Source organism: Schistocerca gregaria, chromosome 10 (genome assembly GCF_023897955.1).
Source record: "Schistocerca gregaria isolate iqSchGreg1 chromosome 10, iqSchGreg1.2, whole genome shotgun sequence".
NCBI classification, from domain to species: domain Eukaryota; kingdom Metazoa; phylum Arthropoda; class Insecta; order Orthoptera; family Acrididae; genus Schistocerca; species Schistocerca gregaria.
In genome coordinates, this window is record NC_064929.1 from 4,511,695 (window position 1) to 4,583,783 (window position 72,089).

A 72,089-nucleotide genomic window follows, 5' to 3' on the forward strand; every position below is an offset into this window, starting at 1 on the left:
AAGGTGGGCATGGTGACTGTTGTATTCAATCCCGATGCAATTTCTGTGTTTCATCAACACTCTGATACTCCACAGATTACAGAATGCCTCCAGATGTGCATCGGAAACTACTACTGGTCTTCCAGGGAACGATCAAAGCGCCGACTGTTTGAGACATTACTCCCATGGAGGAAAGTGCGCAAGGTGACTGTTGTATTTAATCCCGATGATATTTCTGTGTTGCATCAACACTCCGATAGTACACAGATTACAGAATGCCTCCAGATGTGCATCGGAAACTACTTCTGGTCCTCTAGGGAACGATCTAAGCGTAGACTGTTAGAGACATTACTCCCATGGAGGAAAGTGCGCATGGTGACAGTTGTATTCAATCCCGATGCAATTTCTGTGTTTCATCAACACTCTGATTGTCCACACATTACAGAATACCTCCAGATGTGCATCGGAAACTACTACTGGTGTTCCAGGGAACGATCAAAGCGTAAACTGTTTGAGACACTACTCCCGTGGAGGAAAGTGCACATGGTGACTGTTGTATTCATTCCCGATGCAATTTCTGTGTTTTATCAACACTCTGCTGGTCCACAGATTACGGAATGCCACCAGACGTGCATCGGAAACTACTACTGGTCTCCCTTGGAAAGATCAAATCGTAGACTGTTTGAGACATTACTCCCGTTGAGGAAAGATCGCATGGTGACTGTTGTATTCAATCCCGATGCAATTTCTGTGTTTCATCAACACTCTGATAGTCCACAGGTTACAGAATGCCTCCAGATGTGCATTGGAAACTACTACTGGTCTTCCAGGGAACGATCAAATCGTAGACTGTTTGAGACATTACTCCCGTCTAGGAAAGTGCGCATGGTGACTGTTGTATTCAATCCCGATCGAATTTCTGTGTTTCGTCAACACTATGATAGTCCACAGATTACAGAATGCCACCAGGTGTGCATGGGAAACTACTATTGGTTTTCCAGGGAACGATCAGAGCGTAGACTGTTTGAGACATTAGTCCAGTGGAGAAAGTGCGCATGGGGACTGTTGTATTCAATCCCGATGCTATTTCTGTGTTTCATCAACACTATGAAGGTCCACAGATTACAGAATGCATCCAGATGTGCATTGGAAACTACTACTGGTCTTCCAGGGAACGATCAAAGTGTAGACTATTTGAGACATTACTCCCGTGGAGGAAAGTGGGCAAGGTGACTGTTGTATTCAATCCCGATGCAATTTCTGTGTTTCGTCAACACTCTGATAGTCCACAGATTACAGAATTCAACCAGACGTGCATCATAAACTACTACTGTTCTTCCAAGGAACGATCAAAGCGTAGACTATTTGAGACATTACTCCCGTGGAGGAAAGTGGGCAAGGTGACTGTTGTATTCAATCCCGATGCAATTTCTGTGTTTCGTCAACACTCTGATAGTCCACAGATTACAGAATGCCACCAGACGTGCATCGGAAACTACTACTGGTCTTCCAGGGAACGATCAAAGCGTAGACTGTTTGAGACATTACATCCGTGGAGGAAAGTGCGCATGGTGACTGTTGTATTCAATCCCGATGGAATTTGTGTATTTCATCAACACTCTGACACTCCACAGATTACAGAATGCCTCCAGATGTGCATCGGAAACTACTTCTGGTTTCCAGGGAACGATCAAAGAGTAGACTGTTTGAGACATTACTCCCGTGGAGGAAAGATCGCATGGTTACTGTTGTATTCAATCCCGATGCAATTTCTGTGTTTCATCAACACTCTGATAGTCCACAGATTACAGAATGCCTCCAGATGTGCATTGGAAACTACTACTGGTCTTCCAGGGAACGATCAAAGCGTAGACTGTTTGAGACATTTCTACCATGGAGGAAAGTGCGCATGGTGACTGTTGTGTTTAATCCCGATGAAATTTCTGTATTTCATCAACACTCTGATAGTCCACAGATTACAGAATGCCTCCAGATGTGCATTGGAAACTACTACTGGTCTTCCAGGGAACGATCACATTGTAAAATGTTAGAGACATTACTCTCATGGAGGAAAGTGCGCATGGTGACTGTTGTATTCAATCCCGTTGCAATTTCTGCGTTTCATCAACACTCTGATAGTCTACAGATTACAGAATGCCTCCAGATGTGAATCAGAAACTACCACCGGTCTTCGAGGGAACGATCAAAGCGTAGACTGTTTGAGACATTACTAACATGGAGGAAAGTGCACATGGTGACTGTTGTATTCAATCCCGATGCAATTTCTGTGTTTCATCAACACTCTGATAGTCCACAGATTACATAATGCCACCAGACGTGCATCGGAAACTACTACTGGTCTTCCAGGGAACGATCAAAGCGTAGACTATTTGAGACATTACTCCCGTGGAAGAAAGTGAGCATGGTGACTGTTGTATTAAATACCGATGGAATTTCTGTGTTTCATCAACACTCTGATCGTGCACAGATTACAGAATGCCACCAGACGTGCATCGGAAACTACTACTCGTCTTCCAGGGAACGATCAAAGCGTAGACTGTTTGAGACATTACTCTCATGGAGGAAAGTACGCATGGTGACTGTTGTATTCAATCCCGTTGCAATTTCTGTGTTTCATCAACACTCTGATAGTCCAGAGATTACAGAATACCTCCAGATGTGAATCAGAAACTACCACTGGTCTTCGAGGGAACGATCAAAGCGTAAACTGTTTGAGACATTACTAACATGGAGGAAAGTGCACATGGTGACTGTTGTATTCATTCCCGATGCAATTTCTGTGTTTCATCAACACTCTGATAGTCCACAGACTACAGAATGTCACCAGATGTGCATCGGAAACTACTACTGGTCTTAAAGGGAACGATCAAAGCGTAGACTGTTTGAGACATTAATCCCATGTAGGAAAGTGCGCATGGTGACTGTTTTATTCAATCACGATACAATTTCTGTGTTTCAACAACACTCTGATACTCCACAGATTACAGAATGCCACCAGACGTGCATCGGAAACTACTACTGGTCTTCCAGGGAACGATCAAAGCGTAGACTGTTTGAGACATTACTCCCGTGGAGGAGAGTGCGCATGGTGACTGTTGTATTCAATCCCAATGCAATTTCTGTGTTTCATCAACACTCTGATAGTCCACAGATTACAGAATGCCACGAGATGTGCATCGGAAACTACTACTGGTCTCCCTTGGAAAGAGCAAAGCGTAGACTGTTTGAGACATTACTCCCGTGGAGGAATGATCGCATGGTGACTGTTGTATTCAAACCCGATGCAATTTCTGTGTTTCATCAACACTCTGATAGTCCACAGATTACAGAATGCCTCCAGATGTGCATTGGAAACTACTACTGGTCTTCCAGGGAACGATCAAAGCGTAGACTGTTTGAGACATTACTAACATGGAGGAAAGTGCACATGGTGACTGTTGTGTTTAATCCCGTTGCAATTTCTGTGTTTCATCAACACTCTGATAGTCTACAGATTACAGAATGCCTCCAGATGTGAATCAGAAAGTACCACTGGTCTTCGAGGGAACGATCAAAGCGTAGAATGTTTGAGACATTACTAACATGGAGGAAAGTGCACATGGTGACTGTTGTATTCAATCCCGATGCAATTTCTGTGTTTCATCAACACTCTGATAGTCCACAGATTACATAATGCCACCAGTCGTGAATCGGAAACTACTACTGGTCTTCCAGGGAACGATCAAAGCGTAGACTATTTGAGACATTACTCCCGTGGAGGATAGTGTGCATGGTGACTGTTGTATTCAATACCGATGGAATTTCTGTGTTTCATCAACACTCTGATGGTCCACAGATTACAGAATGCCACCAGACGTGCATCGGAAACTACTACTGGTCGTCCAGGGAACGTTCAAAGCGTAGACTGTTTGAGACATTACACCCGTGGAGGAAAGTGCGCATGGTGACTGTTGTATTCAATCCCGATGGAATTTGTGTATCTCATCAACACTCTGACAGTCCACAGATTACAGAATGCCTCCAGATGTGCATCGGAAACTACTTCTGGTTTCCAGGGAACGATCAAAGAGTAGACTGTTTGACACACTACTCCCATGGAGGAAAGTGCGCATGCTGACTGTTGTAATCAATCCCGATGAAATTTCTGTGTTTCATCAACACTTTGAAGGTCCACAGATTACAGAATGCATCGAGATGTGCATCGGAAACTACTACTGGTCTACCAGGGAACGATCACAGTGTAGACTATTTTAGACATTACTCCCATTGAGGAAAGTGCGCATGGTGACTGTTGTATTCAATCCCGATGCAATTTCTGTGTTTCATCAACACTCTGATAGTCCACAGATTACATAATGCCACCAGACGTGCATCGGAAACTACTACTGGTCTTCCAGGGAACGATCAAAGCGTAGACTATTTGAGACATTACTCCCGTGGAGGAAAGTGAGCATGGTGACTGTTGTATTCAATACCGATGGAATTTCTGTGTTTCATCAACACTCTGATGGTCCACAGATTACAGAATGCCACCAGACGTGCATCGGAAACTACTACTGGTCTTCCAGGGAACGATCAAAGCGTAGACTGTTTGAGACATTACTCTCATGGAGGAAAGTACGCATAGTGACTGTTGTATTCAATCCCGTTGCAATTTCTGTGTTTCATCAACTCTCTGATAGTCCACAGATTACAGAATGCCTCCAGATGTGAATCAGAAACTACCACTGGTCTTCGAGGGAACGATCAAAGCCTAAACTGTTTGAGACATTACTAACATGGAGGAAAGTGCACATGGTGACTGTTGTATTCATTCCCGATGCAATTTCTGTGTTTCATCAACACTCTGATAGTCCACAGACTACAGAATGTCACCAGATGTGCATCGGAAACTACTACTGGTCTTCCAGGGAACGATCAAAGCGTAGACTGTTTGAGACATTAATCCCATGTAGGAAAGTGCGCATGGTGACTGTTGTATTCAATCCCGATGCAATTTATGTGTTTCAACAACACTCTGATACCCCACAGATTACAGAATGCCACCAGACGTGCATCGGAAACTACTACTGGTCTTCCAGGGAACGATCAAAGCGTAGACTGTTTGAGACATTACTCCTGTGGAGGAAACTGTGCATGGTGACCGTTGTATTCAATCCCGATGCAATTTCTGTGTTTCAACAACACTCTGATAGTCCACAGATTACAGAATGCCACGAGATGTGCATCGGAAACTACTACTGGTCTCCCTTGGAAAGATCAAAGCGTAGACTGTTTGAGACATTACTCCCGTGAAGGAAAGATCGCATGGTGACTCTTGTATTCAATCCCGATGCAATTTCTGTGTTTCATCAACTTTCTGATAGTCTACAAATTACACAATGCCACCAGATGTGCATTGGAAACTACTACTGGTCTTCCAGGGAACGATCAATGCGTAGACTGTTTGAGACATTACTACCATGGAGGCAAGTGCGCATGGTGACTGTTGTATTCAATCCCGATGCAATTTCTGTGTTTCATCAACACTCTGATAGTCTACAAATTACACAATGCCACCAGATGTGCATTGGAAACTACTACTGGTCTTCCAGGGAACGATCAAAGCGTAGACTGTTTGAGACATTACTACCATGGAGGCAAGTGCGCATGGTGACTGTTGTGTTTAATCCCGATGAAATTTCTGTATTTCATCAACACTCTGATGGTCCACAGATTACAGAATGCCTCCAGATGTGCATTGGAAACTACTACTGGTCTTCCAGGGAACGATCACATTGTAAAATGTTAGAGACATTACTCTCATGGAGGAAAGTGCGCATGGTGACTGTTGTATTCAATCCCGTTGCAATTTCTGTGTTTCATCAACACTCTGATAGTCTACAGATTACAGAATGCCTCCAGATGTGAATCAGAAACTACCACTGGTCTTCGAGGGAACGATCAAAGCGTAGAATGTTTGCGACATTACTAACATGGAGGAAAGTGCACATGGTTACTGTTGTATTCAATCCCGATGCAATTTCTGTGTTTCATCAACACTCTGATAGTCCACAGATTACATAATGCCACCAGTCGTGAATCGGAAACTACTACTGGTCTTCCAGGGAACGATCAAAGCGTAGACTATTTGAGACATTACTCCCGTGGAGGATAGTGTTCATGGTGACTGTTGTATGCAATACCGATGGAATTTCTGTGTTTCATCAACACTCTGATGGTCCACAGATTACAGAATGCCACCAGACGTGCATCGGAAACTACTACTGGTCTTCCAGGGAACGTTCAAAGCGTAGACTGTTTGAGACATTACACCCGTGGAGGAAAGTGCGCATGGTGACTGTTGTATTCAATCCCGATGGAATTTGTGTATTTCATCAACACTCTGACAGTCCACAGATTACAGAATGCCTCCAGATGTGCATCGGAAACTACTTCTGGTTTCCAGGGAACGATCAAAGAGTAGACTGTTTGACACTCTACTCCCATGGAGGAAAGTGCGCATGCTGACTGTTGTATTCAATCCCGATGAAATTTCTTTGTTTCATCAACACTTTGAAGGTCCACAGATTACAGAATGCATCGAGATGTGCATCGGAAACTACTACTGGTCTCCCAGGGAACGATCACAATGTAGACTATTTAGGGACATTACTCCCATTGAGGAAAGTGCGCATGGTGACTGTTGTATTCAATCCCGATGCAATTTCTGTGTTTCATCAACACTCTGATAGTCTACAGATTACAGAATGCCTCCAGATGTGAATCAGAAACTACCACTGGTCTTCGAGGGAACGATCAAAGAGTAGACTGTTTGACACACTACTCCACTGGAGGAAAGTGCGCATGGTGACTGTTGTATTCAATCCCGATGCAATTTCTGTGTTTCATCAACACTGTGATAGTCCACAGATTACAGAATGCCTCCAGATGTACATCGGAAACTACTACTGGTCTTCCAGCGAACGATCAAAGCGTAAACTGTTTGAGACATTACTAACATGGAGGAAAGTGCACATGGTGACTGTTGTATTCAATCCCGATGCAATTTCTGTGTTTCATCAACACTCTGATAGTCCACAGACTACAGAATGTCACCAGATATGCATTGGAAACTACTACTGGTCTTCCAGGGAACGATCACATTGTAAAATGTTAGAGACATTACTCTCATGGAGGAAAGTGCGCATGGTGACTGTTGTATTCAATCCCGTTGCAAATTCTGTGTTTCATCAACACTCTGATAGTCTACAGATTACAGAATGCCACCAGATGTGAATCAGAAACTACCACTGGTCTTCGAGGGAACGATCAAAGCGTAGACTCTTTGAGACATTACTAACATGGAGGAAAGTGCACATGGTGACTGTTGTATTCAATCCCGATGCAATTTCTGTGTTTCATCAACACTCTGATAGTCCACAGACTACAGAATGTCACCAGATATGCATCGGAAACTACTACTGGTCTTCCAGGGAACGATCAAAACGTAGACTGTCTGAGACATTACTCCCGTGGAGGAAAGTGCGCATGGTGACTGTTGTATTCAATCCCGATGCAATTTCTGTTTTTCATCAACTCTCTGATAGTCCACAGATTACAGAATGCCATGAGATGTGCATCGGAAACTACTACTGGTCTCCCTTGGAAAGATCAAGGCGTAGACTGTTTGAGACATTACTCCCGTGGAGGAAAGATCGCATGGTGCCTGTTGTATTCAAACCAGATGCAATTTCTGTGTTTCATCAACACTCTGATAGTCCACAGATTACAGAATGCCTCCAGATGTGCATTGGAAACTACTACTGGTCTTCCAGGGAACGATCAAAGCGTAGAATGTTTGAGACATTACTAACGTGGGGGAAAGTGCGCATGGTGACTGTTGTATTCAATCCCGATCCAATTTCTGTGTTTCGTCAACACTATGATAGTCCACAGATTACAGAATGCCACCAGATGTGCATCGGAAACTACTACTGGTCTTCCTGGGAACGATCAAAGCTTAGACTGTTTGAGACATTACTCAATTGGAGGAATGTGCGCATGGTGACTGTTGTATACAATCAAGATGCAATTTCTGTGTTTCATCAATACTCTGATAGTCCACAGATTACAGAATGCCTCCAGATGTGCATCGGAAACTACTTCTGGTTTCCAGGGAACGATCAAAGCGTAAACTGTTTGACACACTACTCCCATGGGGGAAAGTGCGCATGGTGACTGTTGTATTCAATCCCGATGCAATTTCTGTGTTTCATCAACACTGTGATAGTCCACAGATTACAGAATGCCTCCAGATGTACATCGGAAACTACTGCTGGTCTTCCAGGGAACGATCAAAAGCGTAGACTGTTTGAGACATTACTACCATGGAGGAAAGTGCGCATGGTGACTGTTGTGTTTAATCCCGATGAAATTTCTGTATTTCATCAACACTCTGATAGTCCACAGATTACAGAATGCCTCCAGATGTGCATTGGAAACTACTACTGGTCTTCCAGGGAACGATCACATTGTAAAATGTTAGAGACATTACTCTCATGAAGGAAAGTGCGCATGGTGACTGTTGTATTCAATCCCGTTGCAATTTCTGTGTTTCATCAACACTCTGATTGTCTACAGATTACAAAATGCCTCCAGATGTGAATCAGAAACTACCACTGGTCTTCGAGGGAACGATCAAAGCGTAGACTGTTTGAGACATTACTAACATGGAGGAAAGTGCACATGGTGACTGTTGTATTCAATCACGATACAATTTCTGTGTTTCAACAACACTCTGATACTCCACAGATTACAGAATGCCACCAGACGTGCATCGGAAACTACTACTGGTCTTCCAGGGAACGATCAAAGCGTAGACTGTTTGAGACATTACTCCCGTGGAGGAAGGTGCGCATGGTGACTGTTGTATTCAATCCCAATGCAATTTCTGTGTTTCATCAACACTCTGATAATCCACAGATTACAGAATGCCACGAGATGTGCATCGGAAACTACTACTGGTCTCCCTTGGAAAGATCAAAGCGTAGACTGTTTGAGACATTACTCCCATGGAGGAAAGATCGCATGGTGACTGTTGTATTCAATCCCGATGCAATTTCTGTGTTTCATCAACACTCTGATAGTCCACAGATTACAGAATGCCTCCAGATGTGCATTGGAAACTATTACTGGTCTTCCAGGGAACGATCAAAGCGTAGACTGTTTGAGACACTACTCCCGTTGAGGAAAGTGCGCATGGTGACTGTTGTATTCAATCCCGATCAAATTTCTGTGTTTCGTCAACACTATGATAGTCCACAGATTACAGAATGCCACCAGATGTGCATCGAAAACTACTATTGGTCTTCCAGGGAACGATCAAAGCGTAGACTGTTTGAGACATTACTCCAGTGGAGAAAGTGCGCATGGAAACTGTTGTATTCAATCCTGATGCAATTTCTGTGTTTCATCAACACTTTGAAAGTCCACAGATTACAGAATGCATCCAAATGTGCATCGGGAACTACTACTGGTATTCCAGGGAACGATCAAAGTGTAGACTATTTTAGACATTACTCCCGTTGAGGAAAGTGCGCATGGTGACTTTTGTATTCAATCCCGATGCAATTTCTGTGTTTCATCAACACTCTGATAGTCCACAGATTACATAATGCCACCAGACGTGCATCGGAAACTACGACTGATCTACCAGGGAACGATCAAAGCGTAGACTGTTTGAGACCTTACTCCCGTGGAGGAAACTGCGCATGGTGACTGTTGTATTCAATCCCGATCCAATTTCTGTGTTTCATCAACACTATGATAGTCCACAGATTACAGAATGCCACCAGATGTGCATCGGAAACTACTATTGGTCTTCCAGGGAACGATCAAAGCGTAGACTGTTTGAGACATTACTCCAGTGGAGAAAGTGCGCATGGGGACTGTTGTATTCAATCCCGATGCAATTTCTGTGTTTCATCAACACTTTAAAGTTCCACAGATTACAGAATGCATCCAGATGTGCATTGGAAACTACTACTGGTCTTCCAGGGAACGATCAAAGCGTAGACTATTTGAGACATTACTCCCGTGGAGAAAAGTGCGCATGGTGACTGTTGTATTCAATCTCGATGCAATATCTGAGTTTCAACAACACTCTGATACTCCACAGATTACAGAATGCCACCAGATGTGCATCGGAAACTACAACGGTTCTTCCAGGGAACGATCAAAGCGTAGACTCTTTGAGACATTACTCCCGTGGAGAAAGTGCGCATGGTGACTGTTGTATTCAATCCCGATGCAATTTCTGTGTTTCATCAACACTCTGATAGTCCACAGATTACAGAATGCCACGAGATGTGCATCGGAAACTACTACTGGTCTCCCTTGGAAAGATCAAAGCGTAGACTGTTTGAGACATTACTCCCGTGGAGGAAAGATTGCATGGTGACTGTTGTATTCAATCCCTATGCAATTTCTGTGTTTCATCAACACTCTGATAGTCCACAGATTACAGAATGCCTCCAGATGTGCATTGGAAACTACTACTGGTCTTCCAGGGAACGATCAAAGCGTAGACTGTTTGAGACATTACTACCATGGAGGAAAGTGCGCATGGTGACTATTGTGTTTAATCCCGATGAAATTTCTGTATTTCATCAACACTCTGATAGTCCACAGATTACAGAATGCCTCCAGATGCGCATTGGAAACTACTACTGGTCTTCCAGGGAACGATCACATTGTAAAATGTTAAAGACATTACTCTCATGGAGGAAAGTGCGCATGGTGACTGTTGTATTCAATCCCGTTGCTATTTCTGTGTTTCATCAACACTCTGATAGTCAACAGATTACAGAATGCCGCCAGATGTGAATCAGAAACTACCACTGGTCTTCGAGGGAACGATCAAAGCGTAGACTGTTTGAGACATTACTAACATGGAGGAAAGTGCGCATGGTGACTGTTGTATTCAATCCCGATGCAATTTATGTGTTTCATCAACACTCTGATAGTCCACAGATTACAGAATGCCTGCAGATGTGCATTGGAAACTACTAGTGGTCTTCCAGGGAACGATCAAAGCGTAGAATGTTCGAGACATTACTAACGTGGAGGAAAGGGCGCATGGTGACTGTTGTATTCAATCCCGATCCAATTTCTGTGTTTCTTCAACACAGATTACAGAATGCCACCAGATGTGCATCGGAAACTACTACTGGTCTTCCTGGAAATGATCAAAGCGTAGACTGTTTGAGACATTACTCCCATGGAGGAATGTGCGCATGGTGACTGTTGTATACAATCCCGATGCAATTTCTGTGTTTCATCAACACTCTGATAGTCCACAGATTACAGAATGCGTCCAGATGTGCATCGGAAACTACTTCTGGTTTCCAGGGAACGATCAAAGCGTAGACTGTTTGACGCACTACTCCCATGGGGGAAAGTGCGCATGGTGACTGTTGCATTCAATCCCGATGCAATTTCTGTGTTTCATCAACACTGTGATAGTCCACAAATTACAGAATGCCTCCAGATGTACATCGGAAACTACTACTGGTCTTCCAGGGAACGATCAAAGCGTAGTCTGTTTGAGACATTTCTACCATGGAGGAAAGTGCGCATGGTGACTGTTGTGTTTAATCCCGATGAAATTTCTGTATTTCATCAACACTCTGATAGTCCACAGATTACAGAATGCCTCCAGATGTGCATTGGAAACTACTACTGGTCTTCCAGGGAACGATCAAAGCGTAGTCTGTTTGAGACAGTAATCCCATGTAGGAAAGTGCGCATGGTGACTGTTTTATTCAATCACGATACAATTCCTGTGTTTCAACAACACTCTGATACTCCACAGATTACAGAATGCCACCAGACATGCATCGGAAACTACTACTGGTCTTCCAGGGAACGATCAAAGCGTAGACTGTTTGAGACATTACTCCATGGAGGAAAGTGCTCATGGTGACTGTTGTATTCAATCCCGATGCAATTTCTGTGTTTCATCAACACTCTGATAGTCCACAGATTACAGAATGCCACGAGATGTGCATCGGAAACTACTACTGGTCTCCCTTGGAAAGATCAAAGCGTAGACTGTTTGAGACGTTACTCCCGTGGAGGAAAGATCGCATGGTGACTGTTGTATTCAATCCCGATGCAATTTCTGTGTTTCATCAACACTCTGATAGTCCACAGATTACAGAATGCCTCCAGATGTGCATTGGAAACTACTACTGGTCTTCCAGGGAACGATCAAAGCGTAGACTGTTTGAGACACTACTCCCGTGGAGGAAAGTGTGCATGGTGACTGTTGTATTCAATCCCGATCCAATTTCTGTGTTTCGTCAACACTATGATAGTCCACAGATTACAGAATGCCACCAGATGTGCATCGGGAACTACTATTGGTCTTCCAGGGAACGATCAAAGCGTAGACTGTTTGAGACATTACTCCAGTGGAGAAAGTGCGCATGGGGACTGTTGTATTCAATCCTGATACAATTTCTGTGTTTCATCAACACTTTGAAGGTCCACAGATTACAGAATGCATCCAAATGTGCATCGGAAACTACTACTGGTCTTCCAGGGAATGATCAAAGTGTAGACTATTTTAGACATTACTCCCGTTGAGGAAAGTGCGCATGGTGACTGTTGTATTCAATCCCGATGCAATTTCTGTGTTTCATCAACACTCTGATAGTCCACAGATTACATAATGCCACCAGACGTGCATCGGAAACTACTACTAATCTACCAGGGAACGATCAAAGAGTAGACTGTTTGAGACATTACTCCCATGGAGGAAACTGCGCATGGTGACTGTTGTATTCAATCCCGATCCAATTTTTGTGTTTCATCAACACTATGATAGTCCGCAGATTACAGAATGCCACCAGATATGCATCGGAAACTACTATTGGTCTTCCAGGGAACGATCAAAGCGTAGACTGTTTGAGACATTACTCCAGTGGAGAAAGTGCGCATGGTGACTGTTGTATTCAATCCCGATGCAATTTCTGTGTTTCATCAACACTTTGAAGTTCCACACTTTACAGAATGCATCCAGATGTGCATTGGAAACTACTACTGGTCTTCCAGGGAACGATCAATGCGTAGACTATTTGAGACATTACTCCCGTGGAGAAAAGTGCGCATGGTGACTGTTGTATTCAATCCCGATGCAATTTCTGTGTTTCGTCAACACTCTGATAGTCCACAGATTACAGAATGCCACCAGATGTGCATCGGAAACTACAACTGTTCTTCCAGGGAACGATCAAAGCGTAGACTCTTTGAGACATTACTCCCGTGGAGAAAGTGCGCATGGGGAATGTTGTATTCAATCACGATACAATTTCTGTGTTTCAACAACACTCTGATACTCCACAGATTACAGAATGCCACCGGACGTGCATCGGAAACTACTACTGGTCTTCCAGGGAACGATCAAAGCGTAGACTGTTTGAGACATTACTCCCGTGGAGGAAAGTGCGCATGGTGACTGTTGTATTCAATCCCGATGCAATTTCTGTGTTTCAACAACACTCTGATAGTTCACAGATTACAGAATGCCACGAGATGTGCATCGGAAACTACTACTGGTCTCCCTTGGAAAGATCAAAGCGTAGACTGTTTGAGACATTACTCCCATGGAGGAAAGATCGCATGGTGACTGTTGTATTCAATCCCGATGCAATTTCTGTGTTTCATCAACACTCTGATAGACCACAGATTACAGAATGCCTCCAGATGTGCATTGGAAACTATACTGGTCTTCCAGGGAACGATCAAAGCGTAGACTGTTTGAGACATTACTACCATGGAGGAAAGTGCGCATGGTGACTGTTGTGTTTAATCCCGATGAAATTTCTGTATTTCATCAACACTCTGATAGTCCACAGATTACAGAATGCCTCCAGATGTGCATTGGAAACTACTACTGGTCTTCCAGGGAACGATCACATTGTAAAATGTTAGAGACATTACTCTCATGGAGGAAAGTGCGCATGGTGACTGTTGTATTCAATCCCGTTGTTATTTCTGTGTTCCATCAACACTCTGATAGTCTACAGATTACAGAATGCCTCCAGATGTGAATCAGAAACTACCACTGGTCTTCGAGGGAACGATCAAAGCGTAGACTGTTTGAGACATTACTAACATGGAGGAAAGTGCACATGGTGACTGTTGTATTCAATCCCGATGCAATTTCTGTGTTTCATCAACACTCTGATAGTCCACAGATTACATAATGCCACCAGACGTGCATCGGAAACTACTACTGGTCTTCCAGGGAACGATCAAAGCGTAGACTATTTGAGACATTACTCCCGTGGAGGAAAGTGTGCATGGTGACTGTTGTATTCAATACCGATGGAATTTCTGTGTTTCATCAACACTCTGATGGTCCACAGATTACAGAATGCCACCAGACGTGCATCGGAAACTACTACTGGTCTTCCAGGGAACGATCAAAGCGTAGACTGTTTGAGACATTACACCCGTGGAGGAAAGAGCGCATGGTGACTGTTGTATTCAATCCCGATGGAATTTGTGTATTTCATCAACACTCTGACAGTCCACAGATTACAGAATGCCTCCAGATGTGCATCGGAAACTACTTCTGGTTTCCAGGGAACGATCAAAGAGTAGACTGTTTGACACACTACTCCCATGGAGGAAAGTGCGCATGCTTACTGTTGTATTCAATCCCGATGAAATTTCTGTGTTTCATCAACACTTTGAAGGTCCACAGATTACAGAATGCATCGAGATGTGCATCGGAAACTACTACTGGTCTCCCAGGGAACGATCAAAGTGTAGACTATTTTAGACATTACTCCCATTGAGGAAAGTGCGCATGGTGACTGTTGTATTCAATCCCGATGCAATTTCTGTGTTTCATCAACACTCTGATAGTCCACAGATTACATAATGCCACCAGACGTGCATCGGAAACTACTACTGGTCTTCCAGGGAACGATCAAAGTGTAGACTATTTTAGACATTACTCCCGTTGAGGAAAGTGCGCATGGTGACTGTTGTATTCAATCCCGATGCAATTTCTGTGTTTCATCAACACTCTGATAGTCCACAGATTACATAATGCCACCAGACGTGCATCGGAAACTACTACTGATCTACCAGGGAACGATCAAAGCGTAGACTGTTTGAGACATTACTCCCGTGGAGGAAACTGCGCATGGTGACTGTTGTATTCTATCCCGATCCAATTTTTGTGTTTCATCAACACTATGATAGTCCACAGATTACAGAATGCCACAAGATGTGCATCGGAAACTACTATTGGTCTTCCAGGGAACGATCAAAGCGTAGACTGTTTGAGACATTACTCCAGTGGAGAAAGTGCGCATGGGGACTGTTGAATTCAATCCCGATGCAATTTCTGTGTTTCATCAACACTTTGAATTTCCACAGATTACAGAATGCATCCAGATGTGCATTGGAAACTACTACTGGTCTTCCAGGGAACGATCAAAGCGTAGACTATTTGAGACATTACTCCCGTGGAGAAAAGTGCGCATGGTGACTGTTGTATTTAATCCCGATGCAATTTCTGTGTTTCGTCAACACTCTGATAGTCCACAGATTACAGAATGCCACCAGATGTGCATCGGAAACTACAACTGTTCTTCCAGGGAACGATCAAAGCGTAGACTCTTTGAGACATTACTCCCGTGGAGAAAGTGCGCATGGGGAATGTTGTATTCAATCACGATACAATTTCTGTGTTTCAACAACACTCTGATACTCCACAGATTACAGAATGCCACCAGACGTGCATCGGAAACTACTGCTGGTCTTCCAGGGAACGATCAAAGCGTAGACTGTTTGAGACATTACTCCCGTGGAGGAAAGTGCGCATGGTGACTGATGTATTCAATCCCGATGCAATTTCTGTGTTTCATCAACACTCTGATAGTCCACAGATTACAGAATGCCACGAGATGTGCATCGGAAACTACTACTGGTCTCCCTTGGAAAGATCAAAGCGTAGACTGTTTGAGACATTACTCCCGTGGAGGAAAGATCGCATGGTGACTGTTGTATTCAATCCCGATGCAATTTCTGTGTTTCATCAACACTCTGATAGTCCACAGATTACAGAATGCCTCCAGATGTGCATTGGAAACTACTACTGGTCTTCCAGGGAACGATCAAAGCGTAGACTGTTTGAGACATTACTACCATGGAGGAAAGTGCGCATGGTGACTGTTGTGTTTAATCCCGATGAAATTTCTGTATTTCATCAACACTCTGATAGTCCACAGATTACAGAATGCCTCCAGATGTGCATTGGAAACTACTACTGGTCTTCCAGGGAATGATCACATTGTAAAATGTTAGAGACATTACTCTCATGGAGGAAAGTGCGCATGGTGACTGTTGTATTCAATCCAGTTGCTATTTCTGTGTTTCATCAACACTCTGATAGTCTACAGATTACAGAATGCCTCCAGATGTGAATCAGAAACTACCACTGGTCTTCGAGGGAACGATTAAAGCGTAGACTGTTTGAGACATTACTAACATGGAGGAAAGTGCACATGGTGACTGTTGTATTCAATCCCGATGCAATTTCTGTGTTTCATCAACACTCTGATAGTCCACAGATTACATAATGCCACCAGACGTGCATCGGAAACTACTACTGGTCTTGCAGGGAACGATCAAAGCGTAGACTATTTGAGACATTACTCCCGTGGAGGAAAGTGTGCATGGTGACTGTTGTATTCAATACCGATGGAATTTCTGTGTTTCATCAACAATCTGATGGTCCACAGATTACAGAATGCCACCAGACGTGCATCGGAAGCTACTACTGGTCTTCCAGGGAACGATCAAAGCGTAGACTGTTTGAGACATTACACCCGTGGAGGAAAGTGCGCATGGTGACTGTTGTATTCAATCCCGATGGAATTTGTGTATTTCATCAACACTCTGATAGTCCACAGAATACAGAATGCCTCCAGATGTGCATCGGAAACTACTTCTGGTTTCCAGGGAACGATCAAAGGGTAGACTGTTTGACACACTACTCCCATGGAGGAAAGTGCGCATGCTGACTGTTGTATTCAATCCCAATGAGATTTCTGTGTTTCATCAACACTTTGAAGGTCCACAGATTACAGAATGCATCGAGATGTGCATCGGAAACTACTACTGGTCTCTCAGGGAACGATCACAGTGTAGACTATTTTAGACATTACTAACGTGGAGGAAAGTGCACATGGTGACTGTTGTATTCAATCCCGATGCAATTTCTGTGTTTCAACAACACTCTGATAGTTCACAGATTACAGAATGCCACGAGATGTGCATCGGAAACTACTACTGGTCTCCCTTGGAAAGATCAAAGCGTAGACTGTTTGAGACATTACTCCCATGGAGGAAAGATCGCATGGTGACTGTTGTATTCAATCCCGATGCAATTTCTGTGTTTCATCAACACTCTGATAGACCACAGATTACAGAATGCCTCCAGATGTGCATTGGAAACTATACTGGTCTTCCAGGGAACGATCAAAGCGTAGACTGTTTGAGACATTACTACCATGGAGGAAAGTGCGCATGGTGACTGTTGTGTTTAATCCCGATGAAATTTCTGTATTTCATCAACACTCTGATAGTCCACAGATTACAGAATGCCTCCAGATGTGCATTGGAAACTACTACTGGTCTTCCAGGGAACGATCAAAGCGTAGAATGTTTGAGACATTACTAACGTGGGGGAAAGTGCGCATGGTGACTGTTGTATTCAATCCCGATCCAATTTCTGTGTTTCGTCAACACTATGATAGTCCACAGATTACAGAATGCCACCATATGTGCATCGGAAACTACTACTGGTCTTCCTGGGAACGATCAAAGCTTAGACTGTTTGAGACATTACTCAATTGGAGGAATGTGCGCATGGTGACTGTTGTATACAATCAAGATGCAATTTCTGTGTTTCATCAATACTCTGATAGTCCACAGATTACAGAATGCCTCCAGATGTGCATCGGAAACTTCTTCTGGTTTCCAGGGAACGATCAAAGCGTAAACTGTTTGACACACTACTCCCATGGGGGAAAGTGCGCATGGTGACTGTTGTATTCAATCCCGATGCAATTTCTGTGTTTCATCAACACTGTGATAGTCCACAGATTACAGAATGCCTCCAGATGTACATCGGAAACTACTGCTGGTCTTCCAGGGAACGATCAAAAGCGTAGACTGTTTGAGACATTACTACCATGGAGGAAAGTGCGCATGGTGACTGTTGTGTTTAATCCCGATGAAATTTCTGTATTTCATCAACACTCTGATAGTCCACAGATTACAGAATGCCTCCAGATGTGCATTGGAAACTACTACTGGTCTTCCAGGGAACGATCACATTGTAAAATGTTAGAGACATTACTCTCATGAAGGAAAGTGCGCATGGTGACTGTTGTATTCAATACCGTTGCAATTTCTGTGTTTCATCAACACTCTGATTGTCTACAGATTACAAAATGCCTCCAGATGTGAATCAGAAACTACCACTGGTCTTCGAGGGAACGATCAAAGCGTAGACAGTTTGAGACATTACTAACATGGAGGAAAGTGCACATGGTGACTGTTGTATTCAATCCCGATGCAATTTCTGTGTTTCATCAACACTCTGATAGTCCACAGACTACAGAATGTCACCAGATGTGCATCGGAAACTACTACTGGTCTTCCAGGGAACGATCAAAGCGTAGTCTGTTTGAGACAGTAATCCCATGTAGGAAAGTGCGCATGGTGACTGTTTTATTCAATCCCGATACAATTTCTGTGTTTCAACAACACTCTGATACTCCACAGATTACAGAATGCCACCAGACGTGCATCGGAAACTACTACTGGTCTTCCAGGGAACGATCAAAGCGTAGACTGTTTGAGACATTACTCCCGTGGAGGAAGGTGCGCATGGTGACTGTTGTATTCAATCCCAATGCAATTTCTGTGTTTCATCAACACTCTGATAATCCACAGATTACAGAATGCCACGAGATGTGCATCGGAAACTACTACTGGTCTCCCTTGGAAAGATCAAAGCGTAGACTGTTTGAGACATTACTCCCATGGAGGAAAGATCGCATGGTGACTGTTGTATTCAATCCCGATGCAATTTCTGTGTTTCATCAACACTCTGATAGTCCACAGATTACAGAATGCCTCCAGATGTGCATTGGAAACTATTACTGGTCTTCCAGGGAACGATCAAAGCGTAGACTGTTTGAGACACTACTCCCGTTGAGGAAAGTGCGCATGGTGACTGTTGTATTCAATCCCGATCAAATTTCTGTGTTTCGTCAACACTATGATAGTCCACAGATTACAGAATGCCACCAGATGTGCATCGAAAACTACTATTGGTCTTCCAGGGAACGATCAAAGCGTAGACTGTTTGAGACATTACTCCAGTGGAGAAAGTGCGCATGGAAACTGTTGTATTCAATCCTGATGCAATTTCTGTGTTTCATCAACACTTTGAAAGTCCACAGATTACAGAATGCATCCAAATGTGCATCGGGAACTACTACTGGTCTTCCAGGGAACGATCAAAGTGTAGACTATTTTAGACATTACTCCCGTTGAGGAAAGTGCGCATGGTGACTGTTGTATTCAATCCCGATGCAATTTCTGTGTTTCATCAACACTCTGATAGTCCACAGATTACATAATGCCACCAGACGTGCATCGGAAACTACTACTGATCTACCAGGGAACGATCAAAGCGTAGACTGTTTGAGACCTTACTCCCGTGGAGGAAACTGCGCATGGTGACTGTTGTATTCAATCCCGATCCAATTTCTGTGTTTCATCAACACTATGATAGTCCACAGATTACAGAATGCCACCAGATGTGCATCGGAAACTACTATTGGTCTTCCAGGGAACGATCAAAGCGTAGACTGTTTGAGACATTACTCCAGTGGAGAAAGTGCGCATGGGGACTGTTGTATTCAATCCCGATGCAATTTCTGTGTTTCATCAACACTTTGAAGTTCCACAGATTACAGAATGCATCCAGATGTGCATTGGAAACTACTACTGGTCTTCCAGGGAACGATCAAAGCGTAGACTATTTGAGACATTACTCCCGTGGAGAAAAGTGCGCATGGTGACTGTTGTATTCAATCTCGATGCAATATCTGAGTTTCAACAACACTCTGATACTCCACAGATTACAGAATGCCACCAGATGTGCATCGGAAACTACAACGGTTCTTCCAGGGAACGATCAAAGCGTAGACTCTTTGAGACATTACTCCCGTGGAGAAAGTGCGCATGGTGACTGTTGTATTCAATCCCGATGCAATTTCTGTGTTTCATCAACACTCTGATAGTCCACAGATTACAGAATGCCACGAGATGTGCATCGGAAACTACTACTGGTCTCCCTTGGAAAGATCAAAGCGTAGACTGTTTGAGACATTACTCCCGTGGAGGAAAGATTGCATGGTGTCTGTTGTATTCAATCCCTATGCAATTTCTGTGTTTCATCAACACTCTGATAGTCCACAGATTACAGAATGCCTCCAGATGTGCATTGGAAACTACTACTGGTCTTCCAGGGAACGATCAAAGCGTAGACTGTTTGAGACATTACTACCATGGAGGAAAGTGCGCATGGTGACTATTGTGTTTAATCCCGATGAAATTTCTGTATTTCATCAACACTCTGATAGTCCACAGATTACAGAATGCCTCCAGATGTGCATTGGAAACTACTACTGGTCTTCCAGGGAACGATGAAAGCGTAGACTGTTTGAGACACTACTCCCGTGGAGGAAAGTGTGCATGGTGACTGTTGTATTCAATCCCGATCCAATTTCTGTGTTTCGTCAACACTATGATAGTCCACAGATTACAGAATGCCACCAGATGTGCATCGGGAACTACTATTGGTCTTCCAGGGAACGATCAAAGCGTAGACTGTTTGAGACATTACTCCAGTGGAGAAAGTGCGCATGGGGACTGTTGTATTCAATCCCGATGCAATTTCTGTGTTTCATCAACACTTTGAAGTTCCACAGATTACAGAATGCATCCAGATGTGCATTGGAAACTACTACTGGTCTTCCAGGGAACGATCAAAGCGTAGACTATTTGAGACATTACTCCCGTGGAGAAAAGTGCGCATGGTGACTGTTGTATTCAATCTCGATGCAATATCTGAGTTTCAACAACACTCTGATACTCCACAGATTACAGAATGCCACCAGATGTGCATCGGAAACTACAACGGTTCTTCCAGGGAACGATCAAAGCGTAGACTCTTTGAGACATTACTCCCGTGGAGAAAGTGCGCATGGTGACTGTTGTATTCAATCCCGATGCAATTTCTGTGTTTCATCAACACTCTGATAGTCCACAGATTACAGAATGCCACGAGATGTGCATCGGAAACTACTACTGGTCTCCCTTGGAAAGATCAAAGCGTAGACTGTTTGAGACATTACTCCCGTGGAGGAAAGATTGCATGGTGTCTGTTGTATTCAATCCCTATGCAATTTCTGTGTTTCATCAACACTCTGATAGTCCACAGATTACAGAATGCCTCCAGATGTGCATTGGAAACTACTACTGGTCTTCCAGGGAACGATCAAAGCGTAGACTGTTTGAGACATTACTACCATGGAGGAAAGTGCGCATGGTGACTATTGTGTTTAATCCCGATGAAATTTCTGTATTTCATCAACACTCTGATAGTCCACAGATTACAGAATGCCTCCAGATGTGCATTGGAAACTACTACTGGTCTTCCAGGGAACGATGAAAGCGTAGACTGTTTGAGACACTACTCCCGTGGAGGAAAGTGTGCATGGTGACTGTTGTATTCAATCCCGATCCAATTTCTGTGTTTCGTCAACACTATGATAGTCCACAGATTACAGAATGCCACCAGATGTGCATCGGGGACTACTATTGGTCTTCCAGGGAACGATCAAAGCGTAGACTGTTTGAGACATTACTCCAGTGGAGAAAGTGCGCATGGGGACTGTTGTATTCAATCCCGATGCAATTTCTGTGTTTCATCAACACTTTGAAGTTCCACAGATTACAGAATGCATCCAGATGTGCATTGGAAACTACTACTGGTCTTCCAGGGAACGATCAAAGCGTAGACTATTTGAGACATTACTCCCGTGGAGAAAAGTGCGCATGGTGACTGTTGTATTCAATCTCGATGCAATATCTGAGTTTCAACAACACTCTGATACTCCACAGATTACAGAATGCCACCAGATGTGCATCGGAAACTACAACGGTTCTTCCAGGGAACGATCAAAGCGTAGACTCTTTGAGACATTACTCCCGTGGAGAAAGTGCGCATGGTGACTGTTGTATTCAATCCCGATGCAATTTCTGTGTTTCATCAACACTCTGATAGTCCACAGATTACAGAATGCCTCCAGATGTGCATTGGAAACTACTACTGGTCTTCCAGGGAACGATCAAAGCGTAGACTGTTTGAGACATTACTACCATGGAGGAAAGTGCGCATGGTGACTATTGTGTTTAATCCCGATGAAATTTCTGTATTTCATCAACACTCTGATAGTCCACAGATTACAGAATGCCTCCAGATGTGCATTGGAAACTACTACTGGTCTTCCAGGGAACGATCACATTGTAAAATGTTAAAGACATTACTCTCATGGAGGAAAGTGCGCATGGTGACTGTTGTATTCAATCCCGTTGCTATTTCTGTGTTTCATCAACACTCTGATAGTCAACAGATTACAGAATGCCGCCAGATGTGAATCAGAAACTACCACTGGTCTTCGAGGGAACGATCAAAGCGTAGACTGTTTGAGACATTACTAACATGGAGGAAAGTGCGCATGGTGACTGTTGTATTCAATCCCGATGCAATTTCTGTGTTTCATCAACACTGTGATAGTCCACAAATTACAGAATGCCTCCAGATGTACATCGGAAACTACTACTGGTCTTCCAGGGAACGATCAAAGCGTAGTCTGTTTGAGACATTTCTACCATGGAGGAAAGTGCGCATGGTGACTGTTGTGTTTAATCCCGATGAAATTTCTGTATTTCATCAACACTCTGATAGTCCACAGATTACAGAATGCCTCCAGATGTGCATTGGAAACTACTACTGGTCTTCCAGGGAACGATCAAAGCGTAGTCTGTTTGAGACAGTAATCCCATGTAGGAAAGTGCGCATGGTGACTGTTTTATTCAATCACGATACAATTCCTGTGTTTCAACAACACTCTGATACTCCACAGATTACAGAATGCCACCAGACATGCATCGGAAACTACTACTGGTCTTCCAGGGAACGATCAAAGCGTAGACTGTTTGAGACATTACTCAAGGAGGAAAGTGCTCATGGTGACTGTTGTATTCAATCCCGATGCAATTTCTGTGTTTCATCAACACTCTGATAGTCCACAGATTACAGAATGCCACGAGATGTGCATCGGAAACTACTACTGGTCTCCCTTGGAAAGATCAAAGCGTAGACTGTTTGAGACATTACTCCCGTGGAGGAAAGATCGCATGGTGACTGTTGTATTCAATCCCGATGCAATTTCTGTGTTTCATCAACACTCTGATAGTCCACAGATTACAGAATGCCTCCAGATGTGCATTGGAAACTACTACTGGTCTTCCAGGGAACGATGAAAGCGTAGACTGTTTGAGACACTACTCCCGTGGAGGAAAGTGTGCATGGTGACTGTTGTATTCAATCCCGATCCAATTTCTGTGTTTCGTCAACACTATGATAGTCCACAGATTACAGAATGCCACCAGATGTGCATCGGGAACTACTATTGGTCTTCCAGGGAACGATCAAAGCGTAGACTGTTTGAGACATTACTCCAGTGGAGAAAGTGCGCATGGGGACTGTTGTATTCAATCCTGATGCAATTTCTGTGTTTCATCAACACTTTGAAGGTCCACAGATTACAGAATGCATCCAAATGTGCATCGGAAACTACTACTGGTCTTCCAGGGAATGATCAAAGTGTAGACTATTTTAGACATTACTCCCGTTGAGGAAAGTGCGCATGGTGACTGTTGTATTCAATCCCGATGCAATTTCTGTGTTTCATCAACACTCTGATAGTCCACAGATTACATAATGCCACCAGACGTGCATCGGAAACTACTACTAATCTACCAGGGAACGATCAAAGAGTAGACTGTTTGAGACATTACTCCCATGGAGGAAACTGCGCATGGTGACTGTTGTATTCAATCCCGATCCAATTTTTGTGTTTCATCAACACTATGATAGTCCACAGATTACAGAATGCCACCAGATGTGCATCGGAAACTACTATTGGTCTTCCAGGGAACGATCAAAGCGTAGACTGTTTGAGACATTACTCCAGTGGAGAAAGTGCGCATGGTGACTGTTGTATTCAATCCCGATGCAATTTCTGTGTTTCATCAACACTTTGAAGTTCCACACTTTACAGAATGCATCCAGATGTGCATTGGAAACTACTACTGGTCTTCCAGGGAACGATCAATGCGTAGACTATTTGAGACATTACTCCCGTGGAGAAAAGTGCGCATGGTGACTGTTGTATTCAATCCCGATGCAATTTCTGTGTTTCGTCAACACTCTGATAGTCCACAGATTACAGAATGCCTCCAGATGTGCATCGGAAACTACAACTGTTCTTCCAGGGAACGATCAAAGCGTAGACTCTTTGAGACATTACTCCCGTGGAGAAAGTGCGCATGGGGAATGTTGTATTCAATCACGATACAATTTCTGTGTTTCAACAACACTCTGATACTCCACAGATTACAGAATGCCACCGGACGTGCATCGGAAACTACTACTGGTCTTCCAGGGAACGATCAAAGCGTAGACTGTTTGAGACATTACTCCCGTGGAGGAAAGTGCGCATGGTGACTGTTGTATTCAATCCCGATGCAATTTCTGTGTTTCAACAACACTCTGATAGTTCACAGATTACAGAATGCCACGAGATGTGCATCGGAAACTACTACTGGTCTCCCTTGGAAAGATCAAAGCGTAGACTGTTTGAGACATTACTCCCATGGAGGAAAGATCGCATGGTGACTGTTGTATTCAATCCCGATGCAATTTCTGTGTTTCATCAACACTCTGATAGACCACAGATTACAGAATGCCTCCAGATGTGCATTGGAAACTATACTGGTCTTCCAGGGAACGATCAAAGCGTAGACTGTTTGAGACATTACTACCATGGAGGAAAGTGCGCATGGTGACTGTTGTGTTTAATCCCGATGAAATTTCTGTATTTCATCAACACTCTGATAGTCCACAGATTACAGAATGCCTCCAGATGTGCATTGGAAACTACTACTGGTCTTCCAGGGAACGATCACATTGTAAAATGTTAGAGACATTACTCTCATGGAGGAAAGTGCGCATGGTGACTGTTGTATTCAATCCCGTTGTTATTTCTGTGTTCCATCAACACTCTGATAGACTACAGATTACAGAATGCCTCCAGATGTGAATCAGAAACTACCACTGGTCTTCGAGGGAACGATCAAAGCGTAGACTGTTTGAGACATTACTAACATGGAGGAAAGTGCACATGGTGACTGTTGTATTCAATCCCGATGCAATTTCTGTGTTTCATCAACACTCTGATAGTCCACAGATTACATAATGCCACCAGACGTGCATCGGAAACTACTACTGGTCTTCCAGGGAACGATCAAAGCGTAGACTATTTGAGACATTACTCCCGTGGAGGAAAGTGTGCATGGTGACTGTTGTATTTAATACCGATGGAATTTCTGTGTTTCATCAACACTCTGATGGTCCACAGATTACAGAATGCCACCAGACGTGCATCGGAAACTACTACTGGTCTTCCAGGGAACGATCAAAGCGTAGACTGTTTGAGACATTACACCCGTGGAGGAAAGAGCGCATGGTGACTGTTGTATTCAATCCCGATGGAATTTGTGTATTTCATCAACACTCTGACAGTCCACAGATTACAGAATGCCTCCAGATGTGCATCGGAAACTACTTCTGGTTTCCAGGGAACGATCAAAGAGTAGACTGTTTGACACACTACTCCCATGGAGGAAAGTGCGCATGCTTACTGTTGTATTCAATCCCGATGAAATTTCTGTGTTTCATCAACACTTTGAAGGTCCACAGATTACAGAATGCATCGAGATGTGCATCGGAAACTACTACTGGCCTCCCAGGGAACGATCAAAGTGTAGACTATTTTAGACATTACTCCCATTGAGGAAAGTGCGCATGGTGACTGTTGTATTCAATCCCGATGCAATTTCTGTGTTTCATCAACACTCTGATAGTCCACAGATTACATAATGCCACCAGACGTGCATCGGAAACTACTACTGGTCTTCCAGGGAACGATCAAAGTGTAGACTATTTTAGACATTACTCCCGTTGAGGAAAGTGCGCATGGTGACTGTTGTATTCAATCCCGATGCAATTTCTGTGTTTCATCAACACTCTGATAGTCCACAGATTACATAATGCCACCAGACGTGCATCGGAAACTACTACTGATCTACCAGGGAACGATCAAAGCGTAGACTGTTTGAGACATTACTTCCGTGGAGGAAACTGCGCATGGTGACTGTTGTATTCTATCCCGATCCAATTTTTGTGTTTCATCAACACTATGATAGTCCACAGATTACAGAATGCCACAAGATGTGCATCGGAAACTACTATTGGTCTTCCAGGGAACGATCAAAGCGTAGACTGTTTGAGACATTACTCCAGTGGAGAAAGTGCGCATGGGGACTGTTGAATTCAATCCCGATGCAATTTCTGTGTTTCATCAACACTTTGAATTTCCACAGATTACAGAATGCATCCAGATGTGCATTGGAAACTACTACTGGTCTTCCAGGGAACGATCAAAGCGTAGACTATTTGAGACATTACTCCCGTGGAGAAAAGTGCGCATGGTGACTGTTGTATTTAATCCCGATGCAATTTCTGTGTTTCGTCAACACTCTGATAGTCCACAGATTACAGAATGCCACCAGATGTGCATCGGAAACTACAACTGTTCTTCCAGGGAACGATCAAAGCGTAGACTCTTTGAGACATTACTCCCGTGGAGAAAGTGCGCATGGGGAATGTTGTATTCAATCACGATACAATTTCTGTGTTTCAACAACACTCTGATACTCCACAGATTACAGAATGCCACCAGACGTGCATCGGAAACTACTGCTGGTCTTCCAGGGAACGATCAAAGCGTAGACTGTTTGAGACATTACTCCCGTGGAGGAAAGTGCGCATGGTGACTGATGTATTCAATCCCGATGCAATTTCTGTGTTTCATCAACACTCTGATAGTCCACAGATTACAGAATGCCACGAGATGTGCATCGGAAACTACTACTGGTCTCCCTTGGAAAGATCAAAGCGTAGACTGTTTGAGACATTACTCCCGTGGAGGAAAGATCGCATGGTGACTGTTGTATTCAATCCCGATGCAATTTCTGTGTTTCATCAACACTCTGATAGTCCACAGATTACAGAATGCCTCCAGATGTGCATTGGAAACTACTACTGGTCTTCCAGGGAACGATCAAAGCGTAGACTGTTTGAGACATTACTACCATGGAGGAAAGTGCGCATGGTGACTGTTGTGTTTAATCCCGATGAAATTTCTGTATTTCATCAACACTCTGATAGTCCACAGATTACAGAATGCCTCCAGATGTGCATTGGAAACTACTACTGGTCTTCCAGGGAACGATCACATTGTAAAATGTTAGAGACATTACTCTCATGGAGGAAAGTGCGCATGGTGACTGTTGTATTCAATCCAGTTGCTATTTCTGTGTTTCATCAACACTCTGATAGTCTACAGATTACAGAATGCCTCCAGATGTGAATCAGAAACTACCACTGGTTCTCGAGGGAACGAATAAAGCGTAGACTGTTTGAGACATTACTAACATGGAGGAAAGTGCACATGGTGACTGTTGTATTCAATCCCGATGCAATTTCTGTGTTTCATCAACACTCTGATAGTCCACAGATTACATAATGCCACCAGACGTGCATCGGAAACTACTACTGGTCTTGCAGGGAACGTTCAAAGCGTAGACTATTTGAGACATTACTCCCGTGGAGGAAAGTGTGCATGGTGACTGTTGTATTCAATACCGATGGAATTTCTGTGTTTCATCAACAATCTGATGGTCCACAGATTACAGAATGCCACCAGACGTGCATCGGAAGCTACTACTGGTCTTCCAGGGAACGATCAAAGCGTAGACTGTTTGAGACATTACACCCGTGGAGGAAAGTGCGCATGGTGACTGTTGTATTCAATCCCGATGGAATTTGTGTATTTCATCAACACTCTGACAGTCCACAGAATACAGAATGCCTCCAGATGTGCATCGGAAACTACTTCTGGTTTCCAGGGAACGATCAAAGAGTAGACTGTTTGACACACTACTCCCATGGAGGAAAGTGCGCATGCTGACTGTTGTATTCAATCCCAATGAAATTTCTGTGTTTCATCAACACTTTGAAGGTCCACAGATTACAGAATGCATCGAGATGTGCATCGGAAACTACTACTGGTCTCTCAGGGAACGATCACAGTGTAGACTATTTTAGACATTACTAACGTGGAGGAAAGTGCACACGGTGACTGTTGTAATCAATCCCGATGCAATTTCTGTGTTTCATCAACACTCTGATAGCCCACAGACTACAGAATGTCACCAGATATGCATCGGAAACTACTACTGGTCTTCCAGGGAACGATCAAAGCGTAGACTGTCTGAGACATTACTCCCGTGGAGGAAAGTGCGCATGGTGACTGTTGTATTCAATCCCGACGCAATTTCTGTGTTTCATCAACACTCTGATAGTCCACAGATTACAGAATGCCACGAGATGCGCATCGGAAACTACTACTGGTCTCCCTTGGAAAGATCAAAGCGTAGACTGTTTGAGACATTACTCCCGTGGAGGAAAGATCGCATGGTGACTGTTGTATTCAATCCCGATGCAATTTCTGTGTTTCATCAACACTCTGATATTCCACAGATTACAGAATGCCTCCAGATGTGCATTGGAAACTACTACTGGTCTTCCAGGGAACGATCAACGCGTATAATGTTTGAGACATTACTCCCGTGGAGGAAAGTGCGCATGGTGACTGCTGTATTCAATCCCGATCCAATTTCTGTGTTTCGTCAACACTATGATAGTCCACAGATTACAGAATGCCACCAGATGTGCATCGGAAACTACTACTGGTCCTCCTGGGAACAATCAAAGCGTAGACTGTTTGAGACATTACTCCCATGGAGGAATGTGCGCATGGTGACTGTTGTATACAATCCCGATGCAATTTCAGTGTTTCATCAACACTCTGATAGTCCACAGATTACAGAATGCCTCCAGATGTGCATCGGAAACTACTTCTGGTTTCCAGGGAACGATCAAAGCGTAGACTGTTTGACACACTACTCCCATGGGGGAAAGTGCGCATGGTGACTGTTGTATTCAATCCCGATGCAATTTCTGTGTTTCATCAACACTGTGATAGTCCACAGATTACAGAATGCCTCCAGATGTACGTCGGAAACTACTACTGGTCTTCCAGGGAACGATCAAAGCGTAGACTGTTTGAGACATTACTACCATGGAGGAAAGTGCGCATGGTGACTGTTGTGTTTAATCCCGATGAAATTTTTGTATTTCATCAACACTCTGATAGTCCACAGATTACAGAATGCCTCCAGATGTGCATTGGAAACTACTACTGGTTTTCCAGGGAACGATCACATTGTAAAATGTTAGAGACATTACTCTCATGGAGGAAAGTGCGCATGGTGACTTTTGTATTCAATCCCGTTGCAATTTCTGTGTTTCATCAACGCTCTGATAGTCTACAGATTACAGAATGCCTCCAGATGTGAATCAGAAACTACCACTGGTCTTCGAGGGAACGATCAAAGCGTAGAGTGTTTGAGACATTACTAACATGGAGGAAAGTGCACATGGTGACTGTTGTATTCAATCCCGATGCAATTTCTGTGTTACATCAACACTCTGATAGTCCACAGACTACATAATGTCACCAGATGTGCATCGAAAACTACTACTGGTCTTCCAGGGAACGATCAAAGCGTAGATTGTTTGAGACAGTAATCCCATGTAGGAAAGTGCGCATGGTGACTGTTTTATTCAATCACGATAAAATTTCTGTGTTTCAACAACACTCTGATACTCCACAGATTACAGAATGCCACCAGACGTGCATCGGAAACTACTACTGGTCTTCCAGGGAACGATCAAAGCGTAGACTGTTTGAGACATTACTCCCGTGGAGGAAAGATCGCATTGTGACTGTTGTATTCAATCCCGATGCAATTTCTGTGTTTCATCAACATTCTGATAGTCCACAGATTACAGAATGCCTCCAGATGTGCATTGGAAACTACTACTGGTCTCCCAGGGAACGATCAAAGCGTAGACTGTTTGAGACACTACTCCCGAGGAGGAAAGTGCGCATGGTGACTGTTGTATTCAATCCCGATCCAATTTCTGTGTTTCGTCAACACTATGATAGTCCACAGATTACAGAATGCCACCAGATGTGCATCGGAAACTACTATTGGTCTTCCAGGGAACGATCAAAGCGTAGACTGTTTGAGACATTACTCCAGTGGAGAAAGTGCGCATAGGGACTATTGTATTCAATCCCGATGCAATTTCTGTGTTTCGTCAACACTCTGATAGTCCACAGATTACAGAATGCCACCAGATGTGCATCGGAAACTACAACTGTTCTTCCAGAGAACGATCAAAGCGTAGACTCTTTGAGACATTACTCCCGTGGAGAAAGTGCGCATGGGGACTGTTGTATTCAATCCCGATGCAATTTCTGTGTTTCATCAACACTCTGATAGTCCACAGATTACAGAATTCCACCCGACGTGCATCAGAAACTACTACTGTTCTTCCAGGGAACGATCAAAGCGTAGACTATTTGAGACATTACTCCCCTGGAGGAAAGTGCGCATGGGGACTGTTGTATTCAATCCCGATGCAATTTCTGTGTTTCATCAACACTTAGAAGGTCCACAGATTACAGAATGCATCCAGATGTGCATCGGAAACTACTTCTGGTTTCCAGGGAACGATCAAAGTGTAGACTGTTTGACACACACCTCCCATGGAGGAAAGTGCGCATGGTGACTGTTGTATGCAATCCCGATGAAATTTCTGTGTTTCATCAACACTTTGAAGGTCCACAGATTACAGAATGCATCGAGATGTGCATCGGAAACTACTAGTGGTCTTCCAGGGAACGATCAAAGCGTAGACTATTTGAGACATTACTCCTGTGGAGGAAAGTGCGTATGGTGACTGTTGTATTCAATCCCGATGCAATTTCTGTGTTTCGTCAAGACTTAGAAGGTCCACAGATTACAGAATGCATCCAGATGTGCATCGGAAACTACTACTGGTCTTAGAGGGAACGATCAAAGCGTCGACTGTTTGAGACATTACTCCCGTGGAGGAAACTGCGCATGGTTACTGTTGTATTAAATCCCAATGCAATTTCTGTGTTTCATCAACACTCTGATAGTCCACAGATTAAGGAATGCCACCAGATGTGCATCGGAAACTACTACTGGTCTTAGAGGGAACGATCAAAGCGTCGACTGTTTGAGACATTACTCCAGTGGAGGAAGGTGCGCATGGTGACTGTTGTTTTCAATCCCGATGCAATTTCTGTGTTTCATCAACACCCTGATACTCGACAGATTACATAATGCCTCCAGATGTGCATCGGAAACTACTACTGATCTTCCAGTGAACGATCAAAGCGTCGACTGTTTGAGACATTACTCCCATGGAGGAAAGTGCACATGGTACTGTTTTATTCAATCACCGTACAATTTCTGTGTTTCATCAACACTCTGATAGTCCACAGATTACAGAATGCCACCAGACGTGCATCGGAAACTACTACTGGTCTTCCAGGGAACGATCAAAGCGTAGACTCTTTGAGACATTACTCACGTGGAGGAAAGTGCGCATGGTTACTGTTGTTTTCAATCCCGATGCAATTTCTGTGTTTCATCAACCCTCTGATAGTCCACAGATTACAGAAAGCCTCCAGATGAGCATCGGAATCTACTACTGGTGTTCCAGGGAACGATCAAAGCGTAGACTGTTTGAGACATTACTCCCATGGAGGAAAGTGCGCATGGTGAATGCTGTGTTTAATCCCGATGAAATTTCTGTATTCCATCAACACTCTGATAGTCCACAGATTACAGAATGCCTCCAGATGTGCATTGGAAACTACTACTGGTCTTCCAGGGAACGATTACAGAGTAAAATGTTAGAGACATTACTCCCATGGAGGAAAGTGCGCATGGTGACTGTTGTATTCAATCCCGTTGCAATTTCTGTGTTTCATCAACACTTTGAAAGTCCACAGATTACAGAATGCATCCAAATGTGCATTGGAAACTACTACTGGTCTTCCAGGGAACGATTAAAGCGTAGACTATTTGAGACATTATTCCCGTGGAGGAAAGTGCGCATGGTGACTGTTGTATTCAATCCCGATGCAATTTCTGTGTTTCGTCAACACTCTGATAGTCCACAGATTACAGAATGCCACCAGATGTGCATCGGAAGCTACAACTGTTCTTCCAGGGAACGATCAAAGCGTAGACTCTTTGAGACATTACTCACGTGGAGGAAAGTGCGCATGGTTACTGTTGTTTTCAATCCCGATGCAATTTCTGTGTTTCATCAACACTCTGATAGTCCACAGATTACAGAATGCCTCCAGATGTGCATCGGAAACTACTACTGGTCTTCCAGGGAACGATCAAAGCGTAAACTCTTTGAGACATTACTCCCATTGAGGAAGATGCGCATGGTGACTGTTGTATTCAAACCCGATGCAATTTCTGTGTTTCATCAACACTCTGATACTCGACAGATTACAGAATGCCTCCAGATGTGCATTGGAAACTACTACTGGTCCTCCAGGGAACGATTACAGTGTAAAATATTAGAGACATTACTCCCATGGAGGAAAGTGCGAATGGTGACTGTTGTATTCAATCCCGTTGGAATTTCTGTGTTTCATCAACACTCTGATAGTCTACAGATTACAGAATGCCTCCAGATGTGAATCAGAAACGACCACTGGTCTTCGAGGGAACGATCAAATCGTAGACTATTTGAGACGTTACTAACATGGAGGAAAGTGCGCATGGTGACTGTTGTATTCAATCCCGATGCAATTTCTGTGTTTCATCAACACTCTGATAGTCCACAGACTACAGAATGCCACCAGATGTGCATCGGAAACTACTACTGGTCTTCCAGGGAACGATCAAAGCGTAGACTTTCTGAGACATTACTCCCATGGAGGAAAGTGCGCATGGTGACTGCTTTATTCAATCACCGTACAATTTATGTGTTTCATCAACACTCTGATAGTCCACAGATTACAGAATGCCTCCAGATGAGCATCGGAATCCACTACTGGTGTTCCAGGGAACGATCAAAGCGTAGACTGTTTGAGACATTTCTCCTGTGGAGGAAAGTGCGCATGGTGGCAGTTGTATTCAATCCCGTTGCAATTTCTGTGTTTAATCAACACTCTGATAGTTTACAGATTACAGGAAGCCTCCAGATGTGAATCAGAAACTACCACTGGTCTTCGAGGGAACGATCAAAGCGTAAACTGTTTGAGACATTACTCCCGTGGAGGAAAGTGCGCATGTTGACAGTTGTATTCAATCCCGATGCAATTTCTGTGTTTCATCAACACTCTGATAGTCCACAGATTACTGAATGCCTCCAGATGTGCATCGGAAACTACTACTGGTCTTCCAGGAAACGATCAAAGCGTAGACTGTTTGAGACATTACTCCCGTGGAGGAAAGTGCGCATGGTGACTGTTGTATTCAATCCCGATGCAATTTCTGTGTTTCGTCAACACTATGATAGTCCACAGATTACAGAAAGCTACCAGATGTGGATCGGAAACTACTATTGGTCTTCCAGGGAACGATCAAAGCGTAGACTGTTTGAGACATTACTCCAGTGGAGAAAGTGCGCATGGGGACTGTTGTATTCAATCCCGATGCAATATGTGTATTTCATCAACACTCTGACAGTCCGCAGATTACAGAATGCCTCCAGATGTGCATCGGAAACTACTTCTGGTTTCCAGGGAACGATCAAAGAGTAGACTGTTTGACACACTACTCCCATGGAGGAAAGTGCGCATGGTGACTGTTGTATTCAATCCCGATGAAATTTCTGTGTTTCATCAACACTTTGCAGGTCCACAGATTACAGAATGCATCCAGATGTGCACCGGAAACTACTACTGGTCTTCCAGGGAACGATCAAAGTGTAGACTATTTTAGACATTACTCCCGTTGAGGAAAGTGTGCATGGTGACTGTTGTATTCAATCCCGATGCACTTTCTGTGTTTCATCAACACTCTGATAGTCCACAGATTACAGAATGCCTCCAGATGTGCATCGGAAACTACTACTGGTCTTCCAGGGAACGATCAAATCGTAGACTGTTTGAGACATTACTCCCGTGGAGGAAAGTGCGCATGGTGACTGTTGTATTCAATCCCGATCCAATTTCTGTGTTTCGCCAACACTATGATAGTTCACAGATTACAGAATGCCACCAGATGTGCATCGGAAACTACTATTGGTCTTCCAGGGAACGATCAAATCGTAGACTGTTTGAGACATTACTCCCGTGGAGAAAGTGCGCATGGGGACTGTTGTTTTCAATGCCGATGCAATTTATGTGTTTCATCAACACTTTGACGGTCCACAGATTACAGAATGCATCCAGATGTGCATTGGAAGCTACTACTGGTCTTCCAGGGAACGATCAAAGAATAGACTATTTGAGACATTACTCCCGTGTAGGAAAGTGTGCATGGTGACTGTTGTATTCAATCCCGATGCTATTTCTGTGTTTCGTCAACACTCTGATAGTCCACAGATTACAGAATGCCACCAGATGTGCATCGGAAACTACTACTGGTCTTCCAGGGAACGATCAAAGCTTAGACTCTTTGAGACATTACTCCCGTTGGGGAAAGTGCGCATGGTGACTGTTGTATTCAATCCCGATGCAATATCTGTGTTTCGTCAACACTCTGATATTCCACAGATTACAGAATGCCATCAGATGTGCATCGGAAACTACTACTGGTCTTCCAGGGAACGATCAAAGCGTAGACTGTTTGAGACATTACTCCCGTGGAGAAAGTGCGCATGGGGACTGTTGTATTCAATCCCGATGCAATTTCTGTGTTTCATCAACACTTTGATGGTCCACAGACTACACAATGCATCCAGATGTGCATTGGAAACTACTACTGGTCTTCCAGGGAACGATCAAAGCGTAGACTATTTGAGACATTACTCCCGTGGAGGAAAGTGAGCATGGTGACAGTTGTATTCAATACCGATGCAATTTCTGTGTTTCGTCAACACTCTGATAGTCCACAGATTACAGAATGCCACCAGATGTGCATCAGAAACTTCTACTGTTCTTCCAGGGAACGATCAAAGCGTAGACTCTTTGAGACATTACTCCCGTGGATAAAGTGCGCATGGGGACCGTTGTAATAAATCCCGATGCAATTTCTGTGTTTCGTCAACACTCTGATAGTCCACAGATTACAGAATGCCACCAGGTTTGCATCGGAAACTACTACTGGTCTTCCAGGGAACGATCAAAGCGTAGACTGTTTGAGACAATACTCAAATGGAGGAAAGTGCGCATGGTGACAGTTGTATTCAGTTTCGATGCAATTTCTGTGTTTCATCAATACTCTGATAGTCCACAGATTACAGAATGCCACCAGATGTGCATCAGAAACTACTACTGGTCTTCCAGGGAACGATCATAGCGTTACTGTTTGATACATTACTCCCGTGGTGAAAGTGTGCATGGGGCCTGTTTTATTCACTCCCGATGCAATTACTGTGTTTCGTCAACACTCTGATAGTCCACAGATTACAGAATGCCACCAGGTGTGCATCGGAAACTACTACTGGTCTTCCAGGGAACGATCAAAGCGTAGTCTGTTTCAGACATTACTCCCATGGAGGAAAGTGCGGATGGTGACTGTTGTATTCAATTCCGATGCAATTTCTGTGTTTCATCAACACTCTGATAGTCCACAGATTACAGAATGCCACCAGATGTGCATCGGAAACTACTACTGGTCATCCAGGGTACGATCAAAGCGTAGACCGTTAGAGACATTACTCCCATGGAAGAAAGTGCGCATGGTGACTGTTGTATTCAATTCCGATGCAATTTCTGTGTTTCATTAACACTCTGATAGTCCACAGATTACAGAATGCCACCAGATGTGCATCAGAAACTACTACTGGTCTACCAGGGAACGATCAAATCGTAGACTGTTTGAGACATTACTCACGTGGAGGAAAGTGCGCATGGTGACATTTGCATTCAATCCCGATGCTATTTCTGTGTTTCATCAACACTCTGATAGTCCACAGATTACAGAATGCCACCAGACGTGCATCGGAAGCTACTACTGGACTTCCAGGGAACGATCAAAGCGTAGACCGTTACAGACATTACTCCCATGGAGGAAAATGCGCATGGTGACTGTTGTATTCAATCCCGATGCTATTTCTGTGTTTCATCAACACTCTGATAGTCCACAGATTACAGAATGCCACCAGATGTTTATCGGAAACTGCTACTGGTCTTCCAGGGAACGATCATAGCGTGGTCTGTTTCAGACAATACTTCCTTAGAGGAAAGTGTGGATGGTGACTGTTGTATTCAATCCCGATGAAGTTTCTGTGTTTCATCAACACTCTGATAGTCCATAAATTACAGAATGCCACCAGGTGTGCATCGGAAACTACTACTGGTCTTCGAGGGAACGATCAAAGCGTAGACTCTTTGAGACATTACTAACATGGAGCAAAGTGCGCTAGGTGACTGTTGTATTCAATCCCGATGCAATTTCTGTGTTTCATCAACACTCTGATAGTCCACAGATTACAGAGTGCCACCAGATGTGCATCGGAAACTACTACTGGTCTTTCAGGGAACAATCAAAGCGTTGACTGTTTGAGACATTACTCCCGTGGAGGAAAGTGCGCATGGTGACTGTTTTATTCAATCACGATACAATTTCTGTGTTTCATAACACTCTGATAGTCCACATATTACAGAATGCCACGAGATGTGCATCGGAAACTACTACTGGTCTCCCTTGGAAAGATCAAAGCGTAGACTGTTTGAGACATTACTCCCGTGGAAGAAAGTGCGCATGGTGACTTTTTTATTCAATCACGATACAATTTCTGTGTTTCATCAACACTCTGATAGTCCACATATTACAGAATGCCACGAGATGTGCATCGGAAACTACTACAGGTCTCCCTTGGAAAGATCAAAGCGTAGACTGGTTGAGACATTACTCCCGTGGAGGAAAGTGCGCATGGTGACTGATGTATTCAATCCCGATGCAATTTCTGTGTTTCTTCAACACTCTGATAGTCCACAGGTTACAGAATGCCTCCAGATGTGCATTGGAAACTACTACTGGTCTTCCAGGGAACGATCAAATCGTAGACTGTTTGAGACATTACTCCCGTGGAGGAAAGTGCGCATTGTGACTGTTGTATTCAATCCCGATCCAATTACTGTGTTTCGCCAACACTATGATAGTTCACAGATTACAGAATGCCACCAGATGTGCATCGGAAACTACTATTGGTCTTCCAGGGAACGATCAAGTCGTAGACTGTTTGAGACATTACTCCCGTGGAGAAAGTGCGCATGGGGACTGTTGTTTTCAATCCCGATGCAATTTCTGTGTCTCATCAACACTTTGAAGGTCCACAGATTACAGAATGCATCCAGATGTGCATTGGAAACTACTACTGGTGTTCCAGGGAACGATCAAAGCGTAGACTCTTTGAGACATTACTCCCGTGGAGAAAGTGCGCATGGGGACCGTTGTATTCAATCCCGATGCAATATCTGTGTTTCATCAACACTTTGATAGTCCACAGATTATAGAATTCCACCAGACGTGCATCAGAAACTACTACTGTTCTTAAAGGGAACAATCAAAGCGTAGACTATCTGAGACATTACTCCCGTGGAGAAAGTGCACATGGGGACTGTTGTATTCAATCCCGATGCAATTTCTGTGTTTCATTAACACTCTGATAGTCCACAGATTACAGAATGCCACCAGATGTGCATCAGAAACTACTACTGGTCTTCCAGGGAACGATCAAATCGTAGACGGTTTGAGACATTACTGACGTGGAGGAAAGTGCGCATGGTGACATTTGCATTCAATCCCGATGCTATTTCTGTGTTTCATCAACACTCTGATAGTCCACAGATTACAGAATGCCACCAGGTGTGCATCGGAAACTACTACTGGTCTACCAGGGAACGATCAAAGCGTAGACTGTTTCAGACATTACTCCCATGGAGGAAAGTGCGGATGGTGACTGTTGTATTCAATTCCGATGCAATTTCTGTGTTTCATCAACACTCTGATAGTCCACAGATTACAGAATGCCACCAGATGAGCATCGGAAACTACTACTGGTCTTCCAGGGTACGATCAAAGCGTAGACCGTTAGAGACATTACTCCCATGGAAGAAAGTGCGCATGGTGACTGTTGTATTCAATTCCGATGGCTTTTCTGTGTTTCATTAACACTCTGATAGTCCACAGATTACAGAATGCCAGCAGATGTGCATCAGAAACTACTACTGGTCTTCCAGGGAACGATCAAATCGTAGACTGTTTGAGACATTACTCACGTGGAGGAAAGTGCGCATGGTGACATTTGCATTCAATCCCGATGCTATTTCTGCGTTTCATCAACACTCTGATAGTCCACAGATTACAGAATGCCACCAGACGTGCATCGGAAACTACTACTGGACTCCCAGGGAACGATCAAAGCGTAGACCGTTACAGACATTACTCCCATGGAGGAAAGTGCGCATGGTGACTGTTGTAATCAATCCCGATGCTATTTCTGTGTTTCATCAACACTCTGATAGTCCACAGATTACAGAATGCCACCAGATGTGGATCGGAAACTGCTACTGGTCTTCCAGGGAACGATCTTAGCGTGGTCTGTTTCAGACATTACTTCCATAGAGGAAAGTGCGGATGGTGACTGTTGTATTCAATCCCGATGAAATTTCTTTGTTTCATCAACACTCTGATAGTCCATAAATTACAGAATGCCACCAGATGTACATCGGGAACTACTACTGGTCTTCCAGTGAACGATCAAAACCTAGAATATTTGAGACTTTACTCCCATGGAGGAAAGTCCGCATGGTGACTGTTGTATTCAATCCCGATGCAATTTCTGTGTTTCGTCAACACTCTGATAGTCCACAGATTACAGAATGCCACCAGGAGTGCATCGGAAACTACTACTGGTCTTCCAGGGAACGATCAAAGCGTAGACTGTTTCAGACATTACTCCCATTTAGGAAAGTGCGGATGGTGACTGTTGTATTCAATTCCGATGCAATTTCTGTGTTTTATCATCACTCTGATAGTCCACAGATTACAGAATGCCACCAGATGTGCATCGGAAACTACTACTGTTCTTCCAGGGAACGATCAAATCGTAGACTGTTAGAAACATTGGTCCCACGGAGGAAAGTGCGAATGGTGACTGTTGTATTCGATCCCGATGCAATTTCTGTGACTCGTCAACACTCTGATAGTAAACAGATTACACAATGCCACCGGATGAGCATCGGAAACTACTACGGGTCTTCAAGGGAACGACAAAGCGTAGACTATTTGAGACATTACTCCCGTGGAGAAAGTGCGCATGGGACCTGTTGTAATGAATCCCGATGCAATTTCTGTTTTTCATCAACACTTTGATAGTCAACATTTTACAGAATGCCCCCAGACGTGCATCGGAAAATACTACTGGTCTTCATGGGAACGATCAAAGCGTAGACTGTTTGAGACATTACTCCCGTGGAGGAAAGTGCGCATGGTGACTGTTGTATTCAATCCCGATGCAATATCTGTGTTTCGTCAACACTCTGATATTCCACAGATTACAGAATGCCACCAGATGTGCATCGGAAACTACTACTGGTCTTCCAGGGAACGATCAAAGCGTAGACTGTTTGAGACATTACTCCCGTGGAGAAAGTGCGCATGGGGACTGTTGTATTCAATCCCGATGCAATTTCTGTGTTTCATCGACACTTTGATGGTCCCCAGATTACACAATGCATCCAGATGTGCATTGGAAACTACTACTGGTCTTCCAGGGAACGATCAAAGCGTAGACTATTTGAGACATTACTCCCGTGGAGGAAAGTGAGCATGGTGACTGTTGTATTCAATCCCGATGCAATTTCTGTGTTTCGTCAACACTCTGATAGTCCACAGATTACAGAATGGCACCAGATGTGCATCGGAAACTACTAATGTTCTTCCAGGGAACGATCAAAGCGTAGACTCTTTGAGACATTACTCCCGTGGATAAAGTGCGCATGGGGACCGTTGTAATAAATCCCGATGCAATTTCTGTGTTTCATCAACACTTTGAAGGTCCACAGATTACAGAATGCATCCAGATATGCATCGGAAACTACTACTGGTCTTCCAGGGAACGATCAAATCGTAGACTGTTTGAGACATTACTCCCGTGGAGGAAAGTGCGCATGGTGACTGTTGTATTCAATCCCGGTGCAATTTCTGTGTTTCGTCAACACTCTGATAGCCCACAGATTACAGAATGCCACCAGGTGTGCATCGGAAACTACTACTGGTCTTCCAGGGAACGATCAAAGCGTAGACTTTTTGAGACAATACTCACATGGAGGAAAGTGCGCATGGTGACTGTTGTATTCAGTTTCGATGCAATTTCTGTGTTTCATCAATACTCTGATAGTCCACAGATTACAGAATGCCACTAGATGTGCATCAGAAACTACTACTGGTCTTCCAGGGAGCGATCAAAGCGTTACTGTTTGATTCATTACTCCCGTGGTGAAAGTGTGCATGGGGACTGTTTTATTCAATCCCGACGCAATTACTCTGTTTCGTCAACACTCTGATAGTCCACAGATTACAGAAAGCCACCAGATGTGCATCGGAAACTACTACTGGTCTTCCAGGGAACGATCAAAACGTAGACTGTTTGAGACATTACTCCCGTGGAGGAAAGTGTGCATGGTGACTGTTGAATTATATCCCGATGCAATTTATGTGTTTCATCAACACTCTGAAGGTCCACAGATTACAGAATGCCACCAGACGTGCATCGAAAACTGTTACTGGACTTCCAGGGAACGATCAAAGCGTAGACCGTTAGAGACAATACTCCCATGGAGGAAAGTGCGCATGGTGACTGTTGTACTCAATCCCGTTGCAATTTCTGTGTTTCATCAACACTCTGATAGTCCACAGATTACAGAATGCCACCAGGTGTGCATCGGAAACTACTACTGGTCTTCCAGGGAACGATCAAAGCGTAGACTGTTTCAGACATTACTCCCATGGAGGAAAGTGCGGATGGTGACATTTGCATTCAATCCCGATGCAATTTCTGTGTTTCATCACAGTCTGATAATCCACAGATTACAGAATTCCATTAGATGTGCATCGGAAACTTTTACTGGTCTTCCAGGAACGATCAAAGCGTTGACTGTTTGTGACATTACTCCCGTGGAGGAAAGTGCGCATGGCGACTGTTGAATTCAATCCCGATGCTTTTTCTGTGTTTCATCTACACTCTGATAGTCCACAGATTACAGAATGCCACCAGATGTGGATCGGAAACTGCTACTGGTCTTCCAGGGAACGATCATAGCGTAAACTGTTTCAGACATTACTTCCATAGAGGAAAGTGCGGATGGTGACTGTTGTATTCAATCCCGATTAAATTTCTGTGTTTCATCAACACTCTGATAGTCCATAAATTACAGAATGCCACCAGATGTACATCGGGAACTACTACTGGTCTTCCAGTGAACGATCAAAGCCTAGAATGTTTGAGACATTACTCCCATGGAGGAAAGTCCGCATGGCGACTGTTGTATTCAATCCCGATGCAATTTCTGAGTTTCATCAACACTCTGATAGTCCACAGATTACAGAATGAAACCAGATGTGCATCGGAAACTACTACTGGTCTTCCTGGGAACGATCAAAGCGTAGAGTGTTTGAGACGTTACTCCTGTGGAGGATAGTGCGCATGGTGACTGTTGTATTCAATCCCGATGCAATTTCTGTGTTTCATCTACACTCTGACAGTCCACAGATTACAGAATGCCGCCAGATGTGCATCGGAAAATACTACTGGTCTTCCAGGGAAGGATCAAAGCGTAGACTGTTTGAGACATCACTCCCATGGAGGAAGGTGCGCATGGTGATTGTTGTATTCAATCCCGATGCATTTTCTGTGTTTCATCACAGTCTGATAGTCCACAGATTACAGAATTCCACCAGATGTGCATCGGAAACTTTTACTGGTCTTCCAGGAACGATCAAAGCGTTGACTGTTTGAGACATTACTCCCGTGGAGGAAAGTGCGCATGGCGACTGTTGAATTCAATCCCGATGCAATTTTTGTGTTTCATCAACACTCTGATAGTCCACAGATTACAGAATGCCTCCAGATGTGCATTGGAAACTACTACTGGTCTTCCAGGGAACGATCAAAGCGTAGACTGTTTGAGACATTACTCCCATGGAGGAAAGTGCGCATGGTGACTGTTGTATTCAATCCCGATGCAATCTCTGATTTTCATCAACACTCTGATAGTCCACAGATGACAGATTGCCTCCAGATGTGCATCGGAAACTACTACTGGTCTTTCTGGGAACGATCAAAGAGTAGACTGTTTCAGACACTACTCCCATGGAGGAAAGTGCAGATGGTGACTGTTGTATTCACTCCCGACGCAATTTCTGTGTTTCATCAACTTTTTGAAGGACCACAGATTCCAGAATGCCTACAGATGTGCATCGGAAACTACTACTGGTCTTCCAGGGAACGATCAAAGCGTAGACTGTTTCAGACATTACTCCCATGGAGGAAAGTGCGGATGGTGACTGTTGTATTCAATTCCGATGCAATTTCTGTGTTTCATCAACACTCTGATAGTCCACAGATTACAGAATGCCACCAGATGTGCATCGGAAGCTACTACTGGTCTTCCAGGGAACGATCAAAGCGTAGACCGTTAGAGACATTACTCCCATGGAGGAAAGTGCGCATGGTGACTGTTGTATTCAATTCCGATGCAATTTCTGTGTTTCATCAACACTCTGATAGTCCACAGATTACAGAATGCCACCAGATGTGCATCAGAAACTACTACTGGTCTTCCAGGGAACGATCAAATCGTAGACTGTTTGAGACATTACTCACGTGGAGGAAAGTGCGCATGGTGACATTTGTATTCAATCCCGATGCTATTTCTGTGTTTCATCAACACTCTGATAGTCCACAGATTACAGAATGCCACCAGATGTGGATCGGAAACTACTACTGGTCTTCGAGGGAACGATCATAGCGTGGACTGTTTCAGACATTACTTCCATAGAGGAAAGTGCGTATGGTGACTGTTGTATTCGATCCCGATGCTGTTTCTGTGTTTCATCAACACTCTGATAGTCCATAAATTACAGAATGCCACCAGATGTACATTGGGAACTACTACTGGTCTTCCAGTGAACGATCAAAGCCTAGAATGTTTGAGACATTACTCCCATGGAGGAAAGTCCGCATGGTGACTGTTGTATTCAATCCCGATGCAATTTCTGTGTTTCATCAACACTCTGATAGTCCACAGATTACAGAATGAAACCAGATGTGCATCGGAAACTACTACTGGTCTTCCAGGGAACGATCAAAGCGTAGACTGTTTGAGACATTACTCCCGTGGAGGAAAGTGCGCATGGCGACTGTTGAATTCAATCCCGATGCAATTTAAGTATGTGGACTGTTATATTCAATCCCGATGCAATATCTGTGTTTCATCTACACTCTGACAGTCCACAGATTACAGAATGCCGCCAGATGTGCATCGGAAAATACTACTGGTCTTCCAGGGAATGATCAAAGCGTAGACTGTTTGAGACATCACTCCCATGGAGGGAAGTGCACATGGTGATTGTTGTATTCAATCCCGATGCAATTTCTGTGTTTCATCACAGTCTGATAGTCCACAGATTACAGAATTCCACCAGATGTTCATCGGAAACTTGTACTGGTCTTCCAGGAACGATCAAAGCGTTGACTGTTTGAGACATTACTCCCGTGGAGGAAAGTGCGCATGGCGACTGTTGAATTCAATCCCGATGCAATTTATGTATTTCATCAACGCTCTGATGGTCCACAGATTACAGAATGCCACCAGACGTGCATCGGAAACTACTACTGGACTTCCAGGGAACGATCAAAGCGTAGACCGTTAGAGACATTACTCCCATGGAGGAAAGTGCGCATGGTGGCTATTGTATTCAATCCCGATGCAATTTCTGTGTTTCATCAACACTCTGATAGTCCACAGATTACAGAATGCCACCAGATGTGCATCGGAAACTACTACTGGTCTTCCAGGGAACGAAGAAAGCGTAGACCGTTAGAGACATTACTCTCATGGAGGAAAGTGCGCATGGTGACTGTTGTATTCAATTCCGATGCAATTTCTGTGTTTCATCAACACTCTGATAGTCCACAGATTACAGAATGAAACCAGATGTGCATCGGAAACTACTACTGGACTTCCAGGGAACGATCAAAGCGTAGACCGTTAGAGACATTACTCCCATGGAGGAAAGTGCGCATGGTGACTGTTGTATTCAATCCCGATGAAATTTCTGTACTTCATCAACACTCTGATAGTCCATAAATTACAGAATGCCACCAGATGTACATCGGGAACTACTACTGGTCTTCCAGTGAACGATCAAAGCCTAGAATGTTTGAGACATTACTCCCATGGAGGAAAGTCCGCATGGTGAGTGTTGTATTCAATCCCGATGCAATTTCTGTGTTTCATCAACACTCTGATAGTCCACAGATTACAGAATGAAACCAGATGTGCATCGGAAACTACTACTGGTCTTCCAGGGAACGATCAAAGCGTAGACTGTTTGAGACGTTACTCCCATGGAGGAAAGTGCGCATGGTGACTGTTGTATTCAATCCCGATGCAATTTCTGTGTTTCATGTACACTCTGACAGTCCACAGATTACAGAATGCCGCCAGATGTGCATCGGAAAATACTACTGGTCTTCCAGGGAAGGATCAAAGCGTAGACTGTTTGATACATCACTCCCATGGAGGAATGTGCGCATGGTGATTGTTGTATTCAATCCCGATGCAATTTCTGTGTTTCATCACAGTCTGATAGCCTACAGATTACAGAATTCCACCAGATGTGCATCGGAAACTTTTACTGGTCTTCCAGGAACGATCAAAGCGTTGACTGTTTGAGACATTACTCCCGTAGAAAGTGCGCATGGCGACTGTTGAATTCAATCCCGATGCAATTTTTGTGTTTCATCAACACTTTGATAGTCCACAGATTACAGAATGACTCCAGAAGTGCATTGGAAACTACTACTGGTCTTCCAGGGAATGATCAAAGCGTAGACTGTTTGAGACATTACTCCCATGGAGGAAAGTGCGCATGGTGACTGTTGTATTCAATCCCGATGCAATCTCTGATTTTCATCAACACTCTGATAGTCCACAGATGACAGTTAGCCTCCAGATGTGCATCGGAAACTACTACTGGTATTTCTGGGAACGATCAAAGCGTAGACTGTTTCAGACACTACTCCCATGGTGGAAAGTGCGGTTGGTGACTGTTGTATTCACTCCCGATGCAATTTCTGTGTTTCATCAACATTTTGAAGGTCCACAGATTACAGAATGCCTCCAGATGTGCATCGGAAACTACTACTGGTCTTCCAGGGAACGATCAAAGCGTAGACTGTATCAGACATTACTCCCATGGAGGAAAGTGCGGATGGTGACAGTTGTATTCAATTCCGATGCAATTTCTATGTTTCATCAACACTCTGATAGTCCGCAGATTACAGAATGCCACCAGATGTGCATCGGAATCTACTACTGGTCTTCCAGGGAACGATCAAAGCGTAGACCGTTAGAGACATTACTCCCACGGAGGAAAGTGCGCATGGTGACTGTTGTATTCAATTCCGATGCAATTTCTGTGTTTCATCAACACTCTGATAGTCCACAGATTACAGAATGCCACCAGATGTGCATCAGAAACTAATGCTGGTCTTCCAGGGAACGATCAAATCGTAGACTGTTTGAGACCATACACACGTGGAGGAAAGTGCGCATGGTGACATTTGTATTCAATCCCGATGCTATTTCTATGTTTCATCAACACTCTGATAGTCCACAGATTACAGAATGCCACCAGACATGCATCGGAAACTACTACTGGACTTCCAGGGAACGATCAAAGCGTAGACCGTTAGAGACATTACTCCCATGGAGGAAAGTGCTCATGGTGACTGTTGTATTCAATCCCGATGCTGTTTCTGTGTTTCAACAACACTCTGATAGTCCACAGATTACAGAATGCCACCAGATGTGGATCGGAAACTACTACTGGTCTTCCAGGGAACGATCATAGCGTGGACTGTTTCAGACATTACTTCCATAGAGGAAAGTGCGGATGGTGACTGTTGTATTCAATCCCGATGAAAGTTCTATGTTTCATCAACACTCTGATAGTCCATAAATTACAGAATGCCACCAGATGTACATCGGGAACTACTACTGGTCTTCCAGTGAACGATCAAAGCCTAGAATGTTTGAGACATTACTCCCATGGAGGAAAGTCCGCATGGTGGCTGTTGTATTCCATCCCGATGCAATTTCTGTGTTTCATCAACACTCTGATATTCCACAGATTACAGATTGAAACCAGATGTGCATCGGAAACTACTACATGCCTTCCAGGGAACGATCAAAGCGTAGACTGTTAGAGACGTCACTCCCGTGGAGGTAAGTGCGCATGGTGACTGTTGTATTCAATCCCGATGCAATTTCTGTGTTTCATCTACACTCTGACAGTCCACAGATTACAGAATGCCGCCAGATGTGCATCGAAAATACTACTGGTCATCCAGGGAAGGATCAAAGCGTAGACTGTTTGAGACATCACTCCCATGGAGGAAAGTGCGCATGGTGATTGTTGTATTCAATCAAGATGCAATTTCTGTGTTTCATCACAGTCTGATAGTCCACAGATTACAGAATTCCACCAGATGTGCATCGGAAACTTTTACTGGTTTTCCAGGAACGATCAAAGCGTTGACTGTTTGAGACGTTACTCCCGTGGAGGAAAGTGCGCATGGCGACTGTAGAATTCAATCCCGATGCAATTTTTGTGTTTCATCAACACTCTGATAGTCCACAGATTACAGAATGCCTCCAGATGTGCATTGGAAACTACTACTGGTCTTCCAGGGAACGATCAAAGCGTAGACTGTTTGAGACATTACTCCCGTGGAGGAAAGTGCGCATGGTGACTGTTGTATTCAATCCAGATGCAATCTCTGATTTTCATCAACACTCTGATAGTCCACTGATGACAGATTGCCTCCAGATGTGCATCTTAAACTACTACTGGTCTTTCTGGGAACGATCAAAGCGTAGACTGTTTCAGACACTACCCCATTAAGGAAAGTGCGGATGGTGACTGTTGTATTCACTCCCAATGCAATTTCTGTGTTTCAACAACATTTTGAAGGTCCACAGATTACAGAATGAATCCAGATGTGCATCGGAAACTACTACTGGTCTTCCAGGGAACGATCAAAGAGTAGACTGTTTCAGACATTACTCCCATGGAGGAAAGTGCGGATGGTGACTGTTGTATTCAATTCCGATGCAATTTCTGTGTTTCATCAACACTCTGATAGTCCACAGATTACAGAATGCCACCAGATGTGCATCAGAAACTATTACTGGTCTTCCAGGGAACGATCAAATCGTAGACTGTTTGAGACATTACTCACGTGGAGGAAAGTGCGCATGGTGACATTTGTATTCAATCCCGATGCTATTTCTGTGTTTCATCAACACTCTGATAGTCCACAGATTACAGAATGCCACCAGACGTGCATCGGAAACTACTACTGGACTTCCAGGGAACGATCAAAGCGTAGACCGTTAGAGACATTACTCCCATGGAGGAAAGTGAGCATGGTGACTGTTGTATTCAATCCCGATGCTATTTCTGTGTTTCATCAACACTCTGATAGTCCACAGATTACAGAATGCCACCAGATGTGGATCGGAAACTACTACTGGTCTTCCAGGGAACGATCATAGCGTGGACTGTTTCAGACATTACTTCCATAGAGGAAAGTGCGGATGGTGACTGTTGTATTCAATCCCGATGCAATTTCTGTGTTTCATCAACACTCTGATAGTCCACAGATTACAGAATGCCACCAGACGTGCATCGGAAACTACTACTGGTCTTCCAGGGAACGATCAAAGCGTAGACTGTTTGAGACATTACTCCCGTGGAGGAAAGTGCGCATGGTGATTGTTATATTCAATCCCGATGCAATTTCTGTGTTTCATCAACACTCTGATAGTCCACATATTACAGAATGCCACCAGATGTGCATCGGAAACTACTACTGGTCTCCCTTGGAAAGATCAAAACGTAGACTGTTTGAGTCATTACTCCCGTGGAGGAAACTGCGCATGGTGACTGTTGTATTCAATCCTGATGCAATTTCTGTGTTTCATCAACACTCTGATACTCCACAGATTACAGAATGCCTCCAGATGTGCATCGGAAACTACTACTGGTCTTCCAGGGTACGATCAAAGCGTAGACTGTTTGAGATATCACTCCCATGGAGGAAAGTGCGCATGGTGATTGTTGTATTCAATCCCGATGCAATTTCTGTGTTTCATCACAGTCTGATAATCCACAGATTACAGAATTCCATTAGATGTGCATCGGAAACTTTTACTGGTCTTCCAGGAACGATCAAAGCGTTGACTGTTTGAGACATTACTCCCGTGGAGGAAAGTGCGCATGGCGACTGTTGAATTCAATCCCGATGCAATTTTTGTGTTTCTTTAACACTCTGATAGTCCACAGATTACAGAATGCCTCCAGATGTGCATTGGAAACTACTACTGGTCTTCCAGGGAACGATCACAGTGTAAAATGTTAGCGACATTACTCCCATGGAGGAAAGTGCGCATTTTGACTGTTGTATTCATTCCCGTTGCAATTTCTGTGTTTCATCAACACTCTGATAGTCTAGAGATTAAGAATGCCACCAGATGTGAATCAGAAACTACCACTGGTCTTCGAGGGAACGATCAAAGGGTAGACTGTTTGAGACGTTACTCCCATGGAGGAAAGTGCGCATGGTGACTGTTGTATTCAATCCCGATGAAATTTCTGTGCTTCATCAACACTCTGATAGTCCATAAATTACAGAATGCCACCAGATGTACATCGGGAACTACTACTGGTCTTCCAGTGAACGATCAAAGCCTAGAATGTTTGAGACATTACTCCCATGGAGGAAAGTCCGCATGGTGACTGTTGTATTCAATCCCGATGCAATTTCTGTGTTTCATCAACACTCTGATAGTCCACAGATTACAGAATGAAACCAGATGTGCATCGGAAACTACTACTGGACTTCCAGGGAACGATCAAAGCGTAGACCGTTAGGACATTACTCCCATGGAGGAAAGTGCGCATGGTGACTGTTGTATTCAATCCCGATGAAATTTCTGTACTTCATCAACACTCTGATAGTCCATAAATTACAGAATGCCACCAGATGTACATCGGGAACTACTACTGGTCTTCCTGTGAACGATCAAAGCCTAGAATGTTTGAGACATTACTCCCATGGTGGAAAGTCCCCATGGTGAGTGTTGTATTCAATCCCGATGCAATTTCTGTGTTTCATCAACACTCTGATAGTCCACAGATTACAGAATGAAACCAGATGTGCATCGGAAACTACTACTGGTCTTCCAGGGAACGATCAAAGCGTAGACTGTTTGAGACGTTACTCCCATGGAGGAAAGTGCGCATGGTGACTGTTGTATTCAATCCCGATGCAATTTCTGTGTTTCATGTACACTCTGACAGTCCACATATTACAGAATGCCACGAGATGTGCATCGGAAACTACTACAGGTCTCCCTTGGAAAGATCAAAGCGTAGACTGGTTGAGACATTACTCCCGTGGAGGAAAGTGCGCATGGTGACTGATGTATTCAATCCCGATGCAATTTCTGTGTTTCTTCAACACTCTGATAGTCCACAGGTTACAGAATGCCTCCAGATGTGCATTGGAAACTACTACTGGTCTTCCAGGGAACGATCAAATCGTAGACTGTTTGAGACATTACTCCCGTGGAGGAAAGTGCGCATGGTGACTGTTGTATTCAATCCCGATCCAATTACTGTGTTTCGCCAACACTATGATAGTTCACAGATTACAGAATGCCACCAGATGTGCATCGGAAACTACTATTGGTCTTCCAGGGAACGATCAAGTCGTAGACTGTTTGAGACATTACTCCCGTGGAGAAAGTGGGCATGGTGACTGTTGTATTCAATCCCGATGCAATTTCTGTGTTTCGTCAACACTCTGATAGTCCACAGATTACAGAATGCCACCAGATGTGCATCGGAAACTACTACTGGTCTTCCAGGGAACGATCAAAGCGTAGACTCTTTGAGACATTACTCCCGTGGAGGAAGTGCGCATGGGGACCGTTGTATTCAATCCCGATGCAATATCTGTGTTTCATCAACACTTTGATAGTCCACAGATTATAGAATTCCACCAGACGTGCATCAGAAACTACTACTGTTCTTAAAGGGAACGATCAAAGCGTAGACTATCTGAGACATTACTCCCGTGGAGAAAGTGCACATGGGGACTGTTGTATTCAATCCCGATGCAATTTCTGTGTTTCATTAACACTCTGATAGTCCACAGATTACAGAATGGCACCAGATGTGCATCAGAAACTACTACTGGTCTTCCAGGGAACGATCAAATCGTAGACGGTTTGAGACATTACTGACGTGGAGGAAAGTGCGCATGGTGACATTTGCATTCAATCCCGATGCTATTTCTGTGTTTCATCAACACTCTGATAGTCCACAGATTACAGAATGCCACCAGACGTGCATCGGAAACTACTACTGGACTTCCAGGGAACGATCAAAGTGTAGACCGTTACAGACATTACTCCCATGGAGGAAAGTGCGCATGGTGACTGTTGTATTCAATCCCGATGCTATTTCTGTGTTTCATCAACACTCCGATAGTCCACAGATTACAGAATGCCACCAGATGTGGATCGGAAACTGCTACGGGTCTTCCAGGGAACGATCATAGCGTGGTCTGTTTCAGACATTACTTCCATAGAGGAAAGTGCGGATGGTGACTGTTGTATTCAATCCCGATGAAATTTCTGTGTTTCATCAACACTCTGATAGTCCATAAATTACAGAATGCCACCAGATGTACATCGGGAACTACTACTGGTCTTCCAGTGAACGATCAAAGCCTAGAATGTTTGAGACACTACTCCCATGGAGGAAAGTCCGCATGGTGACTGTTGTATTCAATCCCGATGCAATTTCTGTGTTTCGTCAATACTCTGATAGTCCACAGATTACAGAATGCCACCAGGTGTGCATCGGAAACTACTACTGGTCTTCCAGGGAACGATCAAAGCGTAGACTGTTTGAGACAATACTCAAATGGAGGAAAGTGCGCATGGTGACAGCTGTATTCAGTTTCGATGCAATTTCTGTGTTTCTTCAATACTCTGATAGTCCACAGATTACAGAATTCCACCAGATGTGCATCAGAAACTACTACTGGTCTTCCAGGGAACGATCAAAGCGTTACTGTTTGATACATTACTCCCGTGGTGAAAGTGTGCATGTTGACTGTTTTATTCAATCCCGATGCATTTACTGTGTTTCGTCAACACTCTAATAGTCCACAGATTACAGAATGCCACCAGGTGTGCATCGGAAACTACTACTGGTCTACCAGGGAACGATCAAAGCGTAGACTGTTTCAGACATTACTCCCATGGAGGAAAGTGCGGATGGTGACTGTTGTATTCGATTCCGATGCAATTTCTGTGTTTCATCAACACTCTGATAGTCCACAGATTACAGAATGCCACCAGATGAGCATCGGAAACTACTACTGGTCTTCCAGGGTACGATCAAAGCGTAGACCGTTAGAGACATTACTCCCATGGAAGAAAGTGCGCATGGTGACTGTTGTATTCAATTCCGATGCCTTTTCTGTGTTTCATTAACACTCTGATAGTCCACAGATTACAGAATGCCACCAGATGTGCATCAGAAACTACTACTGGTCTTCCAGGGAACGATCAAATCGTAGACTGTTTGAGACATTACTCACGTGGAGGAAAGTGCGCATGGTGACATTTGCATTCAATCCCGATGCTATTTCTGCGTTTCATCAACACTCTGATAGTCCACAGATTACAGAATGCCACCAGACGTGCATCGGAAACTACTACTGGACTTCCAGGGAACGATCAAAGCGTAGACGGTTACAGACATTACTCCCATGGAGGAAAGTGCGCATGGTGACTGTTGTATTCAATCCCGATGCTATTTCTGTGTTTCATCAACACTCTGATAGTCCACAGATTACAGAATGCCACCAGATGTGGATCGGAAACTGCTACTGGTCTTCCAGGGAACGATCTTAGCGTGGTCTGTTTCAGACATTACTTCCATAGAGGAAAGTGCGGATGGTGACTGTTGTATTCAATCCCGATGAAATTTCTTTGTTTCATCAACACTCTGATAGTCCATAAATTACAGAATGCCACCAGATGTACATCGGGAACTACTACTGGTCTTCCAGTGAACGATCAAAGCCTAGAATGTTTGAGACTTTACTCCCATGGAGGAAAGTCCGCATGGTGACTGTTGTATTCAATCCCGATGCAATTTCTGTGTTTCGTCAACACTCTGATAGTCCACAGATTACAGAATGCCACCAGGTGTGCATCGGAAACTACTACTGGTCTTCGAGGGAACGATCAAAGCGTAGACTGTTTGAGACATTACTAACATGGAGCAAAGTGCGCTAGGTGACTGCTGTATTCAATCCCGATGCAATTTCTGTGTTTCATCAACACTCTGATAGTCCACAGATTACAGAATGCCACCAGATGTGCATCGGAAACTACTACTGTTCTTCCAGGGAACGATCAAAGCGTAGACTGTCTGAGACATTACTCCCATGGAGGAAAGTGCGCATGGTGACTGTTTTATTCAATCACGATACAATTTCTGTGTTTCATCAACACTCTGATAGTCCACAGATTACAGAATGCCACCAGACGTGCATCGGAAACTACTACTGGTCTTCCAGGGAACAATCAAAGCGTTGACTGTTTGAGACATTACTCCTGTGGAGGAAAGTGCGCATGGTGACTGTTTTATTCAATCACGATACAATTTCTGTGTTTCATCAACACTCTGATAGTCCACATATTACAGAATGCCACGAGATGTGCATCGGAAACTACTACTAGTCTCCCTTGGAAAGATCAAAGCGTAGACTGTTTGAGACATTACTCCCGTGGAGGAAAGTGCGCATGGTGACTTTTTTATTCAATCACGATACAATTTCTGTGTTTCATCAACACTATGATAGTCCACATATTACAGAATGCCACGAGATGTGCATCGGAAACTACTACTGGTCTCCCTTGGAAAGATCAAAGCGTAGACTGTTTGAGACATTACTCCCGTGGAGGAAAGTGCGCATGGTGACTGTTGTATTCAATCCCGATGCAATTTCTGTGTTTCTTCAACGCTCTGATAGTCCACAGATTACAGAATGCCTCCTGATGTGCATCGGAAACTACTACTGGTCTTCCAGGGAACGATCAAATCGTAGACTGTTTGAGACATTACTCCCGTGGAGGAAAGTGCGCATGGTGACTGTTGTATACAATCCCGATCCAATTTCTGTGTTTCGCCAACACTATGATAGTAAACAGATTACTCAATGCCACCGTATGTGCATCGGAAACTACTACTTGTCTTCAAGGGAACGATCAAAGCGTAGACTATTTGAGACATTACTCCCGTGGAGAAAGTGGGCATGGGAACTGTTGTAATGAATCCCGATGCAATTTCTGTTTTTCATCAACACTTTGATAGTCAACAGGTTACAGAATGCCCCCAGACGTGCATCGGAAAATACTACTGGTCTTCATGGGAACGATCAAAGCGTAGACTGTTTGAGACATTACTCCCGTGGAGGAAAGTGCGCATGGTGACTGTTGTATTCAATCCCGATGCAATTTCTGTGTTTTGTCAACACTCTGATAGTCCACAGATTACAGAATGCCACCAGGTGTGCATCAGAAACTACTACTGGTCTTCCAGGGAACGATCAAAGCGTTACTGTTTGATTCATTACTCCCGTGGTGAAAGTGTGCATGGGGACTGCTTTATTCAATCCCGATGCAATTACTGTGTTTCGTCAACACTCTGATAGTCCACAGATTACAGAAAGCCACCAGATGTGCATCGGAAACTACTACTGGTCTTCCAGGGAACGATCAAAGCGTAGACTGTTTGAGACATTACTCCCGTGGAGGAAAGTGTGCATGGTGACTGTTAAATTAAATCCCGATGCAATTTATGTGTTTCATCAACACTCTGAAGGTCCACAGATTACAGAATGCCACCAGACGTGCATCGAAAACTGTTACTGGACTTCCAGGGAACGATCAAAGCGTAGACCTTTAGAGACAATACTCCCATGGAGGAAAGTGCGCATGGTGACTTTTGTATTCAATCCCGTTGCAATTTCTGTGTTTCATCAACACTCTGATAGTCCACAGATTACAGAATGCCTCCAGATGTGCATCAGAAACTACTACTGGTCTTCCAGGGAACGATCAAAGCGTAGACTGTTTGAGACATTACTCCCATGGAGGTAAGTGCGCATGGTGACTGTTGTATTCAATCCCGATGCAATTTCTGTGTTTCGTCAACACTCTGATAGTCCACAGATTACAGAATGCCACCAGGAGTGCATCGGAAACTACTACTGGTCTTCCTGGGAACGATCAAAGCGTAGACTGTTTCAGAGATTACTCCCGTGGAGGAAAGTGCGCATGGTGACTGTTGTATTCAATCCCGATGCAATTTCTGTGTTTCGTCAACACTCTGATAGTCCACAGATTACAGAATGCCACCAGGAGTGCATCGGAAACTACTACTGGTCTTCCAGGGAACGATCAAAGCGTAGACTGTTTCAGACATTACTCCCATGGAGGAAAGTGCGGATGGTGACTGTTGTATTCAATTCCGATGCAATTTCTGTGTTTTATCAACACTCTGATAGTCCACAGATTACAGAATGCCACCAGATGTGCATCGGAAACTACTACTGTACTTCCAGGGAACGATCAAATCGTAGACTGTTAGAAACATTAGTCCCACGGAGGATAGTGCGAATGGTGACTGTTGTATTCGATCCCGATGCAATTTCTGTGACTCGTCAACACTCTGATAGTAAACAGATTACACAATGCCACCGGATGTGCATCGGAAACTACTACGGGTCTTCAAGGGAACGATCAAAGCGTAGACTATTTGAGACATTACTCCCGTGGAGAAAGTGCGCATGGGAACTGTTGTAATGAATCCCGATGCAATTTCTGTTTTTCATCAACACTTTGATAGTCAACATTTTACAGAATGCCCCCAGACGTGCATCGGAAATTACTACTGGTCTTCATGGGAACGATCAAAGCGTAGACTGTTTGAGACATTACTCCCGTGGAGGAAAGTGCGCATGGTGACTGTTGTATTCAATCCCGATGCAATATCTGTGTTTCGTCAACACTCTGATATTCCACAGATTACAGAATGCCACCAGATGTGCATCGGAAACTACTACTGGTCTTCCAGGGAACGATCAAAGCGTAGACTGTTTGAGACATTACTCCCGTGGAGAAAGTGCGCATGGGGACTGTTGTATTCAATCCCGATGCAATTTCTGTGTTTCATCGACACTTTGATGGTCCCCAGATTACACAATGCATCCAGATGTGCATTGGAAACTACTACTGGTCTTCCAGGGAACGATCAAAGCGTAGACTATTTGAGACATTACTCCCGTGGAGGAAAGTGAGCATGGTGACTGTTGTATTCAATCCCGATGCAATTTCTGTGTTTCGTCAACACTCTGATAGTCCACAGATTACAGAATGCCACCAGATGTGCATCGGAAACTACTAATGTTCTTCCAGGGAACGATCAAAGCGTAGACTCTTTGAGACATTACTCCCGTGGATAAAGTGCGCATGGGGACCGTTGTAATAAATCCCGATGCAATTTCTGTGTTTCATCAACACTTTGAAGGTCCACAGATTACAGAATGCATCCAGATATGCATCGGAAACTACTACTGGTCTTCCAGGGAACGATCAAATCGTAGACTGTTTGAGACATTACTCCCGTGGAGGAAAGTGCGCATGGTGTCTGTTGTATTCAATCCCGATGCAATTTCTGTGTTTCGTCAACACTCTGATAGCCCACAGATTACAGAATGCCACCAGGTGTGCATCGGAAACTACTACTGTTCTTCCAGGGAACGATCAAAGCGTAGACTGTTTCAGACATTACTCCCATGGAGGAAAGTGCGGATGGTGACATTTGCATTCAATCCCGATGCTATTTCTGTGTTTCATCAACACTCTGATAGTCCACAGATTACAGAATGCCACCAGACGTGCATCGGAAACTACTACTGGACATCCAGGGAACGATCAAAGCGTAGACCGTTACAGACATTACTCCCATGGAGGAAAGTGCGCATGGTGACTGTTGTATTCAATCCCGAAGCTATTTCTGTGTTTCATCAACACTCTGATAGTCCACAGATTACAGAATGCCTCCAGATGTGGATCGGAAACTGCTACTGGTCTTCCAGGGAACGATCATAGCGTAAACTGTTTCAGACATTACTTCCATAGAGGAAAGTGCGGATGGTGACTGTTGTATTCAATCCCGATGAAATTTCTGTGTTTCATCAACACTCTGATAGTCCATAAATTACAGAATGCCACCAGATGTACATCGGGAACTACTACTGGTCTTCCAGTGAACGATCAAAGCCTAGAATGTTTGAGACATTACTCCCATGGAGGAAAGTCCGCATGGCGACTGTTGTATTCAATCCCGATGCAATTTCTGTGTTTCATCTACACTCTGATCGTCCACAGATTACAGAATGAAACCAGATGTGCATCGGAAACTACTACTGGTCTTCCTGGGAACGATCAAAGCGTAGAGTGTTTGAGACGTTACTCCTGTGGAGGATAGTGCGTATGGTGACTGTTGTATTCAATCCCGATGCAATTTCTGTGTTTCATCTACACTCTGACAGTCCACAGATTACAGAATGCCGCCAGATGTGCATCGGAAAATACTACTGGTCTTCCAGGGAAGGATCAAAGCGTATACTGTTTGAGACATCACTCCCATGGAGGAAGGTGCGCATGGTGATTGTTGTATTCAATCCCGATGCATTTTCTGTGTTTCATCACAGTCTGATAGTCCACAGATTACAGAATTCCACCAGATGTGCATCGGAAACTTTTACTGGTCTTCCAGGAACGATCAAAGCGTTGACTGTTTGAGACATTACTCCCGTGGAGGAAAGTCCGCATGGCGACTGTTGAATTCAATCCCGATGCAATTTTTGTGTTTCATCAACACTCTGATAGTCCACAGATTACAGAATGCCTCCAGATGTGCATTGGAAACTACTACTGGTCTTCCAGGGAACGATCAAAGCGTAGACTGTTTGAGACATTACTCCCATGGAGGAAAGTGCGCATGGTGACTGTTGTATTCAATCCCGATGCAATCTCTGATTTTCATCAACACTCTGATAGTCCACAGATGACAGATTGCCTCCAGATGTGCATCGGAAACTACTACTGGTCTTTCTGGGAACGATCAAAGCGTAGACTGTTTCAGACACTACTCCCATGAAGGGAATTTCGGATGGTGACTGTTGTATTCACTCCCGACGCAATTTCTGTGTTTCATCAACTTTTTGAAGGTCCACAGATTCCAGAATGCCTACAGATGTGCATCGGAAACTACTACTGGTCTTCCAGGGAACGATCAAAGCGTAGACTGTTTCAGACATTACTCCCATGGAGGAAAGTGCGGATGGTGACTGTTGTATTCAATTCCGATGCAATTTCTGTGTTTCATCAACACTCTGATAGTCCACAGGTTACAGAATGCCACCAGATGTGCATCGGAAACTACTACTGGTCTTCCAGGGAACGATCAAAGCGTAGACCGTTAGAGACATTACTCCCATGGAGGAAAGTGCGCATGGTGACTGTTGTATTCAATTCCGATGCAATTTCTGTGTTTCATCAACACTCTGATAGTCCACAGATTACAGAATGCCACCAGATGTGCATCAGAAACTACTACTGGTCTTCCAGGGAACGATCAAATCGTAGACTGTTTGAGACATTACTCACGTGGAGGAAAGTGCGCATGGTGACATTTGTATTCAATCCCGATGCTATTTCTGTGTTTCATCAACACTCTGATAGTCCACAGATTACAGAATGCCACCAGATGTGGATCGGAAACTACTACTGGTCTTCGAGGGAACGATCATAGCGTGGACTGTTTCAGACATTACTTCCATAGAGGAAAGTGCGTATGGTGACTGTTGTATTCGATCCCGATGCTATTTCTGTGTTTCATCAACACTCTGATAGTCCATAAATTACAGAATGCCACCAGATGTACATTGGGAACTACTACTGGTCTTCCAGTGAACGATCAAAGCCTAGAATGTTTGAGACATTACTCCCATGGAGGAAAGTCCGCATGGTGACTGTTGTATTCTATCCCGATGCAATTTCTGTGTTTCATCAACACTCTGATAGTCCACAGATTACAGAATGAAACCAGATGTGCATCGGAAACTACTACTGGTCTTCCAGGGAACGATCAAAGCGTAGACTGTTTGAGACATTACTCCGTGGAGGAAAGTGCGCATGGTGACTGTTGTATTCAGTTTCGATGCAATTTCTGTGTTTCATCAATACTCTGAAAGTCCACAGATTACAGAATGCCACTAGATGTGCATCAGAAACTACTACTGGTCTTCCAGGGAACGATCAAAGCGTTACTGTTTGATTCATTACTCCCGTGGTGAAAGTGTGCATGGGGACTGTTTTATTCAATCCCGATGCAATTACTCTGTTTCGTCAACACTCTGATAGTCCACAGATTACAGAAAGCCACCAGATGTGCATCGGAAACTACTACTGGTCTTCCAGGGAACGATCAAAGCGTAGACTGTTTCAGACATTACTCCCATGGAGGAAAGTGCGGATGGTGACATTTGCATTCAATCCCGATGCTATTCCTGTGTTTCATCAACACTCTGATAGTCCACAGATTACAGAATGCCACCAGACGTGCATCGGAAACTACTACTGGACTTCCAGGGAACGATCAAAACGTAGACCGTTACAGACATTACTCCCATGGAGGAAAGTGCGCATGGTGACTGTTGTATTCAATCCCGAAGCTATTTCTGTGTTTCATCAACACTCTGATACTCCACAGATTACAGAATGCCTCCAAATGTGCATCGGAAACTACTACTGGTCTTCCAGGGTACGATCAAAGCGTAGACTGTTTGAGACATCACTCCCATGGAGGAAAGTGCGCATGGTGATTGTTGTATTCAATCCCGATGCAATTTCTGTGTTTCATCACAGTCTGATAATCCACAGATTACAGAATTCCATTAGATGTGCATCGGAAACTTTTACTGGTCTTCCAGGAACGATCAAAGCGTTGACTGTTTGAGACATTACTCCCGTGGAGGAAAGTGCGCATGGCGACTGTTGAATTCAATCCCGATGCTTTTTCTGTGTTTCATCTACACTCTGATAGTCCACAGATTACAGAATGCCACCAGATGTGGATCGGACACTACTACTGGTCTTCCAGGGAACGATCATAGCGTGGACTGTTTCAGACATTACTTCCATAGAGAAAAGTGCGGATGGTGACTGTTGTATTCAATCCCGATGCAATTTCTGTGTTTCATCAACACTCTGATAGTCCACAGATTACAGAATGCCACCAGACGTGCATCGAAAACTACTACTGGTCTTCCAGGGAACGATCAAAGCGTAGACTGGTTGAGACATTACTCCCGTGGAGGAAAGTGCGCATGGTGACATTTGTATTCAATCCCGATGCTATTTCTGTGTTTCATCAACACTCTGATAGTCCACATATTACAGAATGCCACCAGACGTGCATCGGAAACTACTACTGGACTTCCAGGGAACGATCAAAGCGTAGACCGTTAGAGACATTACTCCCATGGAGGAAAGTGCGCATGGTGACTGTTGTATTCAATCCCGATGAAATTTCTGTGCTTCATCAACACCCTGATAGTCCATAAATTACAGAATGCCACCAGATGTACATCGGGAACTACTACTGGTCTTCCAGTGAACGATCAAAGCCTAGAATGTTTGAGACATTACTCCCATGGAGGAAAGTCCGCATGGTGACTGTTGTATTCAATCCCGATGCAATTTCTGTGTTTCATCAACACTCTGATAGTCCACAGATTACAGTATGAAACCAGATGTGCATCGGAAACTACTACTGGTCTTCCAGGGAACGATCAAAGCGTAGACTGTTTGAGACGTTACTCCCATGGAGGAAAGTGCGCATGGTGACTGTTGTATTCAATCCCGATGCAATTTCTGTGTTTCATGTACACTCTGACAGTCCACAGATTACAGAATGCCGCCAGATGTGCATCGGAAAATACTACTGGTCTTCCAGGGAAGGATCAAAGCGTAGACTGTTTGAGACATCACTCCCATGGAGGAATGTGCGCATGGTGATTGTTGTATTCAATCCCGATGCAATTTCTGTGTTTTATCACAGTCTGATAGCCTACAGATTACAGAATTCCACCAGATGTGCATCGGAAACTTTTACTGGTCTTCCAGGAACGATCAAAGCGTTGACTGTTTGAGACATTACTCCCGTAGAAAGTGCGCATGGCGACTGTTGAATTCAATCTCGATGCAATTTTTGTGTTTCATCAACACTTTGATAGTCCACAGATTACAGAATGCCTCCAGAAGTGCATTGGTAACTACTACTGGTCTTCCAGGGAATGATCAAAGCGTAGACTGTTTGAGACATTACTCCCATGGAGGAAAGTGCGCATGGTGACTGTTGTATTCAATCCCGATGCAATCTCTGATTTTCATCAACACTCTGATAGACCACAGATGACAGTTAGCCTCCAGATGTGCATCGGAAACTACTACTGGTATTTCTGGGAACGATCAAAGCGTAGACTGTTTCAGACACTACTCCCATGAAGGAAAGTGCGGTTGGTGACTGTAGTATTCACTCCCGATGCAATTTCTGTGTTTCATCAACATTTTGAAGGTCTACAGATTACAGAATGCCTCCAGATGTGCATCGGAAACTACTACTGGTCTTCCAGGGAACGATCAAAGCGTAGACTGTATCAGACATTACTCCCATGGAGGAAAGTGCGGATGGTGACAGTTGTATTCAATTCCGATGCAATTTCTATGTTTCATCAACACTCTGATAGTCCACAGATTACAGAATGCCACCATATGTGCATCGGAATCTACTACTGGTCTTCCAGGGAACGATCAAAGCGTAGACCGTTAGAGACATTACTCCCACGGAGGAAAGTGCGCATGGTGACTGTTGTATTCAATTCCGATGCAATTTCTGTGTTTCATCAACACTCTGATAGTCCACAGATTACAGAATGCCACCAGATGTGGATCGGAAACTACTACTGGTCTTCCAGGGAACGATCATAGCGTGGACTGTTTCAGACATTACTTCCATAGAGGAAAGTGCGGATGGTGACTGTTGTATTCAATCCCGATGCAATTTCTGTGTTTCATCAAGACTCTGATAGTCCACAGATTACAGAATGCCACCAGACGTGCATCGGAAACTACTACTGGACTTCCAGGGAACGATCAAAGCGTAGACCGTTACAGACATTACTCCCATGGAGGAAAGTGCGCATGGTGACTGTTGTATTCAATCCCGAAGCTATTTCTGTGTTTCATCAACACTCTGATAGTCCACAGATTACAGAATGCCACCAGATGTGCATCGGAAACTACTACTGGTCTTCCAGGGAACGATCAATGCGTAGACTGTTTGAGACATTACTCCCGTGGAGGAAAGTGCGCATGGTGATTGTTATATTCAATCCCGATTCAATTTCTGTGTTTCATCAACACTCTGATAGTCCACATATTACAGAATGCCACCAGATGTGCATCGGAAACTACTACTGGTCTCCCTTGGAAAGATCAAAACGTAGACTGTTTGAGTCATTACTCCCGTGGAGGAAACTGCGCATGGTGACTGTTGTATTCAATCCTGATGCAATTTCTGTGTTTCATCAACACTCTGATACTCCACAGATTACAGAATGCCTCCAGATGTGCATCGGAAACAACTACTGCTCTTCCAGGGTACGATCAAAGCGTAGACTGTTTGAGACATCACTCCCATGGAGGAAAGTGCGCATGGTGATTGTTGTATTCAATCCCGATGCAATTTCTATGTTTCATCACAGTCTGATAATCCACAGATTACAGAATTCCATTAGATGTGCATCGGAAACTTTTACTGGTCTTCCAGGAACGATCAAAGCGTTGACTGTTTGAGACATTACTCCCGTGGAGGAAAGTGCGCATGGCGACTGTTGAATTCAATCCCGATGCTTTTTCTGTGTTTCATCTACACTCTGATAGTCCACAGATTACAGAATGCCACCAGATGTGGAACGGACACTACTACTGGTCTTCCAGGGAACGATCATAGCGTGGACTGTTTCAGACATTACTTCCATAGAGGAAAGTGCGGATGGTGACTGTTGTATTCAATCCCGATGCAATTTCTGTGTTTCATCAACACTCTGATAGTCCACAGATTACAGAATGCCACCAGACGTGCATCGAAAACTACTACTGGTCTTCCAGGGAACGATCAAAGCGTAGACTGGTTGAGACATTACTCCCGTGGAGGAAAGTGCGCATGGTGACATTTGTATTCAATCCCGATGCTATTTCTGTGTTTCATCAACACTCTGATAGTCCACATATTACAGAATGCCACCAGACGTGCATCGGAAACAACTACTGGACTTCCAGGGAACGATCAAAGCGTAGACCGTTAGAGACATTACTCCCATGGAGGAAAGTGCGCATGGTGACTGTTGTATTCAATCCCGATGAAATTTCTGTGCTTCATCAACACTCTGATAGTCCATAAATTACAGAATGCCACCAGATGTACATCGGGAACTACTACTGGTCTTCCAGCGAACGATCAAAGCCTAGAATGTTTGAGACATTACTCCCATGGAGGAAAGTCCGCATGGTGACTGTTGTATTCAATCCCGATGCAATTTCTGTGTTTCATCAACACTCTGATAGTCCACAGATTACAGAATGAAACCAGATGTGCATCGGAAACTACTACTGGTCTTCCAGGGAACGATCAAAGCGTAGACTGTTTGAGACGTTACTCCCATGGAGGAAAGTGCGCATGGTGACTGTTGTATTCAATCCCGATGCAATTTCTGTGTTTCATGTACACTCTGACAGTCCACAGATTACAGAATGCCGCCAGATGTGCATCGGAAAATACTACTGGTCTTCCAGGGAAGGATCAAAGCGTAGACTGTTTGAGACATCACTCCCATGGAGGAATGTGCGCATGGTGATTGTTGTATTCAATCCCGATGCAATTTCTGTGCTTCAACACAATCTGATAGCCTACAGATTACTGAATTCCACCAGATGTGCATCGGAAACTTTTACTGGTCTTCCAGGAACGATCAAAGCGTTGACTGTTTGAGACATTACTCCCGTAGAAAGTGCGCATGGCGACTGTTGAATTCAATCTCGATGCAATTTTTGTGTTTCATCAACACTTTGATAGTCCACAGATTACAGAATGCCTCCAGAAGTGCATTGGTAACTACTACTGGTCTTCCAGGGAATGATCAAAGCGTAGACTGTTTGAGACATTACTCCCATGGAGGAAAGTGCGCATGGTGACTGTTGTATTCAATCCCGATGCAATCTCTGATTTTCATCAACACTCTGATAGACCACAGATGACAGTTAGCCTCCAGATGTGCATCGGAAACTACTACTGGTATTTCTGGGAACGATCAAAGCGTAGACTGTTTCAGACACTACTCCCATGAAGGAAAGTGCGGTTGGTGACTGTAGTATTCACTCCCGATGCAATTTCTGTGTTTCATCAACATTTTGAAGGTCTACAGATTACAGAATGCCTCCAGATGTGCATCGGAAACTACTACTGGTCTTCCAGGGAACGATCAAAGCGTAGACTGTATCAGACATTACTCCCATGGAGGAAAGTGCGGATGGTGACAGTTGTATTCAATTCCGATGCAATTTCTATGTTTCATCAACACTCTGATAGTCCACAGATTACAGAATGCCACCATATGTGCATCGGAATCTACTACTGGTCTTCCAGGGAACGATCAAAGCGTAGACCGTTAGAGACATTACTCCCACGGAGGAAAGTGCGCATGGTGACTGTTGTATTCAATTCCGATGCAATTTCTGTGTTTCATCAACACTCTGATAGTCCACAGATTACAGAATGCCACCAGATGTGGATCGGAAACTACTACTGGTCTTCCAGGGAACGATCATAGCGTGGACTGTTTCAGACATTACTTCCATAGAGGAAAGTGCGGATGGTGACTGTTGTATTCAATCCCGATGCAATTTCTGTGTTTCATCAAGACTCTGATAGTCCACAGATTACAGAATGCCACCAGACGTGCATCGGAAACTACTACTGGACTTCCAGGGAACGATCAAAGCGTAGACCGTTACAGACATTACTCCCATGGAGGAAAGTGCGCATGGTGACTGTTGTATTCAATCCCGAAGCTATTTCTGTGTTTCATCAACACTCTGATAGTCCACAGATTACAGAATGCCACCAGATGTGCATCGGAAACTACTACTGGTCTTCCAGGGAACGATCAATGCGTAGACTGTTTGAGACATTACTCCCGTGGAGGAAAGTGCGCATGGTGATTGTTATATTCAATCCCGATTCAATTTCTGTGTTTCATCAACACTCTGATAGTCCACATATTACAGAATGCCACCAGATGTGCATCGGAAACTACTACTGGTCTCCCTTGGAAAGATCAAAACGTAGACTGTTTGAGTCATTACTCCCGTGGAGGAAACTGCGCATGGTGACTGTTGTATTCAATCCTGATGCAATTTCTGTGTTTCATCAACACTCTGATACTCCACAGATTACAGAATGCCTCCAGATGTGCATCGGAAACTACTACTGGTCTTCCAGGGTACGATCAAAGCGTAGACTGTTTGAGACATCACTTCCATGGAGGAAAGTGCGCATGGTGATTGTTGTATTCAATCCCGATGCAATTTCTATGTTTCATCACAGTCTGATAATCCACAGATTACAGAATTCCATTAGATGTGCATCGGAAACTTTTACTGGTCTTCCAGGAACGATCAAAGCGTTGACTGTTTGAGACATTACTCCCGTGGAGGAAAGTGCGCATGGCGACTGTTGAATTCAATCCCGATGCTTTTTCTGTGTTTCATCTACACTCTGATAGTCCACAGATTACAGAATGCCACCAGATGTGGATCGGACACTACTACTGGTCTTCCAGGGAACGATCATAGCGTGGACTGTTTCAGACATTACTTCCATAGAGGAAAGTGCGGATGGTGACTGTTGTATTCAATCCCGATGCAATTTCTGTGTTTCATCAACACTCTGATAGTCCACAGATTACAGAATGCCACCAGACGTGCATCGAAAACTACTACTGGTCTTCCAGGGAACGATCAAAGCGTAGACTGGTTGAGACATTACTCCCGTGGAGGAAAGTGCGCATGGTGACATTTGTATTCAATCCCGATGCTATTTCTGTGTTTCATCAACACTCTGATAGTCCACATATTACAGAATGCCACCAGACGTGCATCGGAAACTACTACTGGACTTCCAGGGAACGATCAAAGCGAAGACCGTTAGAGACATTACTCCCATGGAGGAAAGTGCGCATGGTGACTGTTGTATTCAATCCCGATGAAATTTCTGTGCTTCATCAACACTCTGATAGTCCATAAATTACAGAATGCCACCAGATGTACATCGGGAACTACTACTGGTCTTCCAGTGAACGATCAAAGCCTAGAATGTTTGAGACATTACTCCCATGGATGAAAGTCCGCATGGTGACTGTTGTATTCAATCCCGATGCAATTTCTGTGTTTCATCAACACTCTGATAGTCCACAGATTACAGAATGAAACCAGATGTGCATCGGAAACTACTACTGGTCTTCCAGGGAACGATCAAAGCGTAGACTGTTTGAGACGTTACTCCCATGGAGGAAAGTGCGCATGGTGACTGTTGTATTCAATCCCGATGCAATTTCTGTGTTTCATGTACACTCTGACAGTCCACAGATTACAGAATGCCGCCAGATGTGCATCGGAAAATACTACTGGTCTTCCAGGGAAGGATCAAAGCGTAGACTGTTTGAGACATCACTCCCATGGAGGAATGTGCGCATGGTGATTGTTGTATTCAATCCCGATGCAATTTCTGTGTTTCAACACAATCTGATAGCCTACAGATTACTGAATTCCACCAGATGTGCATCGGAAACTTTTACTGGTCTTCCAGGAACGATCAAAGCGTTGACTGTTTGAGACATTACTCCCGTAGAAAGTGCGCATGGCGACTGTTGAATTCAATCCCGATGCAATTTTTGTGTTTCATCAACACTTTGATAGTCCACAGATTACAGAATGCCTCCAGAAGTGCATTGGAAACTACTACTGGTCTTCCAGGGAATGATCAAAGCGTAGACTGTTTGAGACATTACTCCCATGGAGGAAAGTGCGCATGGTGACTGTTGTATTCAATCCCGATGCAATCTCTGATTTTCATCAACACTCTGATAGTCCACAGATGACAGTTAGCCTCCAGATGTGCATCGGAAACTACTACTGGTATTTCTGGGAACGATCAAAGCGTAGACTGTTTCAGACATTACTCCCATGGAGGAAAGTGCGGTTGGTGACTGTTGTATTCACTCCCGATGCAATTTCTGTGTTTCATCAACATTTTGAAGGTCCACAGATTACAGAATGCCTCCAGATGTGCATCGGAAACTACTACTGGTCTTCCAGGGAACGATCAAAGCGTAGACTGTATCAGACATTACTCCCATGGAGGAAAGTGCGGATGGTGACAGTTGTATTCAATTCCGATGCAATTTCTATGTTTCATCAACACTCTGATAGTCCACAGATTACAGAATGCCACCAGATGTGCATCGGAATCTACTACTGGTCTTCCAGGGAACGATCAAAGCGTAGACCGTTAGAGACATTACTCCCACGGAGGAAAGTGCGCATGGTGACTGTTGTATTCAATTCCGATGCAATTTCTGTGTTTCATCAACACTCTGATAGTCCACAGATTACAGAATGCCACCAGATGTGCATCAGAAACTACTGCTGGTCTTCCAGGGAACGATCAAATCGTAAACTGTTTGAGACCATACACCCGTGGAGGAAAGTGCGCATGATGACTGTTGCATTCAATCCCGATGCAATTTCTGTGTTTCGTCAACCCTCTGATACTCTGCAGATTACAGAATGTCTCCGGACGTGCATCGGAAACTACTACTGGTCTCCCAGGGAACGATCAAAGCGTAGACTGTTTGAGACATTACTCCCGTGGAGGAAAGTGCGCATGGTGATTGTTATATTCAATCCCGATGCAATTTCTGTGTTTCATCAACACTCTGATAGTCCACATATTACAGAATGCCACGAGATGTGCATCGGAAACTACTACTGGTCTCCCTTGGAAAGATCAAAACGTAGACTGTTTGAGTCATTACTCCCGTGGAGGAAGCTGCGCATGGTGACTGTTGTATTCAATCCTGATGCAATTTCTGTGTTTCATCAACACTCTGATACTCCACAGATTACAGAATGCCTCCAGATGTGCATCGGAAAATACTACTGGTCTTCCAGGGTACGATCAAAGCGTAGACTGTTTGAGACATCACTCCCATGGAGGAAAGTGCGCATTTTGACTGTTGTATTCAATCCCGTTGCAATTTCTGTGTTTCATCAACACTCTGATAGTCTAGAGATTAAGAATGCCACCAGATGTGAATCAGAAACTACCACTGGTCTTCGAGGGAACGATCAAAGCGTAGACTGTTTGAGACATTAATAACATGGAGGAAAGTGAGCATGGTGACTGTTGTATTCAATCCCGATGCTATTTCTGTGTTTCATCTACACTCTGATAGTCCACAGATTACAGAATGCCACCAGATGTGGATCGGAAACTACTACTGGTCTTCCAGGGAACGATCATTGCGTGGACTGTTTCAGACATTACTTCCATAGAGGAAAGTGCGGATGGTGACTGTTGTATTCAATCCCGATGCAATTTCTGTGTTTCATCAACACTCTGATAGTCCACAGATTACAGAATGCCACCAGACGTGCATCGAAAACTACTACTGGTCTTCCAGGGAACGATCAAAGCGTAGACTGGTTGAGACGTTACTCCCGTGGAGGAAAGTGCGCATGGTGACATTTGTATTCAATCCCGATGCTATTTCTGTGTTTCATCAACACTCTGATAGTCCACATATTACAGAATGCCACCAGACGTGCATCGGAAACTACTACTGGACTTCCAGGGAACGATCAAAGCGTAGACCGTTAGAGACATTACTCCCATGGAGGAAAGTGCGCATGGTGACTGTTGTATTCAATCCCGATGAAATTTCTGTGCTTCATCAACACTCTGATAGTCCATAAATTACAGAATGCCACCAGATGTACATCGGGAACTACTACTGGTCTTCCAGGGAACGATCAAAGCGTAGACTGTTTGAGACGTTACTCCCATGGAGGAAAGTGCGCATGGTGACTGTTGTATTCAATCCCGATGCAATTTCTGTGTTTCATGTACACTCTGACAGTCCACAGATTACAGAATGCCGCCAGATGTGCATCGGAAAATACTACTGGTCTTCCAGGGAAGGATCAAAGCGTAGACTGTTTGAGACATCACTCCCATGGAGGAATGTGCGCATGGTGATTGTTGTATTCAATCCCGATGCAATTTCTGTGTTTTATCACAGTCTGATAGCCTACAGATTACAGAATTCCACCAGATGTGCATCGGAAACTTTTACTGGTCTTCCAGGAACGATCAAAGCGTTGACTGTTTGAGACATTACTCCCGTAGAAAGTGCGCATGGCGACTGTTGAATTCAATCTCGATGCAATTTTTGTGTTTCATCAACACTTTGATAGTCCACAGATTACAGAATGCCTCCAGAAGTGCATTGGAAACTACTACTTGTCTTCCAGGGAATGATCAAAGCGTAGACTGTTTGAGACATTACTCCCATGGAGGAAAGTGCGCATGGTGACTGTTGTATTCAATTCCGATGCAATCTCTGATTTTCATCAACACTCTGATAGTCCACAGGTGACAGTTAGCCTCCAGATGTGGATCGGAAACTACTACTGGTCTTCCAGGGAACGATCATAGCGTGGACTGTTTCAGACATTACTTCCATAGAGGAAAGTGCGGATGGTGACTGTTGTATTCAATCCCGATGCAATTTCTGTGTTTCATCAACACTCTGATAGTCCACAGATTACGGAATGCCACCAGACGTGCATCGGAAACTACTACTGGTCTTCCAGGGAACGATCAAAGCGTAGACTGTTTGAGACATTACTCCCGTGGAGAAAAGTGCGCATGGTGATTGTTATATTCAATCCCGATGCAATTTCTGTGTTTCATCAACACTCTGATAGTCCACATATTACAGAATGCCACCAGATGTGCATCGGAAACTACTACTGGTCTCCCTTGGAAAGATCAAAACGTAGACTGTTTGAGTCATTACTCCCGTGGAGGAAACTGCGCATGGTGACTGTTGTATTCAATCCTGATGCAATTTCTGTGTTTCATCAACACTCTGATACTCCACAGATTACAGAATGCCTCCAGATGTGCACCGGAAACTACTACTGGTCTTCCAGGGTACGATCAAAGCGTAGACTGTTTGAGACATCACTCCCATGGAGGAAAGTGCGCATGGTGATTGTTGTATTCAATCCCGATGCAATTTCTGTGTTTCATCACAGTCTGATAATCCACAGATTACAGAATTCCATTAGATGTGCATCGGAAACTTTTACTGGTCTTCCAGGAACGATCAAAGCGTTGACTGTTTGAGACATTACTCCCGTGGAGGAAAGTGCGCATGGCGACTGTTAAATTCAATCCCGATGCAATTTTTGTGTTTCTTTAACACTCTGATAGTCCACAGATTACAGAATGCCTCCAGATGTGCATTGGAAACTACTACTGGTCTTCCAGGGAACGATCACAGTGTAAAATGTTAGCGACATTACTCCCATGGAGGAAAGTGCGCATGGTGACTGTTGTATTCAATCCCGTTGCAATTTCTGTGTTCCATCAACACTCTGATAGTCTAGAGATTACAGAATGCCACCAGATGTGAATCAGAAACTACCACTGGTCTTCGAGGGAACGATCAAAGCGTAGACTGTTTGAGACATTACTAACATGGAGGAAAGTGAGCATGGTGACTGTTGTATTCAATCCCGATGCTATTGCTGTGTTTCATCTACACTCTGATAGGCCACAGATTACAGAATGCCACCAGATGTGGATCGGAAACTACTACTGGTCTTCCAGGGAACGATCATAGCGTGGACTGTTTCAGACATTACTTCCATAGAGGAAAGTGCGGATGGTGACTGTTGTATTCAATCCCGATGCAATTTCTGTGTTTCATCAACACTCTGATAGTCCACAGATTACAGAATGCCACCAGACGTGCATCGGAAACTACTACTGGTCTTCCAGGGAACGATCAAAGCGTAGACTGGTTGAGACATTACTCCCGTGGAGGAAAGTGCGCATGGTGACATTTGTATTCAATCCCGATGCTATTTCTGTGTTTCATCAACACTCTGATAGTCCACATATTACAGAATGCCACCAGACGTGCATCTGAAACTACTACTGGACTTCCAGGGAACGATCAAAGCGTAGACCGTTAGAGACATTACTCCCATGGAGGAAAGTGCGCATGGTGACTGTTGTATTCAATCCCGATGAAATTTCTGTGCTTCATCAACACTCTGATAGTCCATAAATTACAGAATGCCACCAGATGCACATCGGGAACTACTACTGGTCTTCCAGTGAACGATCAAAGCCTAGAATGTTTGAGACATTACTCCCATGGAGGAAATTCCGCATGGTGACTGTTGTATTCAATCCCGATGCAATTTCTGTGTTTCATCAACACTCTGATAGTCCACAGATTACAGAATGAAACCAGATGTGCATCGGAAACTACTACTGGTCTTCCAGGGAACGATCAAAGCGTAGACTGTTTGAGACGTTACTCCCATGGAGGAAAGTGCGCATGGTGACTGTTGTATTCAATCCCGATGCAATTTCTGTGTTTCATGTACACTCTGACAGTCCACAGATTACAGAATGCCGCCAGATGTGCATCGGAAAATACTACTGGTCTTCCAGGGAAGGATCAAAGCGTAGACTGTTTGAGACATCACTCCCATGGAGGTATGTGCGCATGGTGATTGTTA